The 72,089-nt window shown below is 46.5% G+C and overlaps 1 protein-coding gene across 1 annotated transcript; it reads right to left on the bottom strand.

Annotated features, from left to right (window-relative positions):
• Nucleotides 1-12,717: 12,717 nt before the first annotated feature.
• Nucleotides 12,718-52,641, bottom strand: LOC144124218 (uncharacterized). Its single transcript, XM_077656865.1, has 15 exons — nt 52,540-52,641; nt 52,066-52,135; nt 50,264-50,406; nt 47,867-48,024; nt 45,184-45,335; nt 41,929-42,033; nt 39,879-40,126; nt 35,393-35,606; nt 32,086-32,243; nt 31,064-31,274; nt 29,769-29,858; nt 23,137-23,375; nt 18,255-18,477; nt 13,420-13,528; nt 12,718-12,852 (listed from the first exon to the last, which is right to left on the bottom strand). Exons 1-15 carry the CDS (start codon nt 52,639-52,641, stop codon nt 12,834-12,836), a joined length of 2,241 nt encoding a protein of 746 aa, XP_077512991.1. The 3' UTR covers nt 12,718-12,833.
• Nucleotides 52,642-72,089: the final 19,448 nt, after the last annotated feature.

Below are 72,089 nucleotides of genomic sequence, written 5' to 3'. Positions count from 1 at the left end.
CGCAGTTCTTTTTTTTTTAACCTAATATAAGACACATGAGATCTGACAAGTGTCACTTGACTGTGCGCTTCTGTGTCCCGGTGTTGGCCCCCTCAAACACACACCGATGCAATAACTCTGTTACAGAAACAAGCCACATGTCGCAGTGGTGGTAAGGCGATCAGCGGGATTCAGACTATCTATGAGTGCGGACGATACAAATATTTTTTTTTTCGGATGGATTGTCAGAGCCAGGGAAGCCTACCGGTGGCTATGAAAAAAAAATGTGCCCAGCGTGGGCGCCTACGACAAGTTACCGTGCTAAAATAACAGCTAAGTCAGCTCCAATATGCAATAAACTTCGACATTTCAATTATTTATCTAATGATACCTCAAATTCCCCTGTTGTGGTATGTGCAAGCAAATACTGCCGCGATAGCGAAGAGTGGCTGCTTTCCAATGCTTCTATCTGTGAACACATTTGTCAGCACATTTTGACGGGTTCTAGGACTCACATCAATGCGGTCTAATAGAACACATAGTTTTACTTCTTGACAATAAAATGCTTGCTTACCTATTGCATGCTGCTTGCGGACAATCTAAATAAGTTATTTTCAGCCAAAATTTGTCTCTGCGGACTATACACAGAGTGCAGACTATCTAAGCAAGAAAATTTTACTTTTAGCCCAAATTTGCCCCTGCGGACTATACAAAGGGTACGGACTATAGTCCGGATATTACGGTACGTGCAAGATTGCACTAGTCCAGTTTTAAAAGTGTGTGTTCTGTTTTTTACGTCATGATACAAGTGAGATGAAAGGAACATAATGATCCTAGGACCCGTGAGCAATGTGAACGAGTAATTCCAAGCCGAACTGGCAGCGAAAGCTGAATCATGCCGAGGATAGGGCCAAAATTTATCCGGTTCCCGAATTGACTTTTCGGAAGTTTGAATTTTTCGCGCAACAGCATTGCATAAATTCGACGCCAGTCTGACCTCCAATTACATTGTCGTATCCTGAACGTTAAGTGCGTGATTATTTCAAATAACTACCATCCATGTCCCCTGGCAAGAAAACCGCGTGCTGCTGGAGGGAAGAATGAGGCTTCAGAGGGAGTACGGAGCGCAGTTAAGCGAGAGCCACACATGCAGCATCCATACATGCAATGTGAGGAGGAGGGCGGGATGAGCTAGTCTACATATAACGAGGTAAGTGTATCGGCTAGCAGCTTGTCAGCTTTTGAAACAACATTTCTGTGACCACTCCTTATATCGCAGACGCATGGTGGGCCTGGAATGAACTCTGAAGTGCAACTGCGGATGCGAGCCAACTTACCCGACATGAAAGCTCCCCTGACTGCGTCTCTGTGCGTTCTCTCGTCGCGCCATTGCTGCTGTGCATGCAGGGAGATACTGGATAACCATAGATGCAGCACGAAGAATTATGCTGATACGTAGTAGACGCACTTACAACGGCCACCCAAGCAGTGGCTGAACCCGAAGTTGAGCCATTACTTCCTGTGCACTTAGATAATTTTTACACAACTAAGATGCGAATTGCGTATAGATATAAATGTACACTTATGATATTCATGCATACACACATATGAACAATTTTAATGTAGTTGGGATTGGCATGGCATTTCCTACCACCCACAGTCACTGAACTTGCTTCGTCTTAGCCTCTGCCACTTTCGTGAATCGCATGCGGGAAACTTCACTCACCGGTAGCGCGGATCAGCACTGAGCTGTTTGCTGACTTGCTCCCTGCGTGACTCGGTGTGGTGGTCAATTGAGAGCAGCTCGTCGCTGACGGTGCACAGCTGGGCGTCGGTGGTGACTGCGTCTTCCTCTCCAGCGGAGTGCGGGGCAGGCTCGGTGGTCGGGCTAATGATCTCAATGGCCTGCGTTTACATTAATAGTACGGTCACTCCCAAGGTGCCAAAACACTAAAACCTAAACTTCTGACAAATATGCGGCTCCATTGCATTTCACCCTGTTCAATGTGGCGCTGGTTTACTTTCAAGATGGGCAATATGTGGAACCTGGTTTTAACGATGAAATTTAATTTCTTGGTATCTGGGATGGATTTCTTGAAATTTAGTAGTGCACTATATAACACGCACACCCTGCAATAGTCGGCACACATCTAGTCCATGCTACGCGTAAATACCGCGATGTAAAGTGATGACAGTATGTCAACACGCCAAAAAGAATTGTCGTCAAGATAGACCAGTTTGTATGAGCACCGAACTCGCACAGCAGAGGTGACCGGACGCGTAAAACTTTCGCGGTAGTGGGCTCTTTCTCTACGGGGGGTGTATTGCCTTAATACCCAACAACTGTGTACAAAGGCAGTTTTGAACGGGAGAGAGGTCATGAATGCAATTGTTTCATTTATTGTAAGATTTTTGTATTAAAATTAATAAACCCGCTGATTTCTTGCCGATAGTCTTTCATTTTTCTTTCTATTAACGTTTTTCTTATCGTCAAAAGCGTTCCACATTGCTTTTCTATGGCAGTCTTAACTGCTCGATACGGATGTTAAATATTTTGCTACACATCGGAACAATGGTCGATTACCGTCAATATTTTCCTAAAAATGCCTTACAATTTTCCAATATTAAAAATTTTTGTCCAAGAATGATTGACATGCTCACGTAAGTTGAGTGTAGTTATCAACTGCGAAAAGAGTTTCACTCCCGTCTTCGAATCTAATAAGTTAAAATTTGACAGTTGAATTTCGATAAAATGCGGTGAAACGACTTCAGTTCTATTCATTTGTTACTAATGGGAATATAAACATGGTTACCAGCGGGGTGTCCAATTCCTGCAGATCACTGCCCCCGGCATTAGCGTCCGAATCGTTAAGTGTACTGTGAGATCTGTGCATAATTATTCGGGCGCTTCATCTATCTTACTGATATTCGCAATGACAATTCCCTCCTTGTGCCTTAACGCACGCATCTGACATTCGCTTTGCTTAGCTTTGGCATGGACGTTTATAGGTAACATGCGTTGTTCAGATGAGGGTGCACGCCCCCGATGCATACTTTTCCTCGAAAGCCCAATGCTGGGTCGCGAAAAAAAAATTTCCGTCTATCAAGGCATGCCTAAATTGAGAAAAATGTTACTGCAGACGTGAGATGGAAACAGGCAGAGAACTGAGAGAGCAACAAAGAGCAACTTCGTGCATGTTCGGCCCTGTCTGGTTGCATCCAGCTTAGGTTGTTGTGGCCCATTGGCCCCTGCTCTGGTGACAAGGTCGCGGACGTACAGTCGAGAGTAAAAAAGATAGCACTAGTGGGGTGCCACAGGAGCGGCATATATATAGACACGATGGCAAAAGTGCCAGTTGGTTCCGCAAAGCACGGCGCCCCGCCAGCAGCACGGAGCGATTATCGCCGCTTTGATGACGTACCCCCCACTGTACACCATCAACGCCAATGCATTCGTGCACCTAATACCACGATGTTTTCATTGTATTCTACAACCACGAACAGAGATTTAAGTCATAATTTGAATGAGTGCGATATTCCAGAATTTATGCGCAATATATAAGCTGCCAGAAGGGAAATAAGATGTGTTCTGAGCTGTGCCCTGATCCATCATCTATTAAATGTGTTTGAACACGGTCGTAGGAAAACCAAGCATTAAATATGTGGTGGCAACAATGCTACAAGTGCGCTGGCATTGGGTAAACTGGAGGTTCAGTTCCGTGCTTCACCTACTAGCGTCGTGCCGTCAGTAGTGTTGGGTCGTGAGCGGGGGCAGAGCAGCGTGACGTGCACCTCTTCAAGTTGGCGGTGGCTGAATGGGGCTACGGACCCGGCCGACGTAGGCAGCGCATTTCTTGGCTCGCCGCTGACCTCAGGGTTGGGTTGCTGTCTTCCGCCGGTGTCATCGTTGGTGGCGTCAGGCATGGTGAAGAGCCGTTGAGCCAGCGTTGTCAGGCGGTGAGGCAGTGCAGGTTAATGACAGCGCCTTAACGAGAGCCTGTGGTTCTGTTTGATGGTTCAAATGAAGAAGACTCAATTCAGAGGGAGTGGACTAGAACAGTAAACAGCACAGTACACGAAGGCTTTCAACTCTATGACATGGATGAAGGAAATAGAAAATCTTTTGCGAAGTTTTCTTACTTTAAATGTAAAGGGACGGATGTTTGACGGTGAAATACTGCAGGCAAAAGCAAAGTAATGTAGACACATTGATCTTGCTGTGCAGAAAGAAGCGAACTGATAGCATGCTTTGATAGAGTGTATTGCAATCTAGCCTTTAATTAAAAAAGGAAATCACGGAGGTCTGAGGCATATTGAGAGTTTCAGAAAACCGCGTAAAAGTAACATTGGAATAGCAGCAAGGAAAATAATTGGGCGCAGGGAGGGGGAGAATGTAGGAGAGACTGAACAGAAAAATCGTTCGTAAGGGAAGATGTTTGGAATTTTACCTGCTGTCGAAGAACGAGGGAATGAAGACGGCTCTGACAGGACGATGCTTGTTGAAATACCGTGTGCTGTAATGTATTAGACGAATGAGCGAATGAACAAGCCCTCGCTTGACAGCATTGCAGGTATTCACTTGGGGTATTGCATAATGTGGTCATGAATGTTGGTGGCGATGAATCACACCAGAAGTCTAACAAACCTAGCACGTATGCCATTATGCTTGACCCCTGACATGCGCTGAATTTTTGTCACGTTTCGTTCCGGACCTCTCCGTGATGAGCACTAGCCTCCGTATGCCAACAGTGGGATATTGGCACATGTAGCAAGATCTTACAGAAGTTTAGAGAAGGCATGTTCAAACTCAGCATTGTCATAACGTACGAAGATGTGCGCATTTTCGTCGATGATGCATAGAGGTGAACAAAGTTGAGGTGTATGTGCTTATCTTAAGGCAGACCATTTCAGCATGACAACTATATAAGAATAAATAGCGCAGAGCACAGTGAAATTCACTTCGAATGAAGTGCTCTCAGAAATACACGTTGTAAATGATGACGGGAACAGTGAAGAAGCGCAAAGAGGTCAAATTTTTGGCAATTCACGCGTCATTCTGCAGGGCTAGAATGTGGTTTAACGGGTTTAATATGCCAAACAAACTCAGGCTACAGGGACGCCGCAGTGAAGGGCTCCGGAAATTTCGACCACCTGCGGAGAATATAGTATGTGGCCACGTTCTGTGCATGTGCCATAGACAGAACAGTAGAAGGCACATGCTGGTTAGTTTCATAAATTAGTTAAGCATAAGTAACTACTATCAAAAAGATTTTTAAGTGATTTTGATTTATTCTCTTCGCTGTTTAATCAGAACTGCGAGGCATTGTTGCGCGTGAGGGGGGACCACAAACTTCCATTATACCTGGAAACAATAAAAATAGTGAGCAATTTCTTCTGATGAATTTACGCTAGAATTACTGTAACTGAAAGTTTTTTACATCTGAGTGTGCCCATCGCAAACGAAAAAAGGTCAACGCTTCCGGTTGTGCGTAACCACGTGGAATTGCTCCATGGCAGACGATTTCGCCTACAAGAAGCCTGTAAACAACAGTATTACTCGCATTTTATCATCTCTAACCTGCACCCTGACTAATGCTGGGATGTCGGTCACTTTCGAGCCACGGAGGCAGATCGCATTGGCGCGTGGCCGAGGACCCTCGCATCGCTTGAGACATAGCGAAAGCCAAAGGCCCGCACCGAACACATCGCCTGCTGTTTTTCCCGGGCAGAGAACTTCGGCATCAGAGAAGGTTGTGAAGAGACTGATAAGGCAGAGAGAAAAAAGGCTTCATTTACCTTGTGGAGGTCGCCTTGCACAGATGCGGGACAGGAGCAAAGACCGGCTGCAGTGCACGAGAGGAAGGCGCGAGGAACGTGTTGCCCAGCCTCCTGAAGAACGTGCTGGTCGTGCAGTAGGTTAATGATGATGACTATGATGATCATGAGAGGGAAATAACTAGAATAATAACACAGGGGTGGAGCGCATATAAGACGTTCTCTCAGATCATGAATGGCAGTATACCAATATCTCTCAAGAGCAAAGCAAACAACAGGTGTATTTTACCGTTGCTCACCTACGGGGCAGGAACGTTGAGGCTAACGAAAAGGGTTCAGCTCTAGTTAAGGACAACACAGCGAGATATGGAGAGAAAAACGATAGGCGTAAAGTTAAGAGACCGGAAGCGGGCAGATTGGGATAGAGAACAAACACGCTGTAATGTCGTCCTAGCCGAAATCAAGAGGAAGGAAGGGGCTTGGGCAGGGCATTGAGATCGTCAAGGCAAAAGCGGGAGAATGAAGAAACAGAAAGAAAGAAAAATAAATACCCTCTTCGCCACAATGAAAGCCAACACATTACACATCATGACAATAATGAAAAACAACCCACCAAAGTCCAGAGATGCCACCCACCCATCACTTTACTCACATATAGCACCTCCGCAGTTGTATACATAACGGAAGTTTTACATGAACGCGCCCTAACCTTGTAGCGCGTGATAAAACACGTCAAACGCAACTATTGAATTAAATATTATAGTTGCCACTTAGCTTTTACTTTGTATTTATACCTTTATTTTTCAGTTATACTATTATTTTATTTTACATTGCTTTTTTATTTTATTTACAGTACTATTATTTTATTTTATAGTTAGAGCATTTCTAGTTGTATTTTGTAGTAGTATTATTGAATGCTCTATTTCCGCAGTAAAGTTCTACGGAAAGTGTTCCTTACGTGTACCTGTTAAGTACACGGGCGTTTTCGTACCCATTCTCCAACCTGTGTAACAGCCTCCGAGGCCAGATTACTAGCCCATGCATCCTGCCCAACACAGTCGCGGAACGCCATAGCCACTGTGCTACCATGAAGGGTAAGTACAATGGCCTTAAGGGTGCCTTTTATGTCTTTAAGGTCCAGCGATTATTGGCGAGAGGTCCTCACTATCCGGTAGGTAGGTTGTGATTACGCCGCAAGGTCACGTGACTTTGGTTGCCCATCTACCTAGTAGGTTGCTCTCCGGGCAACCACTCCTCCACAACGTACGTTTCAAGACTGTGCTCCGTGACCCGCCGCGGTGGCTCAGTGGTTAGGGCGCTCGCCTTCTGATCCGGAGTTCCCGGGTTCGAATCCGACCGCGGCGGCTGCGTTTTAATGAAGGAAAAACGCCAAGGCGCCCGTGTGCTGTGCGATGTCAGTGCACGTTAAATATATATTATATTATAATTGGTTTTGGGTGGAAAGGAAATGGCGCAGTATCTGTCTCATATATATCGTTGGACACCTGAACCGCGCAGTAAGGGAAGGGTAAAGGAGGGGGTGAAAGAAGGAAGAGAGAGGTGCCGTAGTGGAGGGCTCCGGAATAATTTCGACCACCTGGGGATCTTTAACGTGCACTGACATCGCACAGAACACGGGCGCCTTAGCGTTTTCCCTCCATAAAAACGCAGCCGCCGCGGTCGGGTTCGAACCCGGGACGTTAAAGATCCCCAGGTGGTCGAAATTATTCCGGAGCCCTCCACTACGGCACCTCCTTCTTCCTTTCTTCTTTCACTTCCTCCCTTATCCCTTCCCTAAAGGCGCGGTTCAGGTGTCCAACGATATATGAGACATACTGCGCCATTTCCTTTCCCCAAAAAACCAATTATTATTATTAAGACAGTGCTCCGCCGATCACCGCCCCCCCCCCCCCCCACCGTCTCTGCCTCCTGCCCGCTCCTTTGGTAACACTATGTTGTCATCCTCTGAAGAAACCTAGCAACGTGCCTGCGGCTGATGGCGATGAGGATGACGTCCATGCTGCTATGCCGGCCTACATGAAGGAACAACTTGATGCCGTCGGGCAATATTGCAACAGATAATACCTGGGTAGAGACGCAGAGGAAGTGCCTAGGTAGTATTTGCGCTTTGTCCGGTGCTCCCCGAGATCTGCGCTCCTTGCCCTGGTCTCTTTTGCGTCTGGCTAGCCTTCAGGGAACGTAACAAAAAAAAATTGGTGGTGGTTTGGCTCCGGTTAAATCTGGAGTGACGCGATAGCTACAGCTGGCCGGGTGGAACTTGCTCAGTTGAATTGCAAAGTCAGTCTTTCGCCGCTCCGTTTTTGGCATTCCTTCTTCATCTTCATCCCATTTGACACGGCGCATGCGCACAGCTGTTGCAGCTCGGTTTCACCGGCCCGCCGCGCCGGTGAAACCGAGCTCGTGATCACGTGGTGATCACGCGATCAGCACGTGATCAGCCACGGCACCGCGACGCCGGCATCCGCTCGGCACCACGTGACCTACCACGTGACAGCGTTGCGGCGCAGCCACAGGATGGCGGCGCCGCCACGCTGAAGTCTCAAAATGCTACCGTAATGTAGCTATCGTAACAAAATGCTACAGTGCCATTCACGTCAAAACGGCGGCAGCTATACTTCTAACTTAGGACGTGATTAGTTTGGACCTCCTGGCAGGTAGTATTTTAAATCCAGTTCTCTAAGCGGTAAACGCCTCTTTTGCCGCCGGTAGAACGCCAACATAGCTAGAAAGAGCAAGAGAATCAGATTTTATTCTGAACAGTAATTGGATGGAGTGGTCCGCAGTGCCGCTTCAACAAATGAGAGCAATGACATATACAAGACTTCTCTCGGTCAAATGCGTTCGCTCGGTCAGTAAATACTCTGCGACAGGGCGCAGTAGGGTAATGTCTACCGTTTATTGATACCACACCTATGGTATGGCTGCTTCCAGAGGCATTGTTTTTACCCTATTAAAAAAGTACTTAGACATCTGATACGACAGGTGCCGACAATAGTGGCCAATGTTATGTTTCTACTAGAATCTTCTAAAATGGCGAAAAATTCCAAAGGCGGACTCTAAGTACGACACAGAAGCTCATACAAAAAGAGGAAATAATAAAAACAGTACAATGCCACCATTAACCTCTTTCATGCGCCCCTTGTTACCGAGACACACCACAGCCCGGGCGCATGAGGCGAAAATAGGTGGGATCTGGCATTGTCGAGTGAACCACTCACGGTTTCACCACGAGCTAACCTTTTGGTCCAGCATGAGTCCCCAACGTATCGCAACGTCAAGTAGCAGCCGGGACGCACTGCATGTGAGCACCATACGTGGCTTCCCTAAGTCTATTGTTCGTGCGTGAGCATCGCTTCCTTCGCTTGTGATTCTTAGTAAGGCAGAAACTTGGGCTAGTTGGATAACACATATTTTCTAGCGCTTAATGAACACAAGGGACAAGAACACAAATACACAGGACGTACGCGAGTCTTCAACTGTCGTTTAATCGAAAAAACATTCAATATAAGACATCTCAAATGCTGATATTCAAACACGCGCAGTAGCAGCGCCACGTTTCAAGAACAACAATTCTTTTTTTGATAGATAAACAGATGGGGTGCTGACACATTTTGAACCTTCTTTATCAATGCACATAGCTTCAAAAATTTCCCGTTCCGATTGCGTTTTTAGTGTTCCTAGAATGCTTGTTTCATGCAAGATTGGTGTGCAGGGTACAGGGTCAGGGTCGCCAGGGTACCGTTCGAAGAGACAGCGTTTGCAGTGCACCGCGAGATTCCCCCCCGCCGATATGGATTCTGTTGCCAAGCGGTGCTCTCAGCCTTTCATTAACGCATCTTCCTGATTGCCCGATATAAGCTTTGCCAGAAGTGAGCGGGATTTTATAGACAACACCCATTTTGCATGGTACGAACTTCCTTTGGCGGTTCTTAGTGCACATTTTTTGTCTGGTGCATAATTCCCGATGGACGCGTCGGCGAGTAGGATAAAGGAGCGGCAATAGAGGCAGGTTTAGCAGACATAAAACCTATGAATCCAGTTCCAGGAAGCCATAAACACGCGGCGCGAAGGCTGGAACAGCCGCCGTTTCTTGTTCCTTCCTCGCTTCCCGTGCTTGTACTACTCGCCGAAGCAAAAATTTTAACCAGCCCTTCCTACAGAAAAGGTCAAAACCAGGCATTCGCACTGTATGAGTGCTAGTTGACCAAAGTGGCAATACTAGGCACGAAGAATCACATTGTGATCGTGAGGCGAAGCCGCTCATAATGTGTTTCCTTCCAGCAGACGCCGTGTAGAAAGGAAGAAAATGTGCGTGAGCAGCGTGTGACGACAGATATGCCGCCCGGACATGTGGAATTGAATGCCCATGCTATGGAAACACCTCACAGATCAAGCCCGTGTCTGGTCACAGCATTGTAGGGAGCAATGTAAGACAGTAAAAATTGTATATGGATGTAAGACCGATGCTCGCGATGATGCAAATGAGAGCCGCTGAATCTATAGTCGCGACCAATGGGAAACGCTGATGTCTACGCATGATCGTCGATGCAGAATTTGCTCTGTGCTGTACTCGCACATAACAGCGGAGCTCTTTCTAGCGAGCTCGAAGAGAACTCTGCAAACAAGAAAAAAAGAAAGGAAACGGATCGCAGCAGAGAAGGTCAACCACAGCACTTGACGAAACGCGTGGTTGGAACGAGTTGGAGCTGTAAATAAAACAAAACAAAAATGAACGCTGGGAACGCGTCTTTCCGCCCTTTCTCCCCATTTCCCCCCCCGAGGGTAAATGCATTGCTAAAATCGGAGTTGGTTTGAAGGCGCATTTGCAAATTGGACAGAGGTGGCATGGTAGTACGTGTTGGAGCCTGCGGGTCACTCGGCAAGCCGCAGCACTGTTCATGCCCCCCGGGTGCCCGCGATGGGACGCTGATGCTGGTCGCACTGTCCGCTCTGCTTTCTGGCCTCCCGGCTACAGTAGGCTTTGAAAACAGCGTCCTCGCTCATGTTGTGTTTTTTTTTTTGCAACTTTTACCGCTACAGCATGCTATGATGTGCGCTCGTGAGTATTCGTGCGATGTTGAGTGAGCCAGAACTCATTTCAATCGAACTTGGTGAGCGCCGACAGACGAAGCCACTTTAAATAATTAGTGTCACTGTATACTATACCACGTCATTACTTTTAGCGAAAAAAAATGTCACTTCGTCTAAAAAATGATTTTTGTCCCAGGTTTCATGTCCCGCGAGCTTCAGAGTAACAATACCTTTGTTATGCATGGCCTGTTCTAATGTGTGTCACGGGACTACATATTTTCTCGCCAAAAGACTTTGCTCGGGTAAGAATGGTTAATTTCTAGCCACTGTAATAGTGGCCAGGCATTCGACTCCCCGCCTTCTTCCGTGTCCTGCAAACAAATTTACTTTTGCTCTCCGATAACGCTTAATACAGCTGCCTTTAGCTATGGTTTGACATTACTTCAGAACCTTACATATTAAAATTTATTATATGTTTGTAGCCGCTGTGAAAATGTTTTCTAACTGCGGTGTAGAGAAATGAAAAGCATAATCGAGAAATTTCTTCGAGGCATAGAAGCCCAAAATCTGACCCTCCAAAGAGAACAGAATGCAGAAGGCGATTATGAGACGGGAAAGCCAAGCGTGCGAGAAGTGGTCTTCCGCGGCACCCAGATCAAGTGTTCAGCATTGGTTTTGTTGCCTCTTGGTTAGGCCTTCATTTATACTAAGGCCAGCACTAAGACGTGGACAGATTCCATTTGGGGCAACTCTTGCAGGGGCTTCTTCGAAAGCTGTGAATGGGTTTGGTGAATGCGTACGCCATGCTCACAACTACCGCGTGATTTAAGATGGTGTTAGGCTGGCGGTAAAGCCAGCCTAACAAATTAAAGCCAGCGGCAGCTCTGGCTTTGCGCGCTTCACTGCCGAAGGCGTTGAGGAAGCCAGCCGTGCCTCAATTTGCATGGATGATTGCTCTATTTATATTCTATTGGTTACAGGATTAGACGTCTTATTATATCCAATGATTAGTTCCTAGGCACCGTCCGCAGCGGCTTCAGTGCGAAGCAAGTTAGACCTGCCAACGCTTAGCGAGCGTTGCTCTGACCGGGCAGCATGTCGTCGCAAGGACGCGTCACACGTGTGGGTGCAATGTGTTATCCCTTCTATCCTTCTATCCCTATTATCCACTGTTTATATATCGAATTATCGATATGTCGCATTGTTTCATGATTCACTTCATTCACGCATTGTTTCATGATTTAGTTGTTGAAAGAGGAGCTACAGAAAACACCCTCAGTTGCAGAGCTGCGCCACAATCGCGAGTCCTTCCGCGGTGCACGTTATGCGGCGATGGTCTGTCGCGTTCGCCTGATCTTGCACGAAAACAACCTAATAGATTTGTGTGCTCAGGCATACGTCTGCGACGCGGTCTCTGCGCTTGGAGACGCGGAACAGCTGTAAAATGCCTCTTCAGTGTCGGTTATCGCCTCTTTTACATAGTTTGACTTGCAGCTGCATTTCATGTGGCCCTTAGAGATGCAAGGTATTAAGAACTCCTTTGGGAGGCAGTAATGATAAAGCCTTTTTTCCAATCACTTCATTGCACGATTGTGGGCGGCATACTCGTGGGTGCATGAGGGCTGTCTCTCGACGGTACTTAAACATTAAAAGAAAGTAAAATGTAACAATTAAGACAATTAAAGTATAATAAAACATAAAGCACTAAGAACAGTAAAAGAGCCACCAGAAGCCAAAGCAGGATTGGCACGATAAAATGCAGTTTGCGAATGGAAAGAACGCAATGATAGAAAATGTAAAATTGGCGAAAACTGAATAGGAAATGCGACATAATGAAAAATTGGGCATTTCAACTCTATTTGGAACGCTGTGCGCTCCTAATGTGACTAATTAAAAAAATGTAAGACACAAAGAGGGCTTCATGCGCTAGCGTGAAAGCTTTGGTTCCAGTAATCAGATAATGCAAGGTGCCATGAGAGTGTATTTTAAAAAACCAGTGTCGATTTGCCGAATAATTTTTCCAGAAGTCATGGCCGCCGAAGTTTCCTGCAGAAAACAAAAAAAGAACATACAATACACTACAATAATTAAGACAAAGCGACAAAGTAATTACCGCGAAATGCGGCAAAAATTCCGCTGGCACAGATGTAGCAAATGGGTTGATTATGTAATTTTTCGAGGGTTGTTCATTGTTTTATTATTTTAAATCTGTTCTCGATGAAGTGCACGTTACGAACGCATGGTGACAGAATCAGCGAGTGCTCGCGAGCAAACCACTCATGCCGTCACTTCAGTGTCATAAATTCCGCTACACAGTGGGAGGTGCAAGGTTCCGGCATCCTTTCATAGCTCCTCTACGGACGGGCCTAAACTACAAAAATAGCGTCTCCTCCTACTGCACTTGACTTGGATTTGTAAAAAGAAAAAAATCGAACGGTCGGCAGTTAGCACAAAGTTGGGACAACGCGATGGCGTTGCTTTTTCTTATCTTCGACTCTATGACGTAAAATTTCGTTCTCATAGCACAAAAAAGCCGAACCCAATTTAAGAACACAGTCATCAGTCGCCTTTTCAGCATAACGTAGCTTTTAAACAGCAAGTGTAGCCGCTCACTTTCCAATGTCCGGCTCCTTGTAGTTTTTCCCAATGGCTGCGCTTCGCATTGGCCGCCCGCTCGCAGACCGCTCGACTCTCTCTCGATCCGCCGCTGAAGAGGCCACAGCTGCAAAATTAAACACACACACACGCAGCTGTATTTACTAAGTGAGGCAGAAAGTAAAATTTGCTCTATATATTGAAAGGGTTTTTCTACACCACAATCTAAATTTGGTTTGTTATATTGGTTAGATATTGGTTAGCACTGCCAATTATACATAAATAAAAGTGCGCCTCAGAAGCACAGCAGTTTTTTTTGCGTTTCATTAACTGATATACGCACATGTGGGTGAGCTTTTGGTGGCACCCCCCACAGCGAAATACAATTATACAGCAGCTGAAATCACTGGTCCACCATTATGTTGACATATGAACTCCCCCCGCACAACGACGTAATTTGTGCACCCCTAGTCTTGTTGCCGCCACATAGGACCGAGGGTTAGACTTATTTGCAAGTGTGAATTATGGGACAATAAGGCTTAGAACACATCCGATATAATAATAATAATAATTGGTTTTTGGTAGAAAGGAAATGGCGCAGTATCTGTCTCGTATATCGTTGGACACCTGAACCGCGCCACCGATCCCCATGATTCTGATGCAGGAATCGAAAACTTACACAGCAAGTGAATAAAGCAGTGCAGTTTCACGCATTTCGACATTCATCTTTGGATAGCGTAACTGAGGGCGAAGTTGTACATTGCATAGTCATGTTTCGAGTGTGGTGCTATGCAGCTGAAACACGCTACAAACGACAGCAGACACCATTACTAAACCCACCTCAAGAATCGGACTAGCGTGCTAGCCAGAAAATTCAGAATTACTCGTCTTACCTCCTAAGGTACGGAATTACCAAACCCCCATAGAAATCCGAATTCAGGGCAGACAGGTACCCCAGGTTCATACCATATGCATTCTAGGACTGTACCTTCAACGGGATGGAAAAAACGGAGACACAATTAAGCGACTGAAAAAGGCCATCGCAGCCACCACGCAACTCATTAAAAGGATGGGTGGACGCGCACATGGGCTGAGAGAGGCGGACACCCTTCGCGTAGTGCACGCCTATGCCCTCAGCCGAATTTTTTATGCTACGCCATACCTGAAACTAACAACCAGTGAGGTCCAGCAAACAGACTGCTTGATTCGGCAAGCAACAAATGTAGCACTTAAATTACCAAAAAAAAAAACACTAGAAACGAAAAACTGCTCGAACTCGGAGACCATAACACCCTACATGAACTTCGCGAGGCCAACTTACAATCACAGTATAATAGACTGTGCGTCTTCAATCGTCCGCGTCTTCAATGTCCCGTTTTATGATTCACCCTGACCAGACGAGTTTTCGTCGAACTTTTGATTTTATAATAGACTACACGCTACAGAACTGGACGACGCATATTCACTCAGCTAGGCATCACTGTCCCTGCAAACAACCCATCAATAAGAACACTCTCGACCCGCATTCACACTTTAATATATGCCATACCATTACCTAGGAACATGCACCCCCACCATGACCAAGGTCGCAGGCAGGCGCGCGCGGCAGAGCTGCTCAAATGGTATGGGGATGAGCTGGATACTGTTTGGACGGATGCCGCCTGCGATGAGCACAGAGCCACTGCGGTTGTCCACAACCCACACATAACACCCCTAAGTTTCGAGCTTCCTTCAGGCACCACCTCTGAGGAAGCCGAGGAGACCGCTGTAGCCATTTCTCTGGCATACACATACGCCCGTTACAATATTAGTGACTCAAAAACCGCCATTCTAAATTTTTGGCATGGGCAGGGTTCATCCCACTGCGCAATGCCTGCTGCACATGCCCACCCGCCACTTCTTCCGACGCGCTGAGCTCATCTGCGTATCTGCGCACGCGGGAAATCTCGGCAACGAGGCCGCCGACTCCTTAGCCCGAAGGTCTAGAAACCGGCCACAGGCGGACTTCGTGGGGGATTTCTCGAAGGAGCTTATGTATTCCTTTGCTAATGTCAACGCAAAATCCCGCGCTGAGCGCCTAATCTACCGGCCACCCCACCCATCCCCCACTACCAGAGAACAGTCAGTTTGGCGTGGCCTGCAGGCAGGAACGTTGCCTTCACCAGCCAATCTTTCCAAATTTATGCCGGTATCCCCATATGCATTTTGTGCTCCCAGCCAAGTCCACCTTTACCCACATACTCTTATCATGCCCGGTCTCCCCTGGCCTCGCCGGTCCGGTGCCTCTCCGAACCTGGGAGGACAGGGAGACCTCACTACGGTCAGCCTACCTCGCCAGGCAGAAGATCGCGATCAGGTGGGCCGCGTACGTCATGGACTAACACCACATGAACGTCTAGACTGTGAGTGGGGTCGTGCGCAGACCCAGGAGGGCTGCAGGCCTCGAATTCTCTTGCTGAATAAAGTTCCGTCCGTCCGTCCATCCATCCATCCATCCATCCATCCATCCATCCATCCATCCATCCATCCATCCATCCATCCATCCGTCCATCCGTCCGTCCGTCCATCCGTCCATCCGTCCATCCGTCCATCCGTCCATCCGTCCATCCGTCCGTCCGTCCGTCCGTCCGTCCGTCCATCCGTCCGTCCAACCATCCATCCATCCATCCATCCATCCATCCATCCATCCATCCATCCATCCATCCATCCATCCATCCATCCATCCATCCATCCATCCATCCATCCATCCATCCATCCAATCCTTTTTAACGCGACAGCGTTAAGGGCTCGTGGCTCGTGTCGCAGAAAAGCCGGTTTCGGCGTCGGCGGCGTCGGCGTCGGCCGTGAGCAAGAAATCCTCCTCCTCGCACTCCTCCTCCTCGCAATGTACCCCACTGCCCCAACAGATGGTGCGCTACGGCAGCGCCTCCCGCACGTCTCGTTCGGGCGCAGTGGGGCCGTGCGGGGACGCAGGAATCACGCGGTGAGCGGCGAACAACGCAGCGCGCATTCAAAGCGCGTTCACCACGAAGCTTGCGGCTTGCTGCCCGTTCGTTCGGCGCGGAAGCTATGCTGGCGTTCGCGGCATCGGGTTTGTCGAGAACGATGTGTCGACGAACTACAACTGCAACTTGAGTCCCGCGCGTTTCGGCAAGGGGCCTGGCAGCGCTTCTACGTGGTTGCCGCTCCGCGCGTCCGTTTCACCGCACCTATCAGAGCGATTCGTCTAACGGGCATGGCGTCGCGCCGAACGGGCAATGGCGTTCCGTGGACTCTCTGGCAGTGCTGCAACGCGCTGTCGCGTTCCACTCTTAAAGGCGAAGCTTGAGCGTCCTCCAATTTTTTCTTCTTGGTTTCCATTCTTCTTCCCTTCTCTGCCAGCGTGATCCTGGCGTCCTTCCAGAACAGGGTAGTTAAAATAAGTTGCTTTTTAACTTTCTCGTCACAAAGGGGACTACGCGGCAGATCCTGGCGTCCTTCCAGAGCGGGATAGTTAAAATACTTTTCTTTTTAACTTTCTCGTCACAATGGAGACCACGTGACAGTTAGAGCGAAGTTAAAGTTCGCGTGACTATGTCCCCACCACACTTCAAAAGCTCATCCGAGACAAAACTTGCTTTTTCGCCCAACGCCTTACACGGTTTTGTATGACTAATAAACAGCATAACAGTAACTTTGGCAAGGCTCTTCGGCATTTCTCTGTCATGCCACTATTTCCTTTGACGAAAACGCACCTTTTGGATGCGAACATAACAAATGACACGCCAGGTAGCAGCACGTATTTCAAGCTGAAAAAAATACAGTCGCTCGAACTTACAATTTAACGTCGTGGTCACACGGATTGCGTTCTTTGTATCCGAAGTTTGTAATAGGCAGACTTGCGCTATTTCAGTCAAAACACTTTCAGACAAGAGTGGCCTTCATTCCAATAAAAAAGTCAGTTGTACACGTCTGCTTCTACAAAGCAGGCATTATCAAACCGCTTACTATGCTGTCCAGAGTGGTCGTGTGCTCCTGGCCGAAACCTTTGCAGCGGACGAGTCGCTTTAGAGATGCGATAATATCGAAAGCAATTGAGCCGTTCACGGCGACTGGTGGTGGGTCGGCATTGTTGTCTGCAATCCTCTACAAGGTTGTAAAGATTCAACGACGAAGCGACCACAGCGCATGTGTGCAGTGCGGCGGCTTACTAGTACAGTAAGTGTCACCTTGTGTAAAACACTCAAGCCGCTCATTGGGTGGGAAACAAAGCGACACCTCTCCACAGTTAGTAGGTTCTTGAAGAAACACGCGGAGGTAGAGCCGCGAAGCTCCGTCAACCCGGTGGGAACTACCGCTTTACTCCAAGGTTGTTATTGTCTGAATTCCGTTTTCAACGATTAGTGCACACTGCTCGATCGCTCCACGCAATAGTGACGCAGCCTGCACACTTCCGGCACGTGGCAGAATTGAAGACGGCGGCGAAGGCCACGTGACTGGATGAGCCAGCAGGCATACCTTGTGAGTCGTGACAGGTACTCTCGTCTTTCATATTGCTGCCATTGGTTGATCATCGGGCGTGTGCAGAAGTTTCGCTTCCAACACTGCCCCTGTCACGCTATTATCACACATTTTCTCTTTAAACGCTTCGCCCAACCGGCGCACGCGCACACACACGCGCACACACACGCACACACACGCGCACACGCACGCACACACATCAACTGACCTTTAGCCTGTATGGGCATGCCTAGTCGGCGTTAAACTTAAATTTAAGAGTCGCATCTTGATATTTTTTGTAGGTCGACATTTCTTTGGAGGAGATCACGGGCGCTATGATACGCTGAGAAGGCCATACGAAGGTGCATACTCACAAGATGTACCATCTTCCGAAGGTTCTCGACTAGCTCTGCGGCGGCGAGATGTCTTGGTTCCCTGGCGTTTCTTTGACCGCGGCTTGCCTCGGTCTACACTGGGCACTGGTTCGGTGGTGGCAGCTGGATTAGTCGAATGCTCCATTCCACCGAGTCCAGTCACAGCCGCCGGCTCATTTTCTTTGCTTCGTGCAAAGCTTGCGTGGCTCTCCTTCTCAGCGTCCTGCATAAAAGCAGAAAGCACATTCTGAAGCTGAAGCAGGAGCTGTGACAACGCGAGTGCACGAAACGAAGGCATCTGAAGGCGTCTTGGTTTCAGACGTCGCACCTGTAGCAGTGTGGTCTCACGGATAAAGAGCGGTCACCAGCTACGTCAACCGCGAGCCATCAATGTGGACGCACTAGCGCAGTCTATTGCTCAAGGAATGTTAACATTATTAGCGTATATGGAGATATAATGCTACTGTCAAAGGTACCGCTGGATAAAAGAAACATGGGAGAAATCAGCTGCCGCCTAGTTTGATTTGTTCGCATATTCATAAAAGGCATTAATGAGCTAATACACTAGAAATCGACAAAATACGATTCGTTACTTTAAACCCTCCTTAATAATGTGTCGTTCGACCGAGACAGCCCTTACGACGACGAAAAGCCAATAAATTCTTTCTCACTAAATACCGATTTTTGAAAACCATTCCAACCCGTCAATCCTAATATTCTTACAAAGTTACAGAACTACTGCCTCTCAGGAGCAGAGATACTGGAATGATATCTAGCTCGGCCATAGAATACAGTACGTCGATATCGGTAGTGCTAGACCTTCTGAACAAGTCGTCGTCACCAATATGCCGCAAATAAGCATTCCAGGCCCATTTTTATTCCCTGTCTATGTCACCGATATAGTTACTGCGTACAAGAGGCGTAGTTTGTTTCATACGCTGATGGCAGGCACTTCTCTAATGGGAACAAATAAATGCAAATGTCCCGAAGCCATACATGAGCTATGAGGGACGCCGTAGTTTGGAGCTCTGGATTAGGCTACCTGGGATTGACGTCGCTTTGCCTACTGGCGTTTCTTGTATTTAGCCTCTATCAAAATGCGGCCGTGGTGGCTAGGATGGAACCTCCGAGCGACTTTGAAATAAGCAACCTAAACCTTTGAGCCACCATCAAAAATTCCCAGGCAAAAGAGTTCACTTTGAAGCAGTATATCGTGGGGCTAAAGACACCTAGTAAACACTCAAAGTTCTCAGAGTAGAATTAACCTGTGTCTTGGGAACTTCTGACGGGTGGTGTATATCGTTACACAACGCGCATGCTGCAGTAGTCTCCCCTATACTGTGCAGAATTCGCTTAAAAATTAGCGATCATTACTGATCCGGAGTTCCCGGGTTCGAACCCGACCGCGGCGGCTGCGTTTTTATGGAGGAAAAGCGCTAAGGCGCCCGTGTGCTGTGCGATGTCAGTGCACGTTAAAGATCCCCAGGTGGTCGAAATTATTCCGGAGCCCTCCACTACGGACCTATTTGTTCCTCTCTTCTTTCACTCCCTCCTTTATCCCTTCCCTTACGGTGCGGTTCAGGTGTCCAACGATATATGAGACAGATACTGCGCCATTTCCTTTAAACCAAAAACCAATTATTATTATTATGCAGCTATCAGCATTGGAAGAATGCGAAAGCATTGCCTCCTCCTCGACACGGGTCGCCTATAAAATTTGGCGCCATGGTTGTTTTCTCGTTCACTTCATTGGTTATCGATTAACTCTGATTATAGCCTCATTTTATGCCGGCAAACATTTCGAGTTTTCAAATTTTCCGTCACGCTTCGTTCCCGCCCTATATACCCGTCCAGTCTATTTGCCCGTCTATTACCTTTTAATTCTCAATAATTACCTAATGGCCCCTAATTTGTCATTTTTTCTATCTCCTGGTTACGTATATAACTTATCACAGGTCATGTGATAGCCCAATTTGTTTTCAAACTTTCTACCACATTTTGGCTCCGCTTACTTCCTGTGTTTTCAAATTTCGCGGAACTCTTGCTCCTGCCGGCCCACTTTTTGGAATTTTTGGCTCTAGTAATTAACTCTTCATCCGATTTCGATTTTTTTTTCGGGCAGCATCCTCACATCCTCTTTCGATTACAGCCATTCGTTTGATGCTGCCTTTTCTGAGATCGCCACAACAGAAAAAAAATTGGTTTCTGGGGAAAGGAAATGGCACAGCACCTGTCTCACATATCAGCGGACACCTGAACTGCGCCGTAAGGGAAGGAATAAAGGAGGGAGTGAAAGAAGAAAGGAAGAAGAGGTGCCGTAGTGGAGGGCTCCGGAATAATTTCGACCACCTGGGGATCTTTACGTGCACTGACATCGCACAGCACACGGGCGCCTTAGCGTTTTTTCTCCATAAAAACGCAGCCGCCGCGGTCGGGTTCGAAACCGGGAGCATGTAAATTGCAGATGTCGAATTGAGTAACATGCGTTTCCGGTAAATTTCCTCCGTGCTTGGCGTGCAGCTTAGCGCCATCGTGTGGCAAGCAATGCAAGCCCCTTCAGCATGCACTGCGCTGGCCCGGCAGACAGCGCGTGTAGGAGACTTTTTCTGCGTCGGAGTAGTGTCATTCGTTTCTGAACTGGTGTGACAGAACCGCAGCAGTCTACGAGTGCTAGTGTGGAGAAGCGTCTGTGTTGTTTTCAGAGGCCTCCTAGGGATCCCGAGCGATTTGTTTAACGAAAAAGGCGATGGACTTCCATGGACTCCCTGGCAGCGCTGCAACACGCTGTCGCGTTCCACTCTTAAAGGCGAAACTTAAGTGTCCTCAAATTTTTTTTTATCACCGCGTGTTGCAGAAAAAGCTGGGACATTTGCCGCGGCTGCACGCATCCGTAACCGCCACCCGTGACCACCACGACGAACAACAACAAATTGGGGCGGGTTACTGGCCGTGCTGATAGACGGCGCCACGGGATTTGAAATTGAAAATTAATTGGTTTTTGCGGAAAAGAAATGGCGCATTATCTGTTTCACATATCGGCGGACCCCTGAACCGCGCCATAAGGGAAGGAATAAAGGAGGTATTGAAAGCAGAAAGGAAGAAAGAAGGGCTGTAGTGGAGGATTCCGGAATAATTTCGACCACCTGGGGATCTTTAACGTGCACTGACATCGCACAGCACACGGCTGCCTTAGCGTTTTGCCTCCATAAAAACGCAGCCGCCGCGGTGGGGTTCGAACCTGTGAACTCCGTATCAGTAGCCGAGCGCCCTAACCACTGAGCCACCGCGGCGGGTGTGAGAGTATGGCCAAAATACATTTTCGCCTCCGTGTTCTCCATCCTGGCGCCAAGGTCCCCTACAGCGCGCCAACAACGGGGGCTTAAAGCATTTCATGCTTTAAACGCGTGATGACGCCGAGGTCCAAGAAGAACATGCGTCAAGAATGAGAGTCCCGTCGCGACCTCGACCTTTCACATATTACTGGGGTCACAAGGCCGCCTTCGTGATCCCAGAATAGCGCAAATGTAAGCATTGAGAACTTATCAATAGCCTTTTCTTTTTCAGACCTTCCCTCAGTCATATCCAGTATCGCTTCCCAAATCTTGCTCTGCAGACCATTCGCTAAAAGTGCATCACATTCATATTCACCTCCGCGAATCTTGCGTGAAGGCAGAGCTGCCGCTGTCATTCGCAATGCACTTAGGGCGATCTATCAAGGTGAAAGAGCGCACCAGCACTATGACGATGGACGAACAGCCGATACACTGCTGGTGCACTGTTTTACATTGACATGTTAAATAAAGTTTCTTTTCAGTGTGCGTTGTTTAGAATGATGTTCCTGTGCAATTTTTCTTCCGCTGAGCTGTCCTGCATTACTGTTATGACCTCGAACTCATCGGCATCGCCTTCTCAAAGACCTGTAGGTCTGTCGTACTCAGACTTGAACTCATTTCTCTGTTCTCCCAGAGTGTATTCGGTTCAGCGAGGACGATGTTGGAAAAAACTTCAATGCCTGCTCAGAAACATGTCACCTCAAAACTTTCAACGAAAAGGAAGTCATTACCGAAAACACCACAAGTGCAAAGTACAGCCAGAAAAGGAAAGGGACCATTTCATCGAGGCAAGAGTAAAATGACATGACAAGAAAGGACTCCTGTACGAATCAGAGGCAGAAATGGATACCAGAGGCCCCTGTGAATGCACCGTGGAAAAGCAGAAAAAAAAATCATTTCACCGCACTAAAACTCGCTTCTCTTGCCCCCGTTACATCACAGTAACATACAACACATAAGTAATACATACCAATAAAGGAAAGGTAACCAAGCACGGTATCCACCGCAAATTTAGAGATCCACATAAATCTATGTGTTAAACCGAGGAATCCTATGAAGCTCGTCATATGCCGATTCAAGACATGTATCCAAGACGGGCTGAAAGATAAAATTTTTGAACTCTGTAAAATCTTATTTTAGGGTTCATTTCAGCACCTGCTATTTAGAGCGGATGAACAGAACAGAATCACCACTTCTCGTAGTAATGCACTACAGTCTTCCGAGATATTTACACAATAGCAGGCCTCTAACACAAAGCTGACAGGATGACGAAACTACAATCGTCGCGACAATTTCTTCCGATTCTCTGCCGTAAGTGTGCCAGCGATTCCGCTTCATATAATAAATGGATTTGTTATAAGCATTGCTCAGCTTATCCGCAAAAGCCGAAATACAACCATGAGCGCAGTTCTCGTAACGTGTCAACGGTAGCTACGTGCGCAGTGAAAAACAGAATGCCATACTACACGACTATTGACAGAAAAACCATTGAAATCCAGAGCCACTTAGATCCTGCAGAGGTTGACGAGCAAACAAAGCAAGCTACTCACCGTACTGCTCGCCGACATAGGAGGCTCGTCAGGCGCTTTCTGGCTCGCTGTCCCGACCTCGCGTGAGCTCTTCTCTTGACCGCTCGCTCTGGTCACCATTGGAGCACAAGCCAGGTCTGAGATCTGAGGGACAGCGGCAGCGGGGCTAGGCGACTCCAAAAAAGATAGGTCGAAGTCAAGTGGGGTGATTCCGGTCTTCTTTCGGCACGTGATGTTCGTTCTAATCAGTCTCAGGAAATCTGGTGTAAATGAGAAATGCGGGGAGGTGGGGAGGGGTGCGAAGCAGGGTTACGTGTTGTTACTTCTCTTTGGTAGTGGTAGGACCGGATTAAGAAAAATTGGGGCCCTGGGCTAATGCGCATGCAGGCCCCCTTTCTCTATACTGACCCCCCCTGTCGCCTGCTACGCTACTGGAAATATGTCATGTTTCATTTTAATTCCACCAAATTAAAAAGAACGGGATTATTATTATTGCTATTATTATAAGAAAAGCAACAAAACTTGCTTGAAACGCGTGCTGTTGTAAACACCAACACATATGTTCACTTTGTGATTAATCTGCATTCTGTTTTCAGCAAAAGATAGGCTTTAAGAACAACTTTAGTGCACTCAAGACGAACAAGAACGTGGAAAAGACAATACAGCTCAGATGTCGATCCTTCTGAAGCTAGGCTTTGTTTGCATTACTAAGTTTAATCCCTTGAGCAGACGCATGGTTGTATAAAAAAGCATTAAAATTCAAGCATCAGAGTGCAGTAATCATTATACACGTTACTCTATAAATATGCAATAGATATATACAACAGTTAAGGCAATGCAAACACCATAAAAATGCACTAGAATACAGATGAAAGTTACCAACTGCAATTACAAAACATTATTTGAAAATATTTTCGTTAAATGTAAGACACGCACGGACGACCCCGAATAAACGTCGCACTATCAAAAACAACAAAAATATAGTTATTTATAAGCACGCTAAATATCACAAGAAGAACAAGAGACGAACAACGAAGATTTGCATAACTTGAAATACACTGTTCAGCGTTTCATTGGCAACGTGGAGGCTGGGAGGCGACACAACAAACTTATTGGAACCATTCATGTTTAGCGCAAGCAAACCTATTTTGAAATGTCATATTTCGCGCCTTCGCTTTGGCGAAATCATATATGGTCTGTTCGAAGGATAGATCGCGGAGTAGGTCACTTTCAATGGACATGATAGCAAGCGAGTTCACCTTGCCGTCCAGGAGGCTCGAACGAAGGCGATATTTTATCAGCGACGACTTGGAAAACGATTGTTCGGTCTCACAATTTGCCACGGGTATGCTTAAGTACATTCGCAAAACCATAGAAAGGTTCGAAAATGCATCAATAAGCTTTCTTTCGTGCAGCAATTTCATTATTCCCAGAGGACTCGTGTTCTGGCACACAGAGTTGTGCAGAAAGTTCGCACACTGACCGATTTCCGCGGAAAATGCTGGCTCCAAATCATTTTTGTAGGTGTTCCCCAATTTCTCAACCTGCTGTGCCAGAGATGCCTCCCTTCAAACTTCTGCCAGCAATTTTAAGAATCCGAACCATTCGCAGAGTTCAGCGTAGGCAACCTTTCTCACTCGGAAGCAGAGCCTAGACTCTCAAGTATAACATTGCAGGCCTCTACGATAAACTTTTTTCTACCTTGTAGCGCACCATCGCTTTTTCCGTCCGGGTGCTTACTCAAAACGATGCGTTTGCCCTCATCCTGATAACATCGATTGGTACTTAGCGTACGTGCTCTCTCTTCGAAGGTATCAAAGAGAGGTCGCAAAGAATTAACAAAGCCTTCTAGAGAGCTCAGTAGGTCTACAGCAGTTGAAATGTTTAGGTCTGGTTTCTGAAGTGCTACGCTCGTTTTGTCAAAGCGCTCCAAGATTTCACTCCAGAAAATTGCCATGAATGCTGTCTCTAGGTTTGTCATTTTCTTGGAGAGAGTGCGCTTCGTTCCTAGTGTCACCGATTTCTTCCTCGTTCTTTGATATAGCTTCAAGGCAACACAAGACTGGATTGAAATTTTACAGAATGACCTTACATGATTCAGCGTGTCTTGTCCACCTGGTCTTAGAGAGACTTTTCAAAACAAGCTGCTGGCCAGTTCCGCCCATGCTGTCCAAAAAATACCTCCATCGCTTATGTGAGGCAGCAAAGAACATGTACAGTCTCTGAATTAGTGAAAAATTTGACTGCCTCAAGGCAACTGTCAACGCTACACGCGCCGACTAAGTTCAGTGAATGACCAGCACACAGGACGTAGACTGCCAATTCGTTCAGGTGTTTCATTTGACCTTGCAGTCTTTTGTATTTTCGTGACATTTTACTCGCATTACCCTAAGCCTGGCTCCTACAATCATCAATTGAGATGCCATTGGTCGTCAAGAGGGACATCATGGTATCGAAAAGATACAGGCCGGTATGCGATTAGATTGGAACCAATTCAAGAAAGGTTTCGTACACTTTCCCATTTAAATAGTATCGTAAAACAACTGACAGCTGATTAACGTGAGTAAGGTCTGGAGTCGAATCAACAATTAGAGAGAAGTATTTTGCGGGTTTCACTCCGTCAAAGAGACGTTCCTTGACAGCCTTTGCCATATGCTCGATAAATTCATCACAAATGGTTTTTGGCAGATACGATGGGTGACCTTTTCCTTTGTTCCCGTAGCGTTTGATGTGCTACTCTAGAAAGGTATCAAACTTGGCAACGGCCTCAAGCACTCCCATATAATTGCCATTTCTCGGTGAATCAAAAATCTCTTCACTGCGTCTAAACGCAACGTTGCGCTAAGCTAGAAGCTTAACTACAACGACTGCGCGCTCCAACACCTCTGTCCAGTAAGCGGTCTCAGTGACAAGATGCTAAAACCAGCTACCTGTCCATTGTGCTGCTCGAATTAGAGCGGGCGAGCCATGCTGCCCCGCTGTTCCGGTGCTCGAAGCTATTTTCTTGTGCGCAAACCTTTTCTTCTGCTCTTTTCTAATCAGAAAAGCCGTACGTGGTGAAAGCACTGGGGTTGCTTGAAATCGAAAATAGTGTGCACATGAAACAGTAAACAGAACCTTTGGACTCCGAGTACATTAACCAGTCCCGGTCGTACGCCTCCCCATTAACAGCTTTTCGCACGAAAAGGTGAGGCGACATAGCGTTTCTGAGTTTTGTATTGCCTTCCGGAAGACAGAAAATTTTCTGCCCGATTTTGAAAATACAATGGCCCTTTCTCAAGGCATACACTCCGAAAGGTGTCAGTGATAACGCCCGGCCACTTAGCAGGGTAGCTGTCTCATTCGTCCTCTCGAGGCACGCTTTGTGGGTGGGAACATGATTATTTGAAGCCAGACTAACAGGAAACAAGTGAGTGGGTTCTTGGAAGTGTTTTTTTCCTGGCGCTCGTCAGTAGAAGGAGGTTTATCGGGGAGGCTTGGCACCTGTTGATCAGCAGTAGTAGAAATCGGGCGTGGCCGACCGGACACCTGAAGCTCTGTGGCAGGGGCCCGGCCGAGTAGCATAGACGTTCGTGACTCAGGAACACGACAGGACTCGGTTAGCGTCGGTTGCTCAGAAATATGGACGACCGAGGTTGGCCCCGTTTTCACAGGATCCAGACAACCAAGATGAGTCAAACCTTGCTTCTTGCTAGGAAACCGTGGTGATGAAGTTTGCAAGTCCTCCACAGAAGCACAGTCGGTACTATTGGGAGTCTGACACGGACTCTGGGTAGAGCCATCGTACTGCTCCGCGGAAGCTGCATTCAGTAGGTACTTGGTCATCTTTGGTAGCTTCTTTTCACGCTCTTCTCTTTCTAACTTCGCCTTTGGTTTAGACGCAAAACTTTGATACTTCCGACCGAGCATTTTCGCATGCATGGAAGCTAATTGTTCACGGCACCGGGCACTTCGTCAGTCCGACGCGACCGCAGGTGTCCAACGGTGGCCGTCCCAATGACTGGCGCACGTTGCCTGGATGGTCCGTGGCTGGTTGAGAGGTGCGTCCCCCGGGAGCTCCTCAACGGGCGGGCTTATGCAAGCTTAACCGGTGGCTCGGGGCTGAATCGCAGCCCGCGATCAACTTCCTTTCATAGACGCGCGCCGCATCCATCTGTTACTAGCGCCAAAGCAGGCTTTCACATACGCATAGAGTTCCTTGTACAAATTCACTCCTGCCGTTCCGGTCTCGTCTTCCTATTGGCTAGGAGCAATCGTCTGTTCTGGGTGGTTCTCGATTTTTCCTTCGCCCCGACGACGCCTAGCGCGAGAACGAAGGGCAGAGGGCGACACCTAGCGCGGGCGAAGTAACGCGCCCTCCATCGCCTCTGAGTCATCTTTTTCTACTTCTTTGCGGAAAGTTCAGCGGCCAGTCTGACCTACTTTTTCCGTCGAACGCGCGCAAGGGTGCGCAGCCACTAGGCAGCAATGGGCCCTGGAGACAGGCATTTGTGTCCAGCTCTCGAACTTCCCCCTTCACTCTTCCACAACCCTAGCCCGAACAGTGAACATTCCATGCCCCACGGCACGCGGACAAAAGCACGCGTGACGTCTACTTTCCTTTCATGCCTAGACTCTGCCATCAGACTCATCATCATCTGCTATCGGACTCATTCTCCCCGCCCAAATTACCATCGCGGTAAAGAAAAGTCGAATGGGAGGCACTGTTGGGCACTGCAGCACATCCTTTCTATGAGAAGGACTGGGCAGAACTATTTCAGAGGTGGAGGGTGGCGTGGTGGTAACGAGGGGCAAGGGAGATTTAGGTCCTCATCCAACATTACATGTTTTAGGTGTTTCGCTCTGGCCCCTCCTCTGCAGACAGCACTGGACAGACGGACTGACAGGAAACCACGAAAACTCTGCCAAGCAAACGCACCTCGATTCGTAAGAAAGAGGGCCCCGCTGGGGTGGCGGGGGATTCCTGTTTTTGCAGCTCGACAAGCTCTCCCCAAATGATCAGGCTAAACTCATGCTGTTACATTAGGCGGAGGGCCCCGTCTGCTCGTTCTGGTTTTCTCGCTTCATACATGTCGCTCGAAGTTCCGTTGCCCATGGTTCCATATACTAAGCAGGTTAGAATAAATCGGCCCCCTTCTCCCACTGTCCGAGGTGAGGCCCTGGGCTGCAGCCCCCTTTGTGCCCCCCCCCCCTTAATCCAGCGCTGCAGTAGTAATATCTATGGCGAGATTGTATTGTACTCGCCAAAGGCTGCAACCAACGCCACAGTAACCATGAATACAATTCAGTTTTCCCGTTTGGTTCATCACTGCAGTATTGTCGAATACCAAATGTAAAGCATTAATATCAAGCGGTGATAAACTCTGAGCTTTCCTCAATGTTATTAAACTGGGACAAAAAAAGATTATGCAGCTAACCTTACAATGTCCTTTGTATCACGTCCAACAAATCCTGCAACCGGGAATAATTTTCATGTATGCGTCCACATGTTATCAGTTTCTCACATGATTGCGGAGACAGACATTTGTAACATATTTCTCGTATGCAAGGTCAAAGCGCTAGCCGTCAGAGGTGCAGGATACCTGTTGAAAGATCCGTTATTGTAAAACTTGGCTCTAACAGGAAAACAGACTAAAATTTCCACGGCAGGGCTGCTTTGTTACATTAAAGAAAAGTTAATAATTCGAGCTGGTTTATTTTGCATGCTTGATTCTGCCTGGTTTTATCGTTGTGAGACACAAAGAACATCACTTGCACGATTTAATAATGCAAATTACCAATTATAATATTCTGCCAGGGTTACTTTCTTCATAGTAGGCCGCATTACTGACGAAACACAGCTAGTCTATAGCCTTACCCGACGTTTTCGTTGCTTGGTTACTACGCGGTTGAATCTACGCGACTTGCACACATATGATGGTAAAAAAAGATGAAAGTATCCTTGATGCACAAATTAGTGCGAGGCTTACATCATAATCTCCATCAGCCTGACTACGCCCACTGCAGGACAAAGGCCTCTCGCATGTCTCTCCAGTTTGCAGCGTCTTGTTCCAGCTGCGACCACCGTGCCCTCGCAAAATTCTTAATAGCATGCGCCCATGTCGCCCCCTGCTACATTGTTTGCCTTCCATTGGTATCCGACTCATTACCCTTCAGCAACATATTGTATGTTATCTTGCCTTCGCATAAGAAACCCTGCCAAACCCATTTCTTTATCTTGATATTGATTAGACGTTCGCGGGCATAGGACAGGGTTAATTGAAGAGATATGGGAGCGTCTTTATTCTTTAGTGGCCGTAGTCAGGCTGATAATGATCATTAACCAGCATTAACCAGGCTTACAGTGACAAGCAAAGCAAATGAAACTGATACAAGAAAAAAAATTAAAGGCATACCATTCGCTGCGAGAAACATGGCGTATGTTTAAAATTTAGTACGACAAAAAAAAGCAGATATCTTCATCAATACCTGCGACCAATTATTAGTCATTCCCTTTGGATCTGCGAGATTTGCAGAGGGTTGAAACGTTGCTTGCCGATGGAAAATTGCACTTGTCATTTCAACGCTCAAATCCATCCGCTGAAATCCATATCCCCAAAGAAAGCTGAGAGCGAGTTTCTTGAAAGAAATTCAATTTTTGGTGGCATATTTACCACTCGTTGAGAGGCCCTGGCCATGATCAGTTTCCCACAGCGAGAGCGTCGAGCCGGAGCTGCTCTTTTTACGGTCGTCTGCGTTGTCCACTGTATACAAAATCGAAGTAGAACAATAAGGAAAAAAATATGTTCAGGATTACACTCTGCTTATGAAAGAAGCAAATGGTCACAAAAATGATGACAAGAAAGTATTATCCGCGCACAGAGCATCTAATTAGATTACAGGGCCACACGCGAATGTGTACGAGTTTTCACATTAAAGTAGGTATAAATGAGCGAAGCAGATTTTCTTTACTCATGTCCCGGAACATTAACCTTCTTGTACCCGGGTTCGGAAAGTGAGTCTCAGCCAGCAACGCCTCTTGCCCCCCATTTTTCGTAAAAAGGTCGTGCCGCAGGTACCACTTGACATGCACGCTGTGTCATGCGGTAGCTATGGCACTTGCACAAGATTCACCCTTAAGACATTTCTAACTGAGTAAGTTTCTGGTAGTTACAGATAGAAACAAATGGCGGCGCGAATTCTCAACCCTAAAGATACCCCTGCTGCCTTGAATATTTTCTAGAACCAACATTACCAATGCTAGATTAAGCACCCGCAAAAGCATAACCAGCCACAACAATCTTTGTGATCTCGAAGTACCATTACCAAAGTACACCATTACTTTCACCGCCGTGGCACGACAAAATTGGGCTATTTCGACTAGTTACGACCACACGAAGGGTTGCTTTGCCTGCATGCTTTCGAAAACGCCTGTATTTTCGCAAGATGCACCCAAATTTAGTCGAGCCACAGCGGCGAGAGTAATGGTGTTTTCGAAATTCTAAAAACTGACATGGTTGTTATTAACGGCTGGCTACAAGTCTCTAATTGCAGTCAGCTGCCTATTGGTAAGGTAAAAAGTTATCTATTAGAATTTAGTTAATCACTTAGCTAGTTAAGATGATTCGCCTATTTGTTAACGTCCGCCAACGCTGGCACTACTTTGCCGGAGAAAGCTTCTGTTTACCCCAAAAACCCTATTTTTAAACACGAGTGATCACATTCCCTGAAACACCTGGTGTATCAAGAGCAACCTGACGGAGACAGTAATGTGCACGTTTGTCTCCCGAGATCTAAAAAAAAGGGAATTGTCGCTTATGCCAAGTCGCCAGATGTGGTTAACCATCTGCATATCTAGACGCCACTGCTGTCCGTCTTTGAGAGATTCAGGCAATCAACGGCTCTAATTCATCCTTCCGCAATTAGCGCGCAGTCATCCCAGGGCAAGCAGAACAAAAGCGTTACTCACATAAGCCCGTACTGTCTTCCGCATGCTCTGGACTTGACCTGAAAGCATGACTGCTGATTTGTTGCGGGCTCCTCTGGTCTATGCCGCACGATGCCTCGGCACCGTTGGCAACAGAAGAGTCTGCGGGCCCCAAACTGTCCAGATCTGGTCTGTTCGTCGGCTCTTTTTCTTTGTTTGGAGGAATACTTAGCCGGGGCGCCTTCTCTGAATGCTGCACGCAAGCGCAGGCGAAAAACAAGCGCTCAAGTTGAAGCAGGATGTGTGGAAACGCGATGCTACGATAGGAGCAGCTTTTTTCATTACAAAGATAGAACCGGCGAAATATCTGCTGGTCGACCGACGCGCATGCAAGGCGCGCGTGCATAGAACTGGCTACGTATATAAACAAGGCTTTCGACAGATTCAAGCGCTTATCGAGGTGGCTGTACTGGTCTCCTCAATACGGGCTTTTGTGAGGTTTTTTGAAATATTTAAAATCTGCGATAAAGGTTCGCTTCAGTGCCTGCAATTTAGCGCAGAGGTACAGACCAGAGATGCTACCTCGCGGCTTGTCAGCAATAAGGCAATATAGTCTTCCGACTTATTTACAGAACAGGAGGCCCTCCAATAGAGTGCTGATAGAATGCTAATAATACAATCGTCCCGACAATCCCCCGCAATTCTCTGCAGTAAGAGGCAGCGCGTCGCCTGTATACCATTAATGGAGTCAGCTTGACCAGAACCAGATCAGCTTGACCGGAAGAACCGAAATTCTACCATGAGCACTGTTCTCGGAACTAATCGACGAAAACGATCCCCACAGTGAAGAACAGAGTATCATCAGGTACGACCATTGATTGAAATTGTCTGAAAGGTAAATTTCGTCCGAGAAAGAAGCCACTCAAAATCCTGCAATTCTTCACTAGCAAGGAACCGCATCTACTCACAGCGCTGCTCGGCAACGTAGGCAGAACTTCACAAAATTTATGGTGTGATGTCCTCGGCTCTTTTGATCTGTTATCTTCAGCGCTCGCTCTGGTCACCTTTTGAGGAGAAGACAGTTCGGGGAATACAGGATCAGCGGCTGTTAGGCTAGGTGACTCCAAAGAGGATAAGTCGTTGGAGGATAAGTCGAAGTCCCGTGGGGCAGCGCCAATCTTCCTTCCCCGTCTGATGTTCCTCCAAATCATCTCCTCGAAACCTGATGTAAATGAGAGAGGTACGAGGGGGAGGGGGTGACAAACAGGGTTACGTGTTACTACGGTTGGTGGTGGTGGTGGCGACTTTGCCGAGTTTGTGTTGTACTCACAAAAGGCTGCAACCACTGCCATTATCACCATGAACACCGAATACTTTGTCTTTTTCGACCATCACTGCAGTGTTGCCAAATTGAAAATGTAATGCCTTAATATCAAGTCATAGTAAATGCTGAGCTTTTATCAATGTCCTTAAATTGCGATGAAGCGGCTTACGTAGTTAACCTGGTAACGTATGGCGTATCATGTACGGTAAATCCTGAAGCCCGAATACTTTCATTTACGCGCTCACATGTACACGAGTTTCTCGCATTATTGAAGAATCACATTTTTAATATATTTCTCAGATACAGTGTCGAAGCTCCAGCCTTTAGAGGTGGAGGATGCTTGCTGAAAGATGCCTTATTGCAGAAACTAACCCTAGCGGCAAAATACCCAAAAATTTCGACAGTATTACTGTTACATTGTTAGGCGAAAGAAACGTTTAGTATCTGCATTCAGTTTTTTTTGGCATGCTTGATTCTGCCTGGTTTTACCGTTCACAGACAAAAAATATAGTTTGCTCGTTTTAATGTTGCATATTCTAAATTTTCTTAACAAGCCAGTTTCTTTAGATTCGTATCTTGTAGGGAGCGAAGTGACAAAACACTGCTGGTTCATAACTTTACCCGACGTTGTTGTTGCTTGGGTATTAAGCTCTTAAAGCTCCTCAGTTCGCGCACACGTGTCGGCAAAAGAAGAAAAAGTGCCTTTGATGGACAGTTGAGCTAAAAGCTTATATCATCATAATCAGCTTGATTACGCCCACTGCAGAGCAAAGGCCTGTCCCATACCTCTCCAATTTACCTTGTCCTGTGCGATCTCCGGCCACCTACGGCCTCAAACTTCTCAAACTTCAAAGTCTCTGCTGCCCCTCCTACGCTACCCTTCCCTTGGAATCCTGTCTTAACCCTTAAGGAACATCGGTTATATTGACGTTAGACGCACTGCCCCAACAGATGTCTTGCTCTTGATTTCGGCTAGGATAGAATTCACCCGCGTTTGTTCTCTCACCCACTCTGCCCTCTTACTGTCTCTCAACGTTACACCTGTCATTTTTCTTTCCCTAGCTCACTCCGGTGTTCTAAACTTGAGCTGAACCCTTTTCCTTAGCCTCCACATTTCCGCCCCACAGATGAGTACCAGTAAGATACAGTTTTCGTATACTTTTCTCTTGAGGGATATTGGTATACTGCCATTCATGATCTGAGAGAAGCTGCCATATGGTCTCCATCCCATTCTTATTCTTATAGTTGTTTTTCTCTTGTGATCTGGACCTCCGTCGCTGTCTGACAAAAATTTGTTGTCTACCGAGAATGTTGAACACTAGTACTTATGTTTGCGGCTCATTAATTTTTAGATGCCCCGTTTTGCTCTGCCTATGTAAAACATCGATCACGCTTTGCTTTTCATGTCCTGAGTGATTTAGCAAGGAAATAAAATCAGCGAATTGCAGATTACTAAGGTATCTTCTGTGAAATCCTATTCACAAATGTTCACAATCCAGACCTCAGAATATATTCTGCAAACAGCAATGAAAAGTATTGGCGACATTGTGTATGCCAGTCTGACATCCTTCCTGATTGGAATTTTATTGACTACTTTCTGGGGGACTGTGGTAGCATTGCAGTCGTTATAGAGATCTTCCAGCATTTTTACTTAAGAAGTTCTGCATTCCGATTTCGCAGTGCCTGCATGACTGCTGAAGTTTGGATTGAGTCAGATGCCTTCTTGCAATGAATTAAGGCTATTTATAGGGGTTGGCTGTATTTTGCCACTTTTCTATCACCTGATTGATTGTGCGAAGATGGTATATTGACGAGTATTCTTTACGAAATCCTGCCTGATCACTTTCTTTACAGAAATCGAAGTTTGTCCTGACATATTAGCGATTAAATTAGCAAATACACTGCAGTGAATGTACGATAAGCTGATTGGGATAATGTTTCAAATCTTTTACATCTGCTTTATTATGTAACGATTACTACAGTGACATGCAAAGTAGATGTTGTGGCCAATTTTCAAGAGTAAAAATTGAAAGTAAAAATTTAACAATTTAAGAAGTGCACCATTTGCGACAAAAATATTAATTTTAATACCGCAGAGCAAGGCTGATTCTTTCATCATTACTAAGCTTGTTTTATTCAGTCACGGCCAAATATCAGCCGTGCCGTTTAGATTTGCAAGATCTGCTGGCAGTTACCTAATATACGGCTATGAAATCAGTTCTAGACTGCATCATATTTAATAATGAATGATTACTTGTTGAAGTAATATTTTATTTATAATTTCAAAGGTCAATTCCGCCCACTTAAAGCGTTTTGAACAATGAAAGTCGAAAGCGAGTTCCCTGAAACAGATCCAATTATCTGTGGCATATTTACCTGTGGAAGACAGGCGCTGGCCTTGACAATTCGCCCAAAACGATAATATCGAGGCGGAAGCTCTGTTATGCATCTTAGAGACGGCTTAGCTTTGTTCATCTTTATTGTTCAAGACTTCAGCGAGAGTAAATTGTTTCGGCGAGAGCAAATCACGTGATGCATCACGTGCCACAAGTGCAAGAGCGAGCATCCAGGGCGGCAATCGGCGCAGCGGAGAATGGGACTAGCAAGCGCAAGAGCGAATCACGTGACACATCACATGCCACAACTGGCGAGGGGGAGCGGCCGAGCAGCGGGCAGCGTAGCGGCGGACGTGACTGCCAAGAGCACAGCTGTGGCGTCGATGAAGAAGATCGAGTCACCTGTCACGCGCGATTTTGCACATGCGGTGCGCCTCCCGTTAGAGGTCAAATCCAAGAGACAGATGACCTTCATGCTCAGCATGAGAGGAGTAGAGCTTTTCGGTTTGAAAAAAGGAACCGTCGTTTATGTCACGCTGCCAGATTATACGACATGCGTGGCTCATCGTCTATTTCTAGACGCCACTGCTGTCCGGCGTGCAGAGAGGCGTGCAACCAACGCCATCTGATTTTCTTCCTGCCGCAAGTCGCTTACAGTCATACCCAGGAGAGATAAGAAATACGAGCAAGCAGAACAAGGGCATTACTTACCCAAGGCCGTTGTGTCTTCACACTCCCCTGGACTCGGACTTGAAATGCGGCACGGTGGCCTGGGTGGATGACGCCTCTGGTCGACGCCGTATGCTGCCTCGGCACCGCTGGCAACCGGAGTGTCTGCGCGCTTCAAACCGAGCAATTCTTGTGCATCCGTCGCCTCCTTTCGTTTGTTTGGGAGAAAGCTTACGCGGGGCGCATTCTCCAGATCCTGCATGCAAGCAGACGCAAAAAGCAAGCACTCAGGTCGAAGTAGGACGTATGGAAACTTGACACTACGATACTGAGCCATTTTGTTTCTTTGAGAGACACAGGGGGCGAAATATGCTCTGGTCTACCAACGCGCAGGCAGAGCGCGAGCAAATAGGGTCGACCACGCATGTATAGCACGCCTGTCGACAGGTTCCAACGCTTATCTAAGAGTTGGGGGTACTAGCTTGAAGTGGAAAGCGTTCAGGATGAGTTCCCCGGCAGCATGACGTAAAATGCAGTAAAGTGCTGTACGCGTTGCAATTCCTTTCGGATCGCTGCAGAGACCGATCACGTGTCTACAGTTGTCCTTGTTAAAACCCACAGTCTTTCCCCTTACTTGGGAGTTCAGGCGGGCACGAAGATACCTGGGTTTAACGTGCTGAAGCTGCAGGTATGTTGTTAGGGACGCTATGGACGAAGGGTCTGGATTTATTTCTTGTACCCGACATTCTTTAACTTGCAGTAACTTTGTACAGCACCCTGGTGTTTTACGTTGCACCTCCACTAAAATTCTACAGCCGCACCAGGGATTCAGTCCTGCAGCGTAGGGCTCCGCGGCCGAAGGCCACAAACACTGATCCGTCGTAAAGAATCTTTTAGAGGTCTGTATCAATGATCCCGTTCAGTGCGAGCACTTCGGTAACAAATTGACCTGACATAACATGAAGGAAGCAAATAGCCATCGAAACAAAGGAGCATTGGGGAATTTTTTTAGTTATTGGTGTTCATCAATGAGAAATTAATAGTTTTATTCTATCGCTTAAAGATAATTAATAAGAAAGAAGAAACAACAAACATGCCGTCGATAGGATCCGCACCCAAGGCGTCCGAATTTCGCGTCCAGATAAGCCTCACCTGTTAAAACGAGCAGTGTTGATGCATTATAATCGCCTCTTCAAGTTTTCAAATATGGCTACAGATTTTTCACTGGTCTTTGTTACTGCACCTGAATGATCTTTCAGCAACGATCCCAACCATTACTGATGAATAAAAGTCATAATGTTAAAAAATAACCCCGAGAAGGTGTATGTTCTTTCCCCTGTATTTTGTGCATCGCCGCAGACGCCTTACCCCATTGACAGATCGAAACGGGAGGCGAGTTATTCGTCTGCTCGTAAAACGACATCACATCGTTCCTGAGGGATCGTGATCACGCGCGAGAGTTTTTACGGAGCTCACGACTGTTCGAGCGTTGTGAACGCATTGTTTAATCTCCTAGTCGTTAGCTAAACAGTACGCGTACAAAAGCGTTCTTCCCGATTTCGGACTACTGCAGAATTCATGTGCTGCCGAGTTCCTTTCAAAGCCGGACGTTGTACCATTCAAAAGTTGAATTTTCGCTGTTTCTATTGCCTGCTTGCCTTAAAGGGCATCAGAAAGGGTCTCTCACAGTCACGGTACGCTTAGGATGTTAAATAATGGCACTTCACAGGTACCCTACAGCAAGAATTTTTTATGCGTTTGGTATAATATTTGAATTTCCGTGGCCTCCCCACCTTTCCTTGTCGTAAATTTTTGCAGCCGGAATGGCCGCCGCCATGGTAGCTGCCTGACTTCTGAAAAAGTTGGCGTGGAGGACCAATGATAACTCTCGGCTGCAGACGTCACTCGCACGACATGACGTTGTATGCCAGGTTTCGTGCAAAATCCCGGCACCGCTGGTCGCCGCGAGGTGCGAAAGCGGGAATTTTTCAAAAAAATAGTTTAAATTTTCACTTCGCTTCTGAGGTCTCCTGCGTGAATTGAACGCTCGGTGGCCTGTACTCGACATAGAGCAAGCATTTTATAGCCAAGCTTGAGCACCATATTCAGTGACCCTTTAAACCGGCAGCAGTACCGAATGGCCTCAAATAAAGCTGTCGAAGCCTTGAGAGCCCCAAAGAATACATTCATGTAATCTTTGTATCTGGCTACTATTCGATGGCCATCTGGCTACAGAACAACAAGATTTACTTGTTCCCCTGGAGCCTTCAACCGGAATTCAGCTGGTGGTAAATTAGTGACGTTCGTAGAGAGTAACCGTACCCGAACTCTAGAACGCAAGGCCATGAATGTGCATGCGCCGACATTCGTCTGCAGCTGCCGCAGACGGCTGCCAGTGTTCACTATAAGTACCATGACTGAAGCTATAGCCTCCGTCGTTTAAACGATTATCTTGTTTTTGTTATCACATGGAAAGAAAAACAGAAATTGACATGAGCATAGTTCTCGCAACGAAGTAAGAAGAGCAATATTGGTTTCTATATTGTACAGTTAAAGGCTGACTAAAAGCGCAATACCGCCCGAAGTAGTAGAATCTTGTCAGTAACAGTTAAAAGGTGAGATAAGGATTCACAGAGTATGTTAGGATGTTTACGGTTTTATGGCGTTTAACATCCCAAAAAGTCAGGTTAAGAGGGACGCTGTATAGTGACGCGCTCAGGATAAGTTCGACCGCCTGGGGTTCTTTAGCGTTAACCGACGTTGCAAAGTACACGGGCCTCTAGAATTTCACCTCCATCGAAACGCGACTGCCGTGTCCAAGTTCGAACCGGCATCTCTCGGGTCAGCAGCCGAGCGCCATAACCCCTGAGTCACCGCGGTGGCTTAAAGTATGTTAAGAATTTTTTTTTTCAAAATCAGCCAAATCGATCTAATCGAAAACCGAGATTAAGGCCTAAGTTTTTTACCCGCACAAACCCTAGCACAATCTAATAGGTTATATGATATGCTTTACATGTTAGAACCGCTCTACACCTCAATGTAGCCAAAAAGTACGCAAATAATTTAGTTAATATCAGTATATAAACTTTGTATTTGATTCTCCTATGCCAGGCTCTATAAAACATTTTGCTGGGCGAGTTGGTTCATATTGCTCGAGGGGATGCTTGTAGCGCAACAAAAAAAAAAAAAACACACGCTTGTCCCGTTCGTCTCTGTCTCTTGTGTTTTTTTTTTTTGTTGCGCTACAAGCATCCCCTCGAGCCAGGCTCTAGATTTAGCCCTGTTTTGTTTAGAAAACTTTTTTTAGAGTTATTTTCATCCTCTGTTTGTGAAAAACTACGCTGCGAATACAGCAGGAAAACAAATACAACATGCATTGTGTGCAATTGGGTGCGCTGCTCTGCTTCCACACCAGTAAGTAAATGCAGATGCTTCTGTCAGAAGCATTGTCATGACAGCCTTCTTTTGTAGTGCTCACACTTAGGTAGCGGAATAGTCAATTAGCTAGAACGTATAGGATCTAGAATATATTTTACAACACTGTTACATACTAAAGTCTGAGTTCTGAAGCAATAGCAAACGCGTACAGACGGAAAACAAGACGGCAGCGAGTATTGTTTCCCGTCAGCCATTTCGCTTGTAATAATGAATTGAGAAATCCACTGCCAACTAGTCCAACTAAACGCTTTCACGTTCACTGCAGCAGAGGCGCATCCTTGCTTCATCGGCAACGGGGCTGATGATCCCGTCGTTATCGTCATCATCTTGTTTCAAATCTTCCCCCCGATCTCTTCACATCGTATGCAGTCGACGAGAAGGTAGCGTCGTGGAAGGAATAAACGAAACCACGCTCAAAACAGACCAAACTAAGAAGCTCTAGCTGTCAGAGAAAGCTCTTACGAGTGTAAGATTCTGCTCTTACATGAGCAGGATCTGGCGCGTTTTATTTGATATAGGATTTGCTAATAGGTTTTATAAGCGTTACTGGGCATCTTTCGTTCTCACAGCTTCTGCAAAAGTAGGATTTAAAAATTATTTGTCCATAACAGAAAAATTTTACTTATTTTATGCTTCTGAAATCAGCCCATTTTGAAAAATAGTCATGTCCAAATTAGGTACCTAATGCAAGAGACGCTTTTACTTACATTCCCAAGAAGTTGATATGTACATTTTTGTTTTCAATTCTGAACAACATAGGTTGATTATTGTTCTTTAGACGCATAATATCCTTATATTATGTACGTTTATTTTGCACCTTTATAAAATAGATGTCAGAACTGCTGCTGTAAACAAGATATCTGGGCCTATCCAAACTGTAATCAAGCAGGCGTTAGAGCATGTAACCATTCCAGAATTGTGTATTCGCCTGGAAGTAAACTGGAATAAATAATTATTAATCAATTAATAGATACCTGATTGATTATTTGGTTGTTTAATTGATCAATAAATTTATTCTAAATATTAATTTATTTATTTACTTGCGCAGAAAAAGTAAAGAAAATCTTAATGAGGCTTCACAAGTGCTTACCTGATTGTTCACAGCACTGCTGGCCGAAGTAGCATGCTTTTCAGAGGCGGTTTTCAGGTGTTGCGAATCCGCCACCTCTGGAATGCGGCTGTGAGCACCACCGGTCACCATCTTTTCACCAGGTTCGTTACCCTGGCGTAGTAGTGCTGTTGGATTGGGCGACTCGAGAAAGTCGTAGTCCAAGTATCCTGTCCCAATATCTGTCCGCCTAGGGCCTCTGACCTTACATCCAAAGGATTGCACAGAATCTGAGGGCAAAGTTAAAAAGAAAAGTGAGCGATAAGTTTGAAGGAGTCTTGCTGCTGTGTCCTGTGTTGAGTAAAAACTTCAACTCATTAGCGCTGGAAAAAAAGATATCGCGCTCTGGTCAGTTGCTTGCGAACGTCTCGACAAGTGGAATTGTCTTTGTCTGGGGAAGGAGCTGGGCACTGGCGGGCATTAAATAGGGTCATCTTCCTGGAAGACCTTATTTAAACCCCACCAATGATAAACGCTTTGCCCAGACGAAGGCAACTCCAGTTGTCAAAAATTTGGCAAGCACCCTGAGGTTTTCTCTCCCTTCTTCACTTTGTGATTATCAAGAAACACTTGATCAGTTTCTCTCTACTATGGACTTCGATCGGTTTCGTTCATTACTACGAATTTTCCTTTACGATTCCGTGATTTTCGCTATATCGAAATTAAGCTTTTGTTTCAGACTTTCGTACACGGGAAACACAATTTCGGCAAAAAAGATTCAACCATCCACACCCACCATTATCGCAAGTGCTGAGTCTACTCGCAGTGAAAGGCCACTCCCGGTGACCTACTGACCCGGCCGCTCTAGATGTAGCGGCCCGTTTCAAGCGACTTTAACTTCGTCCTTACTACTCCCGACACTTTATCCGCCTTCGTTCTCATGAGACAGCATGTAAACGCCGAAGGCTGTAGCAAACCGCCATTCTCGCACCGCAGTCAGCTACTTTGAGAAAATTTTGAGGGACTACCAAATACACTGCCTGCGATTAAGGTCTGACTGTATGCTAACGGCACAGAGAGGATAATCCTCGTTTGTTGATCAGGATCCTAATATCGAAAATCAGCTGTAGCGATATTAGGGGAAACGCTACTTTTCAGTGGCGTATTACCAACCATACTTCGCCCAAGTTAGGGGCCTTTATTTTGAGTTATATTCATAATTTTGCAAATTACCATTGCCGGACAGACCGCATAGGTCGTGACGGGCTCCGACTGTGGCGATCTACCGTTCAGACTGGAGCCTCGGATGTTCTTTGCGGTGACCGCTACGTAAGAACTGAAAATTGCTTAAGCAGATTACGACACTTCCCAGCGAGGCGCTGGGACAATTAGGCTTGAAAAGTTAGGAATGCACCAGTTTCAAAGCAGAGCAAAGGGAAGAACAACGCTCCTTTTGGCGTTGGTGCCTGAGGCTTCCCACAGGTACTGGAGGGCCGTTCACTACTAGACATAGAGCCCCGGCTTTTCCTCGCTATTGTTTATATAAAAATGTAGAAGGACATTTGTTAATCTTATTAAGCTCTCTAAAAAGTTAAAAAGGACATCACAGGAGTAGCTTCGTAAGGCATTAAATTTATTTAGTGTACATTCAGAAAGCCTGAAATTCGAGGTGTGTGTGGCAGTAGATGGCAGAGAACAGAAATGTCGAGGATGATAAAATTTTGCCTCATCGACACACTGCCGCTATTTCTCAAAGCGTCTCCAAAAAATGAAGAAAAATAACTCATTTATCCTGCACGATAACAGTGTTGGCGAACGAACAACAGCAGAAGTTCCACCTAACTTCTGGCTCCATGTTATTAATTATTCATGGCATCAGAATGAAGACCGCATGGTACCACACATTCTCTAAGCCAGCCGAATTGAGGTTAAAGGCGTTATGGGGCAAATTGTACTTGTGGCAAATTACCCTATGTGGAGACGTTATCGCTGGGAAGATCTGCTGCCAACAGCGACGAAATCCTGTACATGTGGGAGCCGCAAATCCGGCTGTTTCAAGCAAGGCAAGCGGTACAACAAAAGACCAACACACCGTCAAGCACTGGTGCCGGAGGCTTAGTAGAAGAGCTAGGAGGCCCATCAAGGATGCTGATTCGTCCGGAAGACCTGGCACCAAGGCTTTTCCTCGGCGTAACCCCTGGTAAAAGCAAAAGGTCATTTTGTTGAATTTTATCAGGATTTTTGGTAGGTTGAGGTAGCATATCGCTAATAGAAAACTGCTTATTTTTCAAATCTCCTTTCCACCTGCAGTTACCAACGTCACTAACATGGAGAAAACTGGATAAGAAAAATATGGAAATCTAAGGCGGATAGTGCGAAATTTTTGGTTGACTCGAACTTTGTCGTTTATAAGTGCATTAAGTATGCAAGTTTGGTATGTGCACTTTCAAAGGCGCATAAAAAGACAAGCGGATGAAGGAAGAGCATATAGACTCGCAACTGAAACTTTTTTCGCGACAGGAACACGTATAAATAGGAAACAAATCCCAGAAATACCCAAAAGCAACAATCGCCACATGAGAACGTTCTCACCCATCAGGTGATGGAAAGAGCTGAAGCATTAAAACAGATTATCCTTGAAACCCAAGAGGGGAGACTGATAAATAAATCCCTACCTGTCGTTTGTCTCTACTGACTTTGCTAAGCAGTGACAAGGCAAAAAGCCAAAAAAAAAGGTTCATTACACTTTTATGATGACTATGTCGGCCAAGAAAAAATCGCTAGACATAAGGAATCACCCCACTGCTTGATTTTTGTCCTTTGTCGGCAAGCACAATAAAGTTTTTTTATGTTGTTTCACGACCAATGGCGACTCAGGCCATGAAGGACGCTGGAGTCGAGGGCACCTGGCAGCGTAGACGCCTGGAACTGGTATCTACGGTGTGCAGCAGCTTGACAACGGTCGGGAATGCAAGTGGTTTCAATCTACATCGCTACACATTCTACTAACCTAACCCAGAAGAAATTCCATTGTGTTCTCCCATGCGGCCTGTTAATCAGGTGTGTGCTCTTTCCTAGAGAGTCATGGTTTGGAGCTTAGTTTCTTCTATTCTCTACATGTGTGTGCATTCCGCACATAACACAAAACAGCCATACACTGCACTTCGGAATACCCGTTGTTGTGTGTCAGACAAGGCTGCTTATTCATAGTCTTTCTCACTCGAGAGCTACGAAGGAAATAACGAGTACAGAAAGGTTTTAGCCATTAAAAAATTTCTTTGCACAGCGAGGGCTCGCGCCCTACACACCACATACGGCCGGACCGACAATGTGGAGTACGTGGACGCAGCGGAGTACCGACAAACTCAGAGGAAAGAGTTTGCACTTGTCGCGGTGAAAGGAACGGCGCCCCGTTTGCGGCCGCGTCGTTCGAAACCACCTACTCCGAGACGGCGGAGTAAACGGCAATAGCATTGTCTATAGCGAACATGCTTGCTGATATTATATTCAGCGACTCCAAAACAGCCATTCGCGATTTCGCGAGGGGCCGTATCACATTTACCGCACTCCGCATCCTTCAAAACACACCACTTCCGATTAGGGAAGTTGAATTGATATGGGTCCCGTCCCACTCGTCCAATCCAGGGAACAAGGCGGCTCACGCACAAGCCCGAGGTTTCGTCGACCGGGCAATGAGCGCGCCCTCCGACCCGAACTTAACGAGGTACGGGTTGATCTCATTTCATGACATCAACCATCACTTAAGGCTCACCCCACAAATCGTTAACTAAAGTGCAGGAAGTTACCTGGCGCCGACTGCAAACACGCTCCCTTCTGAATCCGCCAGCGGTTGCCCTCATGCACCCTGGCCAGTACGACCCAAACTGCCATAAATGTGGTGAAAGAGCCACAAACGACCGCATTTTTTTTTACTTTTTTTTTCTTTCTTTATTCTTTCTTTATTCTCAGAAACATTCTGTGGAACTGCGCAATTGGTCCGCCTCCGGCGGAGTTGATACAGCTCCCTTCTCCCGAGCGGTGGGAGGCTGTGCTGGTCAGCTCGGACCCAAAGATTCAAGTACGGGCAATCGAGCGGGCCAATGAGGTCGCCGCCAGCCATGGGCTAGCGGCCATCTAGTATGTGTCTCCTGCAACCTGCTCTTGACGCAATAAATGTTTTGGTATCCAATCCAATTGTGCTTAAACACAGACCACCGGCTGAGGCAAGGAAGTAGTCTACATGGTACATTTCTGCATAGAGGCCAGAACACAGGGTCGTTGAGCTTACTGAAATCCAAAACAAAATTTGACCCAACAGCGATATATATATATATATATATATATATATATATATATATATATATATATATATATATATATATATATATATATATATATATATATATATATATATCCTACCGGCAGCATGTGATTGCTTTTTGTTCTGCTTTATAATCATAATCTTGAGTGATAAAATAATTACGCTAGCAATGTCCAATTAATCATCAGTATCAATAATAAATCCTTGCTCTCATTTCACTGACTGTTGGCTTTCTGCATGCATATTAAAATGTGCCCCTTTATCCCCATATCAATAATTCAGCGTTGGAGAATCACAGGTTAGGTAACGCACATTTATAGCCATCGCCGATACATCCTTGCAACTCATTCACCCATTAAAATTTCCCTCCCATATTGGCGTAAAACTTCAGAAGAAAACATACATCGCCATATCAGAGAAACTGATAGCTTAACATGTCTTTCTTACTCAATAACATTATATCCTTTCGCCCTCAATGCTGGCCAGGGCGAAAGAGCCAGGTGATCGAAATTATTCCGGAGACCTCCACTACGGCATCTTTCTTCCTTCACTCCCTCTTTTATCATTTTCCTTACTGCGTGGTTCTGGTGTCCACCGAGATATGTGAGACAGTTACTGCGTGAATTCCTTTCCTCAAAAACCAATTTTCAATTTCATTTTTCTTCTCTATTTAACGTGCACTGTGCTGTGCGATGTCAGTGCACGTTAAAGATCCCCAGGTGGTCGAAATTACTCCGGAGCCCTCCACTACGGCACCTCTCTATTCTTCCTTTCTTCTTTCACTCCCTCCTTTATCCCTTCCCTTACGGCGCGGTTAAGGTGTCCAACGATATGAGACAGATACTGCGCCATTTCCTTTCCCCAAAAACCAATTATTATTATTATTCTCCATTGAGAGGTTAATTGCCGTTTTGTCACGGTGTATCGAGTGTCTCCAGCTTAATTTTCTTTTTCCAGAGCAAAGCGGAAAATGCCATGACAGTGCCCCGGCATGTAGAATGTACACGGAAGAAAGTGTGGTACAACCTGCGGCCCGGAGCAGAGTCTCCGAGTCCTGGGTGAACGTGTCGAGGAGCATCCGTCTCGACGCGCTGGCGTCCTCGTCTTCCTCGGGGATCACCGAGAACTCTCCACTCTGGTCCTCCGACCTTTTCCCCGGAGGATGCAAGGACGGCCTCCTGCGTTGAAAACAGCAATGGAGCACCCTCGTTTTTGCCTCCAAGGTCCAACTATGCGGTGTCGTGAGGGCCCACTGTGCTGTCTTGTGCAGGACTGATTGCAGAGTGAAAGACCCCAAATGTCCCCTTCATCGATGTGCACGCGTTCAGTGTCGTGCCCATCTGCACTTGAGAAGCGTTCAATGTGTGCCCCTGGAGTGGACGCGGGTATGCACGTCTGCGATGTTCGTGTGGCGGGAAAGATCTTATTTGGTCGCGCCGACCAAGCGATCTGCGTTTCCTTCTGTGGGTGCGGCGGAGTATACTTGAGCTACTGCCACAGAGCCCAGCCTCAGGCTCAATTCGGAAAACAGCGACGTCCACTTTGATTACTCACTCCTTTATCAGCCATTCGGCGTCATTAGGTACGAACTTGTTTTCAGCGCGCTACTTAATCTTAAAGTGATAGCTCATGTTAAGCCTGGCAGCGTACGAAATTAATTGCTGAGCCCCTACGCGGAACCCTTGGTCAATATTCTATCTTTTCTGCTCCAGTTAACCTTAAAGCACAAAGAACTGCGTTCTTCCTTTCAATTGGCACACTGCCCGGGTACTAGTAATATCCAAAAAAAAATGACCGTCTTTACTCTAGTAACTATCGCCTGGTGACATTAATCTATACTACGTGTAAATTTATGGAACACAAATTATCAAACTTCAGTGACATTCTTAGAGAAAACGGCCTTGGCCTCATTTCAGCATGGATTCTGGAAAGAAGTTTCGACTATCAGCGAACTGATAAATACTATACGCGTATTAAGGCTGCGATTTGGACAAACAAGGCACTGCTTGACTGCTAAACAACGGGTAAAAACAGCACTGTCGGAAGAAAGAACACGCAACAGAAGCGCTAGCTCGCAACAGCTGTAGTCGTCATTGAGAAGTGAAAAACGTACGCTACGTTGCCGTGGTGCAAACACACATTCATTGCACGTGCCATACTTGGCTCGCACTAACATCTTCAGGAAGTCGTTTAACCCATCTACTATCGACCACTGGAATGAACGTGCATTAGTAGTCTTTTCCATACTTGAACTGTCTTTCATCAACGTGTACTCAATGCGCTTTCTTGAATATATTTGGTCTTTTAATATTTTTCTCTTTATTTGAAGTAGTTTCAAGTATTTTCCAAGTGGTTCTTGTGTTTTAATATAAAGTGCTGTTCGCTCGTGATTTTGCTGTATTAAATTTCTTTTTCCCTGTGAGACGCCAGTGCTAGGACAAGGTCACAGCGCGCGAAACGCGGTGGGTAGGCAATTTTTTGGAAAAACAACACAACTGAGGACACCGGAGAGCACAGCAGACATATACAAGTACGCTGAAATTAGAAACGCCACTATTGGTAAGACTAGGGTCTGTGCGCCAGAACCTCAAATCAATGGCCAGCAACGGTGCCACCTACACGGAGGCTCAATCTAAAACACGAAATTGCTTGCCTTATGGAAAGCCGTCAACGCCACAATCACCGCCACAGGTGATTTTGCGGAACGGAGAATTTTAAATCGCTATCGAATCGTAACTGGCTCATGCGCATCTATAGCAGAGCTGTCCGCACAAACTGCAAAAGATTCGGTGACCAACGACATCCGGAAGAGACGTCGGAACAAACGGCAAAATTGTATGGACACCGGGTCGCACTGGCGCGGAGGGGGAAACGCAGCCGCGCAATCGGGTCGGGTTGATCACACCTACAACGCCCCACACCTCAACTTCCTGCCGAACACGGTAGATCAAAAACCATATCGAAAACTTCAATGAAGGCTCCCCCCACAAAGCACTGATACACTACGTTCGCACCTAAATAAAAGCAGAGAGCAGACGCCGGTTATCAGAAAGAACTCAAGCGCCGGTGTTTGACACTGAAGCTCACTCGGCTACTAGAGTTCTTACACAAAGCTCTTGAAAACACAGCGTACACCCCGTACATACGCCACAAGTGGCCTCTTTCCAGACGGGAAACACCTATGCACGACAGATGCAACCACTTCCAAGAACACTACAAAGGAGATCTTAGTCATTTTATGTGGACTTGCCCATTTCTCTCGCGAGGAAGAAAATTCATATTCAGCACATATCGCATAACTACATGGCTACCCTAGCAGACGCGATGCGATCCAGCACGGCAGCACAACATGCCATCGCGGCGCACAGTAGTTCGAGCGGCCTGCTTCGAGTAGTGTAGGAGGCCTACGGATGTAAGACTTGCAGCTCTGAAGGCTATGAAAAGGATCGACTAGAAGTCGCTTCTGCGCCTGCACCCCAAATCCTCCCAATTCCCCAACTGTGACCGAGAGCCATCCCTCCCTTGCGATTATGGCTTTATTCATTCATTCACTTCTATGTATTGCTCTCCTCCTTGGTCTTCAATGCATCCAGTACGTTTTCAATAAATAAACTACACTTGGCTGGAGAGAAAGCCGACTACCACTTCCCGATGCCTGTTGGTCACGGACGTGGAAGTGCGACGGTGAATAATGGTAAAAAATACGCACTGGTCCTGAATGTCTGCATCGTCGTCGGCGTCGGAGACTCGGACCAGAGTGAAGTCGACACCGGGATTCATTAACTCATCCAGCAGAGTCACGGCTCGTGACTGGTACTCGTACATTGTGCGTGAGTGCTGCATAGCCATTTCCAGCAACGCCTTTACCTGCAGGGAGTGTTAGTAAAGAAAATAGCTCTTTTTCACTTATAGTTGGTGTACGTTGTCAGATGTCAAAAGGCACAATTCTCAGTCTCAAAGAAGGTCGTTAAACGGGGCCCTGAACCACACTCTCCTTGCCCAACTAAATGCTTTTGAAAAAAAAAGTTCTTTAAAGAGCTACTTTAGCGGGTGAAGGATGAATATGAAACATTTATCTTTTGCAGCTTCCTTATTCCCCTTATTTCCCTTTCATCCAAGCTTCCGGTAACATCGCCGCATATGCCAAGACCACAGGGCAAGTGACGTTGCCCACTGCAACAACCCTTGCACTAATACTTCATTAAGCAAATCGTGGCGGATTACGATGGCCGCGTGCTCCACTCAAGTTTCGCGGCGTCAGGCGTAATACCCTAGTACAGCCCAACACAAAGGCTTCGACTAAATTTCTCTTTTTTTAGAATGAAATCACAAGTTTTCAATTTCGTACTAAACTTTTGTGGAGCTTTAACAAATAATTAAGACTTCCCCGAAGGGACATCGTTAGGTTATTTGGTGCTCTAACTTCGACAAACCGAGACAAACATTCCAACGTTTTGTCTTATGGAGAACACACAAGTTCTTGTGATAGAAAGGTCGACTGGAATGGCCTTCCCCACGAAATCGTTGCTACTACCTGCCCATCTTCCTGATTGCAACTTCTGCATGACCATTTTTTTCAATAATGAGTTACCATAATCCTTACTGTATGTATAATAACCTACCCCTTATGTAATGCCGCAGCGGGGACATTTAAGGTATTAAACTAAACTGAACTGAACCGTTCTATGCAACCCTTCTCACATAAGTGCGCACAATCCGAAGTCAACGTGCGACACATTCACCGACGGCAGATTCTTGGAAGCATTTACTCTGAAAGCCCACTTCGAGAACTTTCGTTTGCCAGCTCAAGAACTTGATTTTTTAGATTATGGCGTACATTAGCATCGCGGACACGTCTTGTTAGTTGAACAGCATGGTTTTCACAATGTGAAAGGCGTCATCCATACAATTATTGCTAAAATAAGGTTGAACAATCGTCAATACAACCAATGCGGGAATGATATACTGATTACTATGTATGACACAAACATGAATAGAACACATTTAAAGGCCCTCAAAGTAATACTGAGACAATTGCATTCAATTACTCTCCTCTAAAACACATCTGGTTATGTTCAGGTTGACTGGGCAGCAAAAAACTCATTTATCGCCAAGGATAATGGGTTACAAAATCTTCCCGCTAGTCTAAAGTTAACAGGTAAGGGTTTTGGCTAACTTCTGCCAAACTTTGAAAAATAATAACCAGATCTACGAAGGCTTACCTTCCGCAGAATTATAGGCTATCGTCATCGCCAGGTAAGCGTATTTTTAAGCTCTCCTAGTTTTGCAATTCAGAGAGGTAAATTAGCCCAGTTTATAATCAATAACTTCAGAAAAAAATTCAGTGCAAGATGTAGAATGTCATGAGAAATGCCCGTGAAGATCCTTTTCTTAAAAGAGAATTCGTAGTTTTTCTTTTTCGCTTCAAATACAGCACGCGAGATTTAAACATCACGTCCCTATACTCTTTTGCGTAGGGACAATATGTATCCTCAAACGCGCCCTGACTGCAGGAAATCAATTTCACAAAACTGTAATGTATAAACAGCCAGCCGGTAATAGCGTCAGTTATGCATGAGCGCGTGGTTTCGTTTTCCTATCACGATCAATATGCTGACGGATAGACGCTATCATGTTGGACAGAAATTGTTTGTGCTGGCCTATCAGAATACGTATCACTAGCTCTCATCGCAGAACCACGGCCCGCTACGAAGACGAAAATATAGGTAATTTAAAGTTGTTAATTAGCAATAAGGTAAATTAAATATATATTCACCTGTACAAGAGGGCTGTCTGCGTGCTCCAGTAAAACCTTCGTCGACATCGTTCACTAGAGATTGTTAAGTTGGGTAAGTTGTACTTAGCATGCCATTTTAGGTTACTTCAGCGCGAAAAGGATGACAACACAGGTACTTCTCTTAGTCTCGTCCTTTTTCGCGCTATAATCACTGAAAATGACACTCCGTTGATTTGCTTAAAGATTGTCAAAATCTAGCCCAAACGCATTGTATATATCGAGGAGCAGGAGAGACGCACTAATACGTGGAGAGGAAAGACGTCTTTTTTCCTCGCACTACACTTAAACCCTTGCAATGTTGATTCGTACCTTCGGCAAGGCCAGGTTGAATACCTTCTGCTGGCAGCTGTTGGACTTCTCTAACTCTCTGATCATCATCTTGGAGGCCACCAGAGCTCGTGCCAAGTTCTTGTTCTTCCAAAGAACAGCGCGCACTTTTTTCTTGTACGTGGCTGTTTAGGGAAAGGCGAAATATAAAGCATGTCAGCCTATTACAACAGCACTACCTCACAGGCAAAGCTGAAAAATCCGGGGTACGTGTGCAGCCTCAAGCTTTGACCTTTGACGGAGCGCCAGCAGCGGAGGCCTTGCGCAGCTGCTCCATCAACGGCACCCCACTCTACCCCCGCCTCCCTGCGCGCGGCTGCTGTAGCGGCTGACGATAAGACCATACATGCGGTTACCTTTAATATAATAATAATTGGTTTTTTGGGGAAAGGAAATGGCGCAGTATCTGTCTCATATATCGTTGGACACCTGAACCGCGCCGTAAGGGAAGTGATAAAGGAGGGAGTGAAAGAAGAAAGGAATATGTGTCGTAGTGGAGGGCTCCGGAATAATTTCGACCAGGCGGTGTTGCCTTATGTGCTTTTGCACGTCCTACTCAAATTAACTACGTTGAAGCCGTACCATTTTTTTTAGTTTGGGTGTAACCAGATCCACGCCTAGTCCAGCAAGGTGTGTTCAAATTACATTGAACTTTCGCAATGTGCTACGAAGTTTTCGGCATGTTTCCCTCTAGATGGGCTGCACTTCGCAGAAAAGTAAAGCTTCTGCCAAAGTATCCAACTTTAGGTAATCCCTTTATTTCAGGGACGCTCCTTTCGGTTTTTATCCACTGGAAACTTGATCCAGAGCTAAGGAAATAGACGCTGTAGAAGTCCATCTGAGGTCAGGCATTTGAGCTAGTCGTTTGAGTGTTCGCCTCGCATGAGGGAAGTGCATGGTTTGATCCCCAGTGATACGGTGAGTACAAGCTTTCCCCTTACAGTTGCTTGGTGCTTGGCTTCTTTACAGTGAAATACTTGAAAAATGGGTCATTGACATAATCTTGAATACGCTAAAAAGGGTAGCAATGACCTTAACCGCATAAGACGAATTTCAGTCCCTCACAGATAGATTTTATGTCAAGGGAGGGTAATGTGACGAAAGGTCGTTTTTTAAGCTTGTGCTACCGATGGGTACGCCACAGCACTGGGAATCAAGCCCCGCATCTTTCGCATGACAAGCGAACTCTGAAATCGCAAGGCCGCATTCAGCCACAATTTGACAAGGCGCTCTTGAAGGCAGACTACGCCCTTCTCCCTTCAAAGAAGAAATGAATACACAACAGAGTTTCAAAGGAAAGATAAAGACGTTGACTCAAAGCACGTAAAACCACGACTTCTGGTAAATGTGCCCCTTCAATAGCGAAGTGAACCTCAGAAGTGGCAAAATTTATCACCGCGACTTCTTTAAGTACGCCTGACGTGCTCGAACTTCGCAGTGACATCCGTGATCTAGCGTCTGAACTTAGCGGTAAACAAATATCTTGGCTACGTTGTCATGAAATAAAAGCAGTACCTCTTACGCGTTCAGTCTTTTAAGCTGTCTGGCAGTACGTTCGGAGTGCCGAAAAGCCCAAGAGAGATACAAGGCGGCCACGATCGCCTTTGTTCCAGCTGGAGTAGAAGTAGCAACGCCATCGGCTTCACCTCGTGTGGTCATGCGAACGCCGGCTAGGTAATGGTATGTACTTCCTAGTTTTTCTCCTTCAATGCAAGGCAGCTAGATCCCTACAGGCGAACAATTGAAACCTTGCCAAACAAACCAGCGGGCGAGAGAACACTCACCCATTAAATTCGATGCATTGATGATGGAACTCTGGTGGCTCCTGTTGCCCCAGCGGATGTTGTACTTCACCTGCAAAGTACATTGAAATGATCCAAAGTTTTGTTAAAACATGGAACCTGACTCGAAAGTGAGACGAGTAAGTTGAAGGCCCTTTACGGCTCGTACTATAGCTGTCCCTTTCCATTCTATGCTGCAAAATTTCGAATAAAAATCACAGGAGAGTTAGAGTGTAGCACGAATGCATGAGCGTAAATTGTGTTGTGACAGTGAAGAAAGGTGGCGGATGCCTTGTGAAGAAATTCACTTGTGAAGGTGAGGACCTTCCGCAACGTACTCCAATACCACCTTGTGCAATCACCTACAACGGCCTTTCAAACCCTACACTTGAGGCCCCGATAACAATAGCCGAGGTGCAAGCCGGAGCCCGTGCATCGCAGGGCAACACCGCTCCTGGAGCGCATAAAATCACAGACGCTGTTATTCGTAACCAGAGTCATGCTCATATCAAAGCCATCACTGACTTCTTCAATGATGAACTCTAGGAGAAGGGCATTGTACCTCAGCATTGGCGTCATGCCGAAATTATCACCCTTCCCAAGCCCAGCAAGCGGCTGTCACTTGATTCCCTCCGGCACAGCTCCCTAACATCATGTTGAGGAAAATTCTATGAACGAGTCATCTACACCCTCCTCCAAAATTATTGAAGGTAATAATCTCCCCCCCCCCCTACTATAGTTGGGTTGAGGCCAGGGCTTTCGGCTCAAGACGCCTTCCTGCTCCTGAGAGAAGTGCGTACCAACATCTCCAGAGGTCAAGAACATCTCATATTGGCCTTAGATTTAAAGGGCGCCTTCCACAACATATCCCACGAGGCGATCCTTCAAGCCGTAAATGACTTTAGCGGCGGAGAAAAGGAAGTTGCTTACGTGCGTGCGCTCCTCACTGGCCGCACGGCCACGATAGGCATCGGACAAAGCCGCTCCGACGTCAAAGATAGGCCACACAAAGGCACACCTCAGGGAGCTATTATTTCTCCCCTGCTTTTCAACATTCCTAACATTGCTATGCTCAGGCTATCGCGTGCACTGCAAGCATTTCAAAATGTCGGCTTTACCATATACGCGGATGATATAATTATGTGCCACAAAGGGTTCCCTGGGCCAAAAAGAAATCACCCTACAATCAGCAGCCCGGATCGTCGAGGACTTCCGCCTCGCAAAGCGGCCTCCACTGCACCCCGGAGAAATCGGAGGTCATACGAGTACATGGTCTGAGATACGTCCCTCCAGGTCCCATCAACCTCACGATCGAGGGTCAAGCCTACAGGGAAGTTAACCTGATCCACATTATTGGTCTTTGGATACAGAGCAACCTCCGTGTTACCCACACCGTCCAGACTCTCAAAACCACCACAAACCAGATAGCTCGCATGATCAGCCGCATTACCAAACATCGCCAAGGAACGCGAGTAGACACTTTTCGGCTGGTGCAAGCGCTGATACTTGGCCGAATCACATACGGAATATCCTTTCACTCGCTAACAAAGGGAGAGGATCAGCAAATTGACACCATCATAAGGAGGGTATGCAACACGGCCCTTAAGCTTCCTAAAAACACCTCGACGGAGCGTCTGACCGCTCTAGGAACTTCAACACCTTTGCGGAACTACCAGCAGCCATTCGTGCATCTCAAACACTAAGACTTCAGACCACCCAAGCTGGACGAGCTATCGTACGCCGAGTAGGCACAGTTGAGGACATCCGCGCACTAGATGTTCAATCCTCTCTAGAAAAACAACAGAGGAAATACATCAGTGTGGCCCCGATACCAAAACTTGTGCTTAAAGACGTTCACACAGGCAGACGACGAGCGCGAGTATCCTACCTACGCTTACGCCCAGCCAATTGCCCGAACGTGATTTATGTTGACGCCGCAGCATACCCGGACCAAGGCAAGTACGCTGTGGCGGCAGTGGACCCAAGGCCAAAGCGCTCATGTGATCACAGGCTCGCAGCACGCGTGTCGAAACTTCCTGAGAGGCCGTGTTCCCAAGCACGTCAGTCGGCTCATGGGCACTGCACCCCTCGCAAAGCACCACCAAATCACCTGCACCCCAGGTCACGAGGGGCTGGAGGGAAATGAGAGGGCACATGCTCTAGCTCGAGGCAACATCGACCGAGCGGGGCCACAAACCGTGCCCGCTTTTACCCCTCTACATTCTGGATATAACGAACGCCACAGGTTTCAGCGTCTTGAAAGGAGACACTTCACTCCACCTCATAGGAAATTAGACACCCCAGATGCCATCTGTTGGCGGCAGATCAAGACGAACACATTTCCAAACCTCCATAGACTGCATCTCATACACCGAACATTATACTCCGACACCAGTCCCTGGTTCCAAGCCCGCCCTACACCTTCCACATTTCGTGGGGATGTGGGGCAAACCAAACACTCTACAGACGGAAAATACATCTGTTGAGCGGTGGGAGGCGCTGCTGATCGGTGGTAACCTGGAGCACCAACGGGCCCTCATACAACATGTACGCTGCGCAGCTCAATCCAGTTGAGCCCTGGAATGAGGGCCCCGCCCATAAGCTCGCCCAACTCCCTTTCCTTTCAAAATTCCCCCCTCCCCTCCTCCGCAACATTACATTAACCAATAGACAAATACCTCATATTTGTTTATATTTGTTGACTACTATCTAATTTGGGATGTCTGGCTTCCCAAATATAGAATAAAAAAATGCGTAGCAATAAAATTAACTTCGTAGGCAATCCTTTCCCCGTCCTCATAACCTTGCTTTCGTAACCTGCTGTCCAAGTTAGTCCCCTAACCTTGGTAAACAATTCTAAAATGACAGCGTTCCAAATCGCACGCAATTCAAAAACCATTCCCTAAAGTAGAAATATCATCGCAGGTAAGCACTTTTCATGTTTTCATACAGAACACCAAGAGCTTGTTTTTGAGCCTGCGAATAAAAGACTGCAGATTAGAGGCTCACCGATGCAGAAGACAACAGTGGCAGCTTATCACATACGCAGTTTGCCTATACCGGGTGTGACATGGAAGACTAATAATAATTTTGAAAAAAAGTTTTTAGGCAAAAATGACTTCTGCGGCACAGTATTGCCAGGATTGCCGGATTCAGAAACCCGGTGAAGAATCTTAACTAATAAGATGGTTAACTAATTTCATTAAGTTTTAAACTATTAGAGTTAGGCGTCTAGTTGCAATTAGAGATCTGTACCCGACCGTTAGTAATTAATAACAATATATCGTTGGACACCCGAACCACGCCGTAAGGGAAGAGATAGAGGGAGTGAAAGAAAGAAAGAAAGGTGCCGTAGTGGAGGGCTCCGGAATAATTTCGACCACCTGGGGATCTTTAACGTGCACTGACATCGCACAGCGTACGGGCGCCTTAGCGTTTTGCCTCCATAAAAGTACAGCCGTCGCGGTCGGGTTCGAGCCCGGAAACTCCGGATCAGTAGCCGAGTGCCCAAACCACTGAGCCACCGTGGCGGGGCCCGTTAGTAATAATAATAATTGGTTTTTGGGGAAAGGAAATGGCGCAGTATCTGTCTCATATATCGTTGGACACCTGAACCGCGCCGCAAGGGAAGTGATAAAGGAGGGAGTGAAAGAAGTAAGGAAGAGAGAGGTGTGCCGTGGTGGAGGGCTCCGGAATAATTTCGACCATCTGGGGATCTTTAACGTGCACTGACATCGCACAGCACACAGGCGCCTTAGCGTTTTGCCTCCATAAAAACGCGGGAGCCGCGGTCGGGTTCGAACCCGGGAACTCCGGATGAGTAGTCGAGCGCCCTAACCACTGAGCCACCGCAGCGGGTTCCGTTAGTAACTGCCATATCAGTTTTTGGAATTTCGAAAACGCGTCGCCGCTGTGGCTCGAGAAAATTTATTATTTTCGACTATTTACGTAAGCTGGAGGGGTTGCATTCACTGCAAGCTTTCGAAAGCGCATGTATTTTCACACGAAGCTGCCAAATTTTATCAGGCCTTGTAAGACCCGGTATATTAAGCTCATTCAACCAATTCACTATGACCATCTCGTCCTATTTGCCTGCGCTCTTTCCCAAATGCGGTATGTCAGTTGTCTGCCCACTGCGACATTATCATGCCCCAAAACAAGAAAACGTGTCTTTAGATAGGATGTGCTAAGCATAATGCGCACTATATATTTTAAGACCTATGACACTGACAACTTACACAACAGTGCTGTCGTCGCCAGCAGCGAATAAAGAGTACCCGTCATAGTGGCATAAACGGACCATTCCTCGTCTGGCTAGTCAAAAGTACAGTACATCCCTTTTTCATTCCAATCGAGTACCGTTCGTGCAAATACGGCTCTGGGGATGAAAAAGCATGCTAAACATTTCACAAGATGGTCATTTTTCTGGCTGGTTCCGACAATTAGAAACAACGGCAAGATTTATTTTTACTTAACGTGACGCTCACTGCATTACATATGCAGAATAAACATGGACACTTCACAGCACTCAAAGCCTCTTACAGCTTAGAAAGCGGAGCATTGCGCAGCTAGATTGGCTGCGACGCCAGCTGCGAAAGATAGTAAAGATAGCTACCTGCAACTGCAAACAGGGCGACCGGCGCCAAAGCGCTGTTGTTGTTGTTGTTGTTAGCCTATCAAAAGATGGCACATACCCACACTGGGGAATCGGCCAAGAATCGGGTGGCTATTCACCTGAACGCAGTTAATAAAAAGGAAAAGCACGTGGGAGCGCAAAACCGGTGAATTCTTCCTCATGAACAGTAAAGGGTTGAGAGTTGGTTTCAAAATTAAATAATAATGATTAAGTCAAAATGTAATAATTGAGAGAAAAGAAAAATTTTGGAACACTTAGCAAGGCAGTCGGTGAGATTCTATCAGGAAATTTAGAACAGTGGTACAAACAGATCTGTGGCTGAACCCAAATGTGGTGGCGCCAAATGATAGCAAGAGCGGGCTGCTCAAACTAAGGCCAAGATGCTGCAAGGGCTCCTCCAGCAACATTTTTCTCAGAGAGTTGAATCGGCGACAATACAGCCAAAAATGTTCTATAGATTCAGGCTCACGGCAAAATGCACAAAGGGGAGAGAGCGCCAAACCCGACTTGTGTAAATAGAAATTTAGAGGGGGGATGCGGCAGCGCTACCTCGCTGCAGTGATACTTCAAGCTGCCGAGAGCAACAAATTTTCCTGTTCCAATAATATTTAAGGTGCTCATAATCCGCCGATGTTAAAGGTGATGTGTCTTGCGTGCTTAAAAACGCACGTCGCCGAAATCTAGATGCCGTAATGCAGGATGATTGGCAACACGGGGCCGCTGAGGGAAGCCTTTGCGAGATTATCAGCAATCTCATATACTGTCACACTGCTGTGACCGGGAACCCATACTAAATGAACAAGGCTCAAATGCGGAGGAAGTAGGGATAAGAAAGTTGATAAAATGTGACCGTCAACCTGTGCAGCGAGGGACGAACACAAAGATAAAGAATCAGTAATTACTGCAACTGCTGTAATAGAGGGGTCTAGCTTGCGTAGAGCAAGTACAACTGCTAGAAACTCTGCTTAGCGCAAAACCGGTGTGAAAAGAAAGAGAAAATACATGGCTACGCGGAATGCTATACTGACGCAATTGGTAAAAACCGAGGGCCTAGCTGCACAGCTTAAAACCTCACTTTCTCACTATCGGCGTAGTGCAAGGAAGTAGAGCAAGCAGAATCTGCCAACAGATCGAGAAACTAAGCACAGCTTACCAGACGGGAAGCTCCTCCTGACGCCATCGTAGCTGTTTCTCACTGATGTGCTCGCAGAAAAGAAATGAAGCCGCCAATGGCGTACGCCCACCTCAGGACATCAGCAGCGCACCCTCGTGGGAACAACACGGTAAAGACGAAGGCAATCTTCTTCTTCTTCTCCTGTTCGTGTGTATTTGTCTTCTGTACTTCGTTGACTAGTTCAGTTTTCTTGCCTGCTACAACGAAAGGTGTGGTCGATATTTTTGTTTTCCTATGCTGTAATATTTCTATTCGGGAATGAATATGAAAAAACGCTGCGCTCAAACGGACGTTTCGATTGTTCTCGTTTTAAGGCGCACGTCAGCTACCACCGTCAAAATAAGTGTGCGGACAAACACGAATATAAGAAAAATAAGTGGCTACATATTTGTAAGTAAGTAACGATTTTAAATATATTTTAATTACTCATTAAACATATTTTATCTGCGTACATTTCGTTGGAAAGGACAACGCTTTTTTTAAATAAAATAATATGTGTGCTCGCATTCCCTCACAGTAGCGGCCAGCGGCTCTTGTGCCGTCCACCTTGACTATTCTGCGGCTTGTCGCCGGCTGCCGGTTAGTCGCGACCTTAGCCGGCGCATCTCGTCATCTCGAGACTTCGTTGCGTATCGGCTGCTCGCCTTTTATCTGCGTTGATTTCAAGCGCTTGGCTGCCTTTTTTCCATACCAGCCATAGTTCTAGTCGTACGCTTTTAACGCTACTGCTTTCGGAAAGACGTGTGCTTCAAGTCGCAGAGCGCACTGCATGCGACGAACTGGTGCTATGTAAAAAAAATGTCAAAGTCAGAACTCCGCTGCTGGCATCACATTGCAACGGTGGGTTTGATAGTACGGTAACCCGTTTACACTGAGTGCCTGTAGCAGCAGAAAATTTGTGTCATTCATGCGATCTAAAAAGGAGACCTAATTTCGCCGGGAAAGCGCAGCACAATTTACAGCGCTCTTACGCCATTTATGCACAAGAGGCAAGTGGCTCAATCTGGGCTCGTGCAAAGTTCAGACTTGTCAGTGCAGGACTGTCAATACAGACTAATACAGATATTTCGCGCACGGTGTTGCAGTATTGCAGTGAAACTCCATGAACAACAATTGCTCTGATGCAAATTGACCTGGCTAAGGCGTTCGGTCGGTAGAGCCAACCACTTCTTTTTGAAGGAAAAAGCGTTCCTACGCCCGCTTTTCGAGCCCTCAGCGTGGCCGCAAGTTTGACCTTGAATCTAGCTAGAGGTCAGCGTGGCCACAAGTTTCACCTTGAATGTAAGTAGAGGTCAAACCATGAGAATAACTGCTGGTAGTCAGACTCGACGCATGACGTCAGCTACAGCAGAGGCACCAGCGGCTGTTACACATACTATCTCTACTTTGACCTTGGACATTGGCGTTCGGGCAATCGGGAAAGCGTCTGGCCGCATCTCATGCGCAGATAAAACGCCGATGCACTTTGATGCGTTCAGCGGAACGCTAGCAGTGATCGAAGAGACGCCGTCCGCCAGTCGCTCGACCACAAACGTAGCCAGGGAGATGCAGCTTTTCGCTTTCGAAGAGGTTAACCGGGCCCAATATAACAGCAATGTTTTCTCTTTTAGATCACGTTAGCATTGGTTCAATTCTCTCTACTCTAAAATACTCCTTTGCTATAAAATCTTATACGCGCTTAATTAACAGTAAACGGCTGTCTCTCACAATCTGTCTGTATTTAGTCCTCTGTGAAACCAGGTTGCCACTGTCCCCACACCTGTTCGCAATTTACTTGGAGGCGCTTTGCGTCAATATTATAACTAGTAGAGCCATCAGTGATTTCTGTGTTATGGTTTACGAACTGAAGGCATTAGCTTATGCAGATGACCCCGCCTTTTTCTGCTCTGATTAGCCAAACACCAATGAAGTTATTCGTTTAAGGGAGGACTTTGGTCAGTGTCATGTGCTCGGATTAATCGTTCTAAGAGTTGCGGTTCCTGGTTTGAAATGTGGGATCCAACCTGCCGAATGTGCTGGTACGCAATGGACACGTAGGCAACCCAAGTAGTCTTGTTCAAAAAACCTCAGGCCGCTGTGAGCTGGCTCCGAAGATAACGAGCTCGAGGGAAACGTGCCCTTCACTCTCGGGCTTCTGTTGGTAACAGCGCGCGCCACGATCTAATGCAATGTTCATTCTACCTGCTGCGTTCTTGTCTGAAGCCCGCCACACTGCGGCGCTTTGAACGAGTAATAACGGTGGACAGGGCGAAGATGCTCGACACCGGAGCGATTTTTGAGCAGCCGTGAAAATTTACGCAACGTGATGTTGCACAGAGAATCGTGGCGAGTTTTATTACGTTTTCATTCCTTTATTCTGAGCTTATTCACAAAAACTCGTCTACTTTGGTACACTAGTTTTGTATAGAGCAGGATGTAAAAAGGAAGCAGTGCGTTCATCATCTCCTGGCCGTGGTCATCACGCGACCATCAAGCTGATCTCTATTATCACAAGGTGATAATCTTGTGGCGGTGGTCTCTTTTACGCGACTCCGAATTTAGGGCAATAACTCACGTAACCGTATCGCATAATGAGCACGGGACCCACTTGCATCGGATCATGTGCGCATGGAAGGGGACACTAACGGGAATGAGTCAGTATTCTATATGCCATTAACACGGGCCAGACAGTGGGCGCATTCCTAAGTGGGGAAGGAGTGGTTGTAACTCTAATGGCTAGACAGGGAAGGAGACCGTCCTCTAATTCCGAAACTTTTTTACACTATGTCTGTGGATTTATAAAAAAAACCGCTGCTCCGATCAAAACTATACAGTCGTTTCTTAGGGGGCAAGTGTGTTTTACGATGTATTTCAAATATTGTGTATTACAGAGGTGGCTGCGTTCCCTTCCCGAAGGGAGCCCTTTGTAGTCGAAATTGCGACTTCTGATCGTGTTTTCAAAGAAGGTGAGCAAATGGTTCACACACCAAAACACAACTTGGTTACAAACGTGGGTGCTCTGAGACAAGTCAAGGTTACGTTTTAAATTTGTGTCTCCTGTACGAACAGCAAAACATTTAAAATATGAAACCTTATCGGTCGACTCATTCACAATACGCAAAATATCTATCAGGGTAATTTGATGGTTTGGGCTTCTGAATGTGCAGGACAAAATATAATAATTAGCAATCTTGGCAATTAGGAAATTTTCTATGACACAGCGCGTTGGGAAGGTATCGGGAAGCTTCGCCCTGGCCAGTGCAATTACTCGCACAATGCGCCGTGGCGCGGCGTCCGGAAGATAAACCCGCAGCAGGTAGAATGAAAGCTGCACTAGTTTCTTCGCGGGCGCCTTATCAAGGGACGCCCGAGAGTGAGGGGCGTGCTTTTTCTTCTTTTTATTATTCTTCTTCTTCTAATAACACGCTTCCTTGTCCTCTTCCTCTTCTTCAGCGCAAGCGAGCGGCGGCGCGCGCTGGAGGTGGCAGCGCCATGATAGGGGCCCGCAGCCGCTCTTGGCCCATTCACAGCGGCCTGAGGTTTTTTTTACCATGACTGTACCTTGGCGTCCCTTTAAGCGCCTATTAGCATAGTTCCCGTTACGGGAAGACAGAGTGCCAATTCTACCGCGCAATGCTCAGACTTGTGTCCTCCACGGTCTCCCAATTTTTGCCGGGCGACCGCATGTTATCAGTTTCCCGCGAATAAAATTTATTATGCTTCCAAAATTACTGATTGCAAAACATCCTATATACAACGTTTTCTTAGAATTGTCGCCACTTTTGCGTGGGATTCATCTCTTGAATCTATGAGGCGTGATAAGCTTTTCGGCCTGTAAGCGCTGGTGGCCTTGGTTTAGTCAACCTGTATATCCGACAGTTTCAGGTTTTATGTTTTTCCGTGACGCTACACACCCAATAGTGCGTGCATTCTTGCAAGTTAAATTAGTTAATGTTTTGCTGAACCTCATTCTGGCCTTCAATTTTTCTGACAACCCGTGTTCGAATGACTTAATGCATTATGTGTAATTTGGCTGTTTCTTTCCTGCTTGTTCATTTGTTCCCTGAGTTCCTGCTTTCAGTGTCGAGGAAACGTTCACACGAGGGTTTAATTTGTACGTTATTCCCTCCACCTATGTACCGCTCTGTGGATTTTGGTTTACCGGAACATCCCGTACTGAAGAGAGTATGTAAAATACCCTTCTCACCATGTACGCAGATATTTTTCCATAAGCTACATAGCGAGACAATGCAAGTTAAAACATGAAAAAAAAGTGCATTCTTGTGACTACGGTAACTTGATGTCATTGTGATGTTCCAGAAATAATTTAGCGATTGAGCATTGCTTCATATATTGCAAAGGTGCAATGCTCTTTTGAGGTATCTTACATCGGGCATTGAAAAAAAAGTATAATTTGGCACCGCATTCTTTTCTATAGCTAACTTCGACTCTCTTTCTTTGTGTTCGTCCCTTGCCTCGGCTGTGGATTCGCCAGTCTTGAGCACCTTCACTTCATTACTGCCTCCGCATTTGAACCTTGGTCACATGATATGAGTTCCAGGTCATAGCAGTGTGACAGCCAATGAAGTTGTGGACTGCTTGGAAAAGGCGTCCCTCAATGGCCCCGTGCTACCTATCGTTCCGGCTACAGCGTACATCACAGCAGCAAGGTTTCTAAGACAGAATTTGTTAAACATGACAACTGGATCTCTTTTAAGATATGATTACCTGCACCTGAGGTATTCGTGGAGCAGGCAATCATGCCATTCGCGACAGCTTGAGGTCACTCTATCAAGGCTCCGCTCCCGGATCTCACCCTTAAAATTTTATATGCACAGGTCTAGGTTGGCGCTTTATCCAGTCTGCGTATTCTGTGGTGAGAACGAAACCATAGACCATTTTTTAACCCGACAGCTGTTAAGGTTTTTTCAGAAATGTTTCGGGACATTTCCTATTTCTCATCCGCATATCTGATTATTGTTCGTTCCTTCTTATCGGAAGTCTCGTCTGTAAGTTTTATTCGTGTGGTGTGAGTGTGCAGTTGTGCGTGTTCGAAGTCTTCCAACTCGCGACTGCCGAGGTCCACCGAAGTGCGAGCCCCTCACTTTGCAGCCACGTGTCTGGAATAGACTTCGCGTGAAGCAGCGATGGTGTCGCTCACCGCCAGCTTCTTGAAGAGGCGCAAGTAGCTTCTGCTACAGAGCCTCTTCATTACTTTATGGTTGTTTGGGTCCCAAGGCCGAGAAGCGATACAGCTGTTAAGGGGCTCGTGTCGCAGAAAAGCCGGTGTTGTCGGCGTCGGCGTCTTTGGCCGTGAGAAAAAAATGGCGCGTTTTGGTGGACACCTGAACCGCGCCGTAAGGGAAGGAATTTTAGCGCGACAGCATTAAGGATTGATTGATGATTTGACTGATTGAGGGATTTATTGACTGATTGATTCATTGAAGAATGGATGGATTGATTGATGAATTGATGCATTGATTGATTGATCGATTGACTATTGATTACTTGATAGATCGATCGATCGATCGATCGATTTTTCCTTCCCTTACGGCGCGATCCGGGTGTCCAGCGAGAAATGTGACAGGCGTCATTTCCTTTCCTTAAAAGCAATTGTTCACTTCACTTTCCTTCCCTTACGGCCGGTTCGGGTGTCCGCCGAGATATGTGAGGCAGGCGTCCTTTCCTTAAATTATCCAACGGGCCACGCGTCGCGATGAACGGGCGATGGTGTTCCGTGTACTCGTCGGCAACGCTGCGGGACGTTGTCGCGTCTCACTCTGAAAGACGAAGCTTAAGCGTCCTCCAATTTTTTGTTGTGTCGCCGCTACCCCACGATGAGAAGACGGCGTTGAGAGAAGCCATTACAACACCTTGGTTTTTGTTTGAGCAGACAACTCATATTGCTGTTTGGAGCCACTATACTTGGGTGCAGCCACAAGCCTGTTTTTACCGTCGTCCAAAATTTGTTAATGGAATCAAATAAGCTACGTTGGTAACTCTATTTCAATATTTTTTTCTTACAATTCTTATTATCATTGTTATTATCATTATTAACCCTGAGGCAAGTTGGATTTGGTCGGACTGCACAGCCTTTGGAAAACTCGTATGATGGACAGACATTGTGAATCTGCTATTTCTGCAAAAGACCACTTCAGCAGAATGATTGTTCATCTGAAGGCATTCTATGTTCAGACCGAATTTGAACCGCGGCGGCAACCAATCCTAGTGCTGTGCTCTTCATTGGCATTTTTTTTTTGCATCGTTGCTTAGGTGTGGCCAAAAATGCTGTAGTATGTTTTTATTTCTCGTGGTTGCCTGTTTAGGTGCGCCGTATTGTGCATTTTGTTAGTTTGCGATTGTTGTCTCCATTGTTTGTACACAGTTCATGTATATAGAACATTGGATCACCGTAATGAGTACCATCTTAAAAAAAAGCGGTCATATAGCACAGGGCTCTCGAGCACTGGCCAGCAAAGGTGATCTGATCGCGCCGCCGTGGGTTTAAATCGCAGTCGCGGCAAAATTTGTTTTATTTATTTATTTTTATTTCGCTCTACAGGACTATTGTGATTCGTAAAGAGGTGGCCGTACGCGTTGGATCTCTTAACTGGGAGAGTATTGTTTTTATTTGATGTTTGCGGACATCTTAGGTGTTACGTTCCTTTTTTTAATGCTTTACTGGTCATGGGCACCGAAACGACAAAGCGGCTTTGACGGGAAGAGCTAAACATCAGTAAAGGCCCGGTGGACGCTCTCTTCAAAGACCTGTAAAAACATTAGCTTGCTAAAAGAAGACACGCATCTCCAGAAGTGTTCTAACAACACGTAACGCGCTCCTTTGCTAAGCACTGTTCGTGAACCGTCAGCAGTGACGTCATACGAACGCGAAACTCCGCTGATTACTCGTAATCGCATACCCAGATCTATCATGCAACATACCACGCCGAGTGTGTCGGGTTTGTCCCACCGCGTGTTGGCCTGCTCCACGCAGGTCTGCGAGGCGCAGAAATAGACACGCATTCCAATCAGAAGTGTTTTCGTGCCTCTGTGTGCCTGATCTCCGCAAGGCAAGTATGAACGCACACACGCAAAAACAAAAGAACTGACGGCAAGGCCTTAGCGAGGAAAAACGCTAAGGCGCCCGTGTGCTGTGCGATGCCAGTGCACGTTAAAGATCCCCAGGTGGTCGAAAATATTCCGGAGCCCTCCACTACGGCACCTCTTCTTCCTTTATTCTTTCACTCCCTCCATTATCCCTTCCCTTACGGCGCGGTTCAGGTGTCCAACGATATATGAGACAGATACTGCGCCATTTCCTTTCCACCAAAAAACCAATTATTATTATTAGGGTGCGCAGCGCCTGGTCATTGAAGCAGCGCCTGGTCATTGAACTCGCGTAGTCTGCATGGGCAATTGAAGCATGATAAGCATGGTTTCGCTTTGAGGACATGCAGCAGGCGCGCTGTCGTTGCATCGTTCCTACAACCGCAACGCCGAGAGGTATGCATGGCGAAGAGCCTTGTGGTATAACGAGGAGGGGTATACGAGAATGTTTCAGTGCGGTGTGGTATTACTGACTGCAGCAGCTGCCCTTGACAACACGCCAGGGGTGGCGATATAGCTTGCATGTATACATGCACACAAATGTCTCTGTGGCGGTTTGCGTATTTGTCCCTATAGTGACCGACGGTGTGTTGCTTTGGCATGGGTAGGTGTAGATCAATGCGCTGCCCGCAGGAGGCTTGCTTTCTTATGGGCTGGCCGAATATTCTTGTCCCGCGCGTGGGGAATCGTCGACTTTTGCAACCGCGTTCGCATCTTGTACAAGATATCGAGAAATGAGTGAACTATGACATGTCCAGTATGTTTGGTTCCTTTCTTTGTTGTTGTTGCCATCTGTTCTAATTTTTTTTCTGTTTCACGTAGCGCGTAAATTTTTATTTATTTATTTATAACACCTCAGTGACCACAGGGGGGGAGGAGGGTTGGAGTTTTGCGTGCAAGAAAAAATTCTGAGGGCACTTAAGTCTGTTTAAGGGGAGCAATGCGTAAGCATTGCGTTTCTCTACTCCTGCTGTTATCCGGATTTCAGTTACGACATGCCACACCACTTTTCATTTCTCGGTTGGGACATAATACACCATTTTGTTACATCCAATGTAGTTAATAAAATCCAATTTTCTGTTACAACATGCTGCAGCACTTCGCTATATCTAGATCTTTTCGTTATATTTGATATTCGGTTTCGACATATTATACCATCTCCTTATTTCAAGATTCATCTATACTGCGTGTAAAATTCGCAGATGCACTCGGTTCCGTGCCCCTCTGGATCAGCTGTGCTGGCCACTCCGGGATTGCAATCGACGAGGTGATAAACCTGCTTTACCGCGATACATTAGACCGGGCTCCTGCAGTCCCGCAGCCATACCCTCGCTCTAGCAAGAAAGTCATTCAAAACAAGAGGCCCATCTACTTCTATTTTGGCAGCCTCCACGAGAACAGGGAAACCAGTTCCACTTAGCAGCTGTCCCCATCCACTTTACCCATTAGACGCCTTCATAAAATCAACTATACGTCCTGCTGATACCGTCACCGCGGCTTTGCTCTTACACGTCCCAACGTTCCCTGCATGCTATACCTGCCCGGAACCATATGCCATTTGGGCCCATCCCCTTCTGGAATGCCCCAGAGTCATTTAGTCTCCCCACCTCTCGCCCCCGAACCTTTTTTCGTGAGGCGCTTGGCTCGCCTCGGATCATCCGCAAGACCAGCTGGCTCACTCGCGCGCCAGGCCAACTCCCTTTTTGGTGCCTGACTGTGAGTGAGCCAACAGTGGTTTTACCTTTACTACCACTAAGCCGCCCTTGACTGCCGCACTTTTTCTTCGAAGCTACTTCAGACGGTGTCGCAGAAAAAAGCTCGTTGGCACCGAAATCGCCGAAATGTGAGCCGACAGGCGGAAAAAGAAATCCCTCATCGTGAGCCGGACCCGTGTAGTTTGGACGTGTAGCGAAGCTTCGTATAGTGCGCAAGCTGAACTGCGAACAATGAGAGAGGATGATAAAAAGTGCAGGACTAGCTGCAAGCACCGAGAGGTCTTGACGCGTACTTATCATGCAGCGAACAAAGCACACGCACGGCATTTTCTGCGAACAGAAAGTGCGAGAGGGAGAGGCGGAGACAGGAAGAGATTCATAAAGAGCAGTCCTGATTCTCTAAGAAGCTTAGAGAGAACTTTTCTTCTTACCAAAGAGAGTGAATCTTCTGGCGCCCTGCTCTTTGAACTAGAGGAAGAATAATGCGTCTTGAGGTTGTGCGACTCATAGATCTCCTTTTATTGCTTTCGGCAACAAATTGCCCTTATCTAATAGCGGCGTATTTTCCCCCGAAAGGCTTCGCGTTCTCGAAAGCGTTCATCAGCCTAGCACCGCTTCTCAGTTTCCGGAGCTTTTGATAATCCCTCGTCGTCCCGCTCGCGAAGCTCCGTCATAACTTGTATATTGTGCAAAGCGTGAACCGATATGGGCTGACAAGCGGCCCAAATTAGATATATTCCTTTTTTTTTGTACTCTAGCGTAGTGTTCATTGAACGGTGTCGCGAAATGCACTAAAAGTGACATAGAAAGAAAAAAATAAAGACCTGACGATAAATGCGTGAAAATGAACACGGCAGAAGAAGCTGTCTCATGGGCGATGGCAGCAGACGCTCTAAGACTGATGCATTTACGTGCTAGTTCGGGCAAAGAGCGCCGACTATAATTTCTGCGCCCATAGCGTACTGCTCTGCAAATGTGTAAGCAAAAATGTTCTTAATAAGGGTAAAGTAACGCCGAAAGGCGGAGACAATGGAGACACTTATATGGCATATCTTCGTTTCCATTTTCTGGCGCTTCTTCACCATGAATACCAAGCGACTGTTCGAACTACCTACTCTTAATTTCCACAGTGTTTATTATTGCACGGTCAGTGGTGTCTGCCTTTTTGGGCACAATTTTCTTGTTCTACAACTGCTTAGTGTGCGCTGAACAGAAATCAGTTTTCACTCGACATCATGATAGTTAGAGTGGCAATTAGGAGCGAAGAAAAAAAATGGAAAGACGAAAATATTAATACACAAACATGAGTGCGTCACTTTGCCTGCAGTAGCAGAACTCATTGCGCGACCACGACCCTATTAGGCCCCGCCGCGGTGGATCACTGGTTATGGCGCTCGGCTGCTGACCCGAAAGGCGCGGGTTCGATCCCGGCAGCGGAGGTTGAATTTCGATGGCGTCTGAAATCTAGAGGGCAGTGTACTGTGAGACGTCAGTGCATGTTAAAGAACTCAAGGTGGTCACAATTTCCGGAGCCCTTAAATACAGCATCGTTCATAGCGTGAGTAGCTTTGGGACGTTGAACCCCCATAAACCAAACCAAACGACCGTATTAAAACGCCTAACCACAGCACAAGCGGGTAGGGATATCCAGTATTGACTGGGGCAGGCACTGTGAACCCGTGAGAGCACCCAAATTCCGACACCTGCAAGAGAGATCTATGTAAATCCGACACCCAGACACATACACCACGAGATGCAGAACGGTAGAAGAAGAGCCAAAGTCAAAGCACTGGCAAATAAACAATCGGGGCCTATGCCGAGCCATGCGGGTTCGCGGTTGCTGCGGTCGACAACCAGAAGAGGCCAATCATCAGGGCTTCAATCTATGCCAAGGATCCTGCGGAAGCAGAATCGCTGGTCACAGCCGTCACCATCAAAACTCAAGAACAACAGGGGAATTCATCGCATGCAGTGACGGACTCCCGCTACAGCGCCACAGCGCTGTACTTCCGCTACACTTCCGCTACTGCTGCTACTTCCGCTTCAGCGACGGTGTGGATTTTCATGAAATAAAATTCCTGTCTTGGGTTGTTTCGTAGAAATTGTTGTGTGCGGGAACAACTCGGCCTTGCCTTCCCTTCTACGCGTACGTTGTCTCCTAAGGTTTGGTTTGGTTTATGGGTGTTTAACGTCCCAAAGCGACTCAGGCTATGAGGGGCGCCGTAGTGAAGGGATCCGGATATTTCGACCACCTGGGGTTCTTTAACGTGCACTGACATCGCACAGTACACGGGCCTCTAGAATTTCGCCTCCATCGAAATTCCACTGCCGGGATCGCGTGACACTGTTGATATTTGTTGCTGTACAACCGCTACAGAGCGCGTGTTTATGCTGAACTTTCCAAAAAGGGGATTTTCGGGGAGTGTTTAGTGGACATGGCAAATTTGAAATAAAGGAGAAAGAAAGAGCAGCAACTAATAAAAAGATACATCGATGTTAAGCCGCATGCTACAAAATCTACCACTGAACCAGGAGATTTCGTAAAGACAAAACAAGGGGAACGCAAAATGACGCAGTTTTTTTTGGCGCTGAAGGGAGTGGAGCAAAGAGTGGGCAAGAATTCTTTTACGCTGATTAATTACGCCAAATTTAATCAAGTGACGGTAACTGTTGAAGGAGGGACAGAACAGACACGACCACTAGCTCACGAGGTTGTTGAGTGACGCGGTGCAGCTGCAAGATTTTCTTTTGACCACCGTCGTTGCATGTGTAAGATGGCGGAGCCAGACAACCCCGCCATTGTCTTCACTTCGCCTCACCTTTATTTCTTTAAGGACCGCCATTTTGGGGGACTACAGAAGGGGTACGTGGGTTTTACAAAGAAACTAGATCGTTTATTTTTTCATGATAGGTGCGTTGCGACTTTGTTTAGGAGGGTTGATGGGCAGGTGGTGGCTGCGATTTAATGGGGAAGGTCGTTTCAGTGAGTTGCTAAGCTTTCTATAGGGACGGATGTGAAGTCGTGCGAGCTGAGGACGCAGAGGGAAGCGCTGTCCATTCTGGCTATGCCGCTGGCTATGCCGCGACAACACCAACGGAGTCGGCATTCGAACTACCCGACCAACAGTCCGCCGCTCGGAAGCAGTTCACCAAAACGCCGTTGCTACTCCGCAGTAGGCACGAGCGAATGAGAAGACTGACAGAGAGATGTCAAGACTACTAGTTGTTTCAAAGGCAAAAGAAAGGCGAGCATGCCATGGGTCGAGAAGTGGGCACGCGAAAGTTCTGAAGTTCGATTTTAATGCCAAAGCATTAGGTGGGCCACGAAGGCGAAAACTCTTTGGGGGCGTAATTACAATATTCCAACAATTGTTTGATCCTCATCGAGCTATAATCATATGGAATCCACTACAGAAAGTTTTATCTTTCAGCTTCGCTCTCCTTTACCCACACTACACCACAACTGAGTTCTGCGCTTCAAATTGCTCTCCATTACCCGCGAATGAAATGCACCATGAGTACAGTCTTAGTTGTCTATGCCTTTCCTTCTGCTAGCCTGGTCCCTCGATTTCTCAAACTCAGCCATCTCGATAAAAATCGACTTCGCCGTTTTCTCTCGTTTACTTCTGCGCCGTCCAATATCGGAGCTTTCACGATTACCACCGTAGTTCTCCTTGTTTTCGTTCCAATTTAATTTTCAATATGCGTTTCTAGCGCGGTGGTAAGTGCTGTCTTGACTTTTACTTGGCCTCATGCCTGGATGGCAGCCGTGTGTCGGTTGTTTGATCTTCGAAAAAGAGCGTTGCTGACCGCAAAGGATCGCTTTAAGCTTGTTTCACTAACGCGTTAGATCAGGCCAGAAGCAGTTTGTACCCTGTCAAATTGACCACTGAGTCTTCTCTGCTAGCCAACGAGTACAATAGCGATAGAAAATCGCTGTCGTCAGAAGTAGTTTTTGTGCTATTCTGCACCGGAACCTCCCTTTATTTTCTGCAGATTGCACTGCTGACCGGGGTGTCAAATTTTTTACCTTGATTACGTTTGGAAAATCAACGAAAAGAAATATATAAAATGATTCCCCCCTAAGGTAGTGCATTTCAAGAATGAAAGTGAAGTTGTTTCTGGCAGAAAACGAAAACAAGCACTGCTGAACGGGACGACTTCTCGGCACTTCATGAAAGTAGCGATATTTACTCAGTGCCACCACTCTAGGTTTCTACCGAGGTGATGAAAATTCTTCTTTGATTGCCCTTTTTGATACAATATGTGATCTGCGCTATCATCGGTAGTATCCCAATCCTGTATTCAATTTAAGATATGCCACATGCAAGGAGATATTTCGTGGTTGCGCTGGCCCTTCTAGCCCGGATTTTAAAGCAGACCAGCTTAAACTACCGAAACGCACTTACGCGCGCAGATCCGGAGTTGTCAACTTGAACAAGAACGCTCGGATTCCTGGTCAAGATAAAGTAATGCACCTGGAGTAAATCGGCGTAAAGCCAACTATACATAGACTCACTGTGGTCGGGAGGTTGATATAGCCATTGTAGTACACCTCTATGTTAATTTTAAGCAGATACATCATTACCGCCGTCAGTTCAAATGCGCAGTACGCCAAATGTCTCTCTCAGTGCTTTACAGTTACTCTTTTCGTTCGCCTGGCTCTCACACCTTATGCTCAGGAGCTTCGTTGTCACATAGCTTTTTTTTGTCTGTGTTTCCTTGTTGTGTTCTATATTCCTTGGCATTCAGTACGCTGCTCGTCGAAGAGGGTTCGTTCAAACACTCGCGAAATATGTGAAACAAAGTGTGTTCTTTATCGTGGAGAAATAATGACCCGCCAGATTTACTAAAGCACTTAATGTGCGGGCAAAATGGTGCGAGCAATAATGTTTCTTTCAGCACAATACGCAACAGCTATTCCTGGAACGACACTCGATTTGCCTTGAGCGAGAAAGGGTTTTATGTGTGAGCTTAATCGAAGTGACAAAATAAGCCATAAGCATTTTGTTCGCGGTGCTACACTCCGGCTGTGTATTGCAGAAGATTCGGTTTTTATAGCGTCTCAACATCCACTTCTGCCGACACCGTGGAAATAAGGTTTCTCGGAAGGAAAAGCTACTCTTATGAGCTCGACTCACGTGTCTGTAACATGAGCGCTGACTGTGTTTCTCAGAGTGAATTTTACACAGCGGCGACACGATCAACAAGCAAGCTTTCAGCATGCACAGCTTGTAGCAAGAGAGCAGGCAGCCGCCTTGAGCGTGTGGTTCTCCTAGTGAATCGTGCAAATGTCGCACTGCAATGTTGTCTGCGACATCATATACTGTCGATGCGACGCATCCGCGGGTGGCGCTGAGTTAGTCGATGAACGATACGTTCAAGGTTCGAAACATGTGTCGTCCGCCACATATTA

The sequence above is a fragment of the Amblyomma americanum genome, chromosome 3 (assembly GCF_052857255.1).
Source record: "Amblyomma americanum isolate KBUSLIRL-KWMA chromosome 3, ASM5285725v1, whole genome shotgun sequence".
NCBI classification, from domain to species: Eukaryota; Metazoa; Arthropoda; class Arachnida; order Ixodida; family Ixodidae; genus Amblyomma; species Amblyomma americanum.
The sequence above is the reverse complement of the archived record's forward strand: the minus strand, read 5'-3'. Positions and strand labels throughout refer to the sequence as shown.

Coding starts and splice junctions, on each gene's coding strand:
- LOC144124218 (XM_077656865.1), bottom strand. CDS start 52,641: ATGACGCCAATGCTGAGGTACAATGCCCTTCTCCTAGAGTTCATCATT. Junction 23,376..29,768: donor CCAGGGCCTCTCAACGAGTG/GTAAATATGCCA, acceptor CATTTACACCAG/ATTTCCTGAGACTGATTAGA. Junction 18,478..23,136: donor CTATGTCGGCGAGCAGTACG/GTGAGTAGCTTG, acceptor GCTTTTATGCAG/GACGCTGAGAAGGAGAGCCA.